Raw genomic sequence first — 71,395 nt, 5'->3', positions numbered from 1 at the left:
GTTTTAAACAAAACACTTATTAATGGCCCGATAAGAAAAGTCAAAGTACCCTTTGTCCAAATTTTATCGTGTGCGATTCTATAGAATTATTCAATATTGGTAATGGACTTTTAAGGTCTATAAATTATAATTGGTCTCTAGTAAGAGATTATAATTATTCCATTTGAATAGTTATGAATTTGCTCAGAAAATCACCCTACTAGTGAACTAGTACAATCCTTTGCCATAAGATATCATGATTTGCATAAGGTATGGAATAAGTAATCCTTACTCATTACTAAATCATTTTCCTTGGCTTACTAGTGATACTGAATCAATCAAATTAATGATAACTCTTATCATACAATTTGGGTGTGGCCACACTCTTCTCAGTTTCACTAATCAAGTAGCCGATGATATTTTCTTTTTCTTCGAGAGAGGCAATCCCTTTATTTCTATCATGTTGCTTAGCATGAATCGTGGCATATCCAATCAATATCCGTACTTGCCAACCCATTTACGGGCTCGTTAGGTGTAAGTCAAAGTATATGAGAACTCATCTAAGCATCCATAGAGATTTCCAGTCTAAGGACTTCTAGTACAAGTATCATTAGGGAGACACTTATGACTTTCTACCATGTCGTATTCTCGTAAGTGGATCGTTTTCAAATACAATATTCTTAACTTGTATTTATGTTCTCTCATTGATATCCAATATTCTATGATCTATAAAACATGATCATCTCACAGAGACCATACTAGTCTTAGTTTAATATCACTCCCATGACAATGATTGACTAGAAAAGTTTAGAATGTTATTATTTAAAATTTTAAAGTTTTACTACCAAGTGCCTCACATTAAAAAATTTGAACAGACCCAACATTCAAACATATTTTTATCAATTTAATATGTACAGTAATAAATAAAGTGATAAAATAAATGCCTCGTTATAGATAAAATATCTTTACAATGTACAATGTACATGGGACTAGGGTTTACACTAACAGAAAGAAGGAGGGGAAAGGATAGAGAGAAGAGGAAGGGCAGAAGAGAAAAGAAGGATAATGGTATTTTTGAGATTATATTTTACTCTCTTACATTTTATTAGTCTTAAATCATTGACTTAACAAAATTTTTTGACGGAGAGACTTTGAATTTGGACGGAATCAAACTTTAACGACTAAAGTGTTAGGTTCGAAAAATAGAAGGGTAAATTTATTAATTATATTATAACTCAAAAACAAAAAAGTTATTTTCCTTTAAATTTTACTATTTTCCTCTTTTATCATTACAGGTCTTTACATAAATTTCAAAATGCACCCTGTTTGATAAAATACTTAAAAGAATATATTGTAATACTAAAATTTATGGGATTTAAGAAATTGAGAGTGACATTGTCAAGTTTTTTAAGAGAATTCTTGATTTAATTTAAGTCATTATGATCATTTTATATTTTTTTAACTACAAATTTAATAAAATTTTTAATTTTGATGAAATTAAAAATAGGAGTAATCATTTAATTTTAAAAATAAAGAGATGTATATATTAATTATATTAAATATTAAGAACTAAAAAGTAATATTTTTTTATATTTATACTCACAAATATCAATACTTTACTTTAATTAATAAAACGCCAAACACATGGGATCCATGTGTTAAATTGTGGCTATAAAAAATGAAAAGAATAAAATAAATAAAAATAAGGGTAATTTATAATACATTATTCGAGGTTTAGTAAAAATCATAATTTAGTTTTTATTTTTTTAATAGTAATTAATTTATTTTTTAATTTTTTATTTTATTAATAAAATAGTCATTTTATTAAATTTATTATTAATTAAAGAAATTAATTTAAATTAAAAGATTAAATTACTATAAAAATTAAATTATTATAAATTATTAAAATTAAAAAATTAAACTATTATAAGAATGAAAATTTAGAAGATTAATTTATTATAACTTAACAACAAATTTCAAGGGAAAATTTATTTTATTATTTTAGGGGTTAAATTATTTTTATTAAAATATTAAAAATTAAATTATAAATTTTATTAAATTTTAGAGGTTATATTATAAATTGCTCAATAGGCACCCTTCCGTAAAAAGCCAACCCTATAAATATAACTCTTTCTTTTGCATTTCTCTCATTACGTTTATCTCCTCCACGAGAGCCGAGCCCTACCCTGAAACTTCATCATCTACCATCGCAAACTTCTTCCCTTCTGGTACCTCGAAAACCATCCTGACCCTGGTTTTCCCTTTTTTGTATCGAGAATCTCTATCTTGCCTTTGATTTATCTGCAATCTCCTCGGAACCCTAATTATTAGCTGTTGTCTTTCGAAACCCTAATTTGCTCAACCAGTATCTGTTCTTTTGAATCTCTCTCGATTTGTCAACAGTTCCCTATAATCCAAGATTATAAATATTGTTAGAATATTTGTTAAATTTGGTTCTTGCTTTTTTCTTTTTTTTTTTTTGTTTAAAAAAATTTATAATCAGACTTTTTTTACCCCAGAAATTTGTCGATATTCAAGATACTGTGCACAAAATTCAGTTTAGCGAACGGATTTAGACATTTTGCCCGGTGTATTTGACTTTTGCATCAATTGCGAGCCTTTTTGTTGGTCCTGGTATTGGTGAGAAATGGTTGGGGGAGGCAGGAGAGACGAGGGATCGCTGGTGATCAACAACAACAACGTGTTTGCAGCCCTTGAGACTCTGAGGAAGAAGAAGAAGTCTGACAAGGAGCGTGGGACATCTAAGAGTGGCAAAGGTTCTTCCAAATCTCGGCAACCGGAACAGCAGCAGAAGGAACCTGAGCCTGAAGTTTTCTGGGCCCCTGCCCCGCTTAATGCTAAATCTTGGGCTGATGTAGACGACGAGGATGATGACGATTACTTTGCAACCACTGCTCCACCTCAAGTTGTATGGGGTTCCTCGGAGGCACATCAGAGTGATGATAGGCCCTCCAATATAGAGGTGAGTAGATGAATTTGTCTGATATAATCATGTATGTCGTCGTGTTAGTGATCAGGACGTTGATTCAACGTTGATGGTTCTCGTCTACTTGGTTTTATTTGGAAATTCTAAAACATGACCTGATTTGCACATAAAGTATGTGTTACTTACTACAGTAACTGATTATTTAAAAGGGAAATTATGGCTGGTAACGGTTATGTGTTTATTAACTCAGCTTGATGTGCGATATGGCGTTTATATTAGGAGTGAGTATGATGCTAATTACCTTCTAGGATTGGTTATAGTGTGTCTTATAGCAATTCGTTTGTATTATTAGCTTTACTTCTTCACCTAACACTATGTTTTGCCAGAGTTTTGGAGGTAAGATATGGGCTTTTTAAAGCAATGGCTTTGTTTAGGAGGAAGATCTTTTTAAGGGAGGAAAGGATTTTGGAGATTCTAGTAACCTTCAAAACCTCCTCTTTTCAACCCATGAGATTGGTGGATTGAGGAGGGTTTGATACCATCTTCCTTGAATCCCTTCCAAATGAAAAGTTATTGCAATCATTCTATATAAAACAATTATATGTTAATCATTGATCATGATGGGACCTACACGAGACCCTTCATGACCAATGGCTCCGTACAACGGTTGTATTGTAAATTTTCTCCATCCAAACTCATTATAAAAGGGCTTAAGTAACTGTGAAGATGTGCTAGAAGATGAAGAGTTCACCATGTTGTTTGATTTTGGCATATGACAGGTGGCTATTCACTGGTGGTTTACATGATATTGTGAAATAGAAATAACCACTTATGGTGGTTGATGGTGCTGAGGTAGAAGAGGTAGAAAAGCATGGGTTATGGGTTTTGGTCTTGGAAGATTGTGGTTTTGGGAACTGATCCCAGTATATTACTGCATGCATCCTTTTCCCTCTTTTGTCTCGTATTTTTTTTTGCTAGCCTTTTGGTTGGGGGTGCGGAGTGTTGGGGCTGTTGCATTTCAAGCCATTCATTGATAACAGATGGTAATGCTGTGTGAATTTTTAGATAGTGATTTTGAAGCTTCCGGACCTGAAGAGATTTGCATGCTGAAGAGATATAAATGTTGAAATCTTAGTGACAGTATTTATAAGAACATGCATGTAAATACCATCATTTTTTTAAGTTAAAATTTTGTGCTTATTGATTCTATTGGTTTTCAGTTTTATCGGTTTAATTTATGCGATTATAATGCTTCCGGGGTTTGTGTAATTTTAGAACAGATTGAGGGTGAATGTTTTTATTCGAATAAGATGTCTATGTATCAATTTTTATTCAGTCTTCTTTTGGGTTATATGGTTGTAATTATCAGTTAATCTGTTAAACTTTTTATAGTGGAAGTGCTAATGCATCTTGATTGTCTTTTAACAAAGGCATGTGAAACATTATCTTGGATGCTGTCATTGGGGACCTTGTGTGGTATCTTATATTGCATTTGGTGCATTCTTGTTCATCGTCTTCTAGTTTTGAAATTATTTTGGAGTACTCATGTCTCCTGCAATTTGGCTCACAATCCGGAAGCTTCTTCATTTTTATGCTTAGATTGATGCTGGGTCCTATTCCAGCTTTTTGCACTTCTGTTGTGGTAAATTTTTAATGGTAATTTTGCAAGGCATTCTTGAACAACTTTGTTCAGGTTTCCAAAACAATAGATATGCTTGGTGTCCAGGGCAGTCTATTTATATGTTTCTCATTTTCTGTCAACCTTAGAGCACATATTCAATATGAACTCAATTCCTGGCTCATATCATGTCTAACTATTAGGATGTAGGGCAATTAGCAAAATCCAGATGATGACGGTTTATGGTTTATCAGTTACTGACAGTTGCATGGTGCATCTCTCTCTTTGGTCCCTGTGATTATGCTAAAGTCATTTTTGTTTATGTTCTCCAATATTTGTTAATATGCACTTGCCAATTAGCTATCATTGTGTAACTACAGGAAAGTGAGAGTGAGGAAGATATTTTAGATGAAGGTGATGATGACGTGGATGAAGACCATGACCATGACCATGAACTAGAGGTCCCAATGCACCCTGAACCAGGGGTGAAGAAGGTTCCTGAAGTTTCTGCAGTGCCCAAAGAGACAGAAAGGCAACTTTCAAAGAAGGAACGGAAGAAGAAGGAACTTGCAGAGCTAGAGGCCCTATTGGCTGACTTTGGAGTTAGTCAGAAGGATAGCAATGGTGAAGATCAGTCACGTGGTATTTTTGTTCATATGATAAAATTTTTTTATTGCTTATTATAGTTCGTTTATTCAGGGAGAAGTTTATTGGTGTAGGATACACAATCTGTATCCTACAAGGCATATGAAATTATCATATTCTAGATAAGTCAAATGTTACTTGGTCAAAGTTCTTAATTTGGCAATTTCATTAGCTGCGCATGATCCAGCACTGTGCTTATGCATGTGGCAAAACGTGTGATCTGTAGGCACTTGCAAAATTCTGGCATCAGATTGTTTTAAGAATTTAGTTATTGCAATTTTCTTAATAATTTTATTGGATAGAGCTGTGTGTTTATTATTCACACTATTTTTCTGAGCCCAAATGTTCTGATTAAGGGATTCTTTTGAAATGCATTGGTAGATGCTCCTCAAGAAAGGAGGGACGTCGAGCATGATGCAGAGGGTGAAAAGAAGGGGAGTGCCCCTGGAGAGTCCAAAAGTGCCAAGAAGAAGAAAAAGAAGGATAAAACAAAGGAGGTGAAAGACCCCCATGATCAGTTGAACAGTTCAGAAGTCAACAACAGTGCTGATGAAGTTGCTGGAACTGAGCAGGTAGATGAAGATTCTTCTGCTGTGGGTGTGAAGGAGAGGCTAAAGAGAATGACATCTGCAAAGAAGAAAAAGTCTAGTAAAGAGATGGATAATGCTGGAAAAGCTGCTGCTCAAGAGGCTGCTGCAAGAAGTGCAAAGCTTGCTGCAGCCAAGAAGAAAGAGAAGAATCATTACAACCAGCAGCCAGTGCGGTAAACGGCCCTCTTTTTGTTTCACCCACATATATGAACATGTATTTCTCGCTGTTCATATAACTGTGTGAAATAAATAGTGCGCTTATTCTCTGCCTTGAAAAAAGATGACGCTCTAATGTGCTGCCATGGATAAAAGAAAGCTTCTTCTTCTTCTTCAGAGATTTGGATCTTTAGTGGTGCTTGGTTGTCGAGGAAAACATGGTTTTGGAAGTTTTGTTAATTGAAAATTCTTCTTTGGACAGTGATTGGACTTTAGTTTTGTGTATTGTAGTCCTGTCAACATTTTGTTTTCTTATTCAGCATTATTGTTGGTTGAACCTCATATTAAATGTTTTGCATTACATTTCAATATTTTCAAAATGAAAAGGCATCAGGAGCTATTCTATCCTTTGCATGTCCTTGCATTTTGTGTTGCTGCTGCTAATCTTGCATCTAGCATAAAAAGGGGAAAAAGAAATTAACTATTTGGCACTTTGAGGTGCACAAACCTCAATGGCAGTGAATTTCTGTTTCAGTTACTGCCAACTTTTACAAGTGTCTTTGATTCCTTGGGTTTTGCGTATCGCAATGCCAAACTCGTCGTTAGACCATTATTGTTCTGTTATGATAGAGGATGGTTAAGGCAGTTTTTTTTTCAAGTACATTATTTCAGCCTTTGAAATTAGGGGCTCAAGTGTGCAAGCTCAATTTAGATAAAAAATTAGAAATACAAAATACAAAACCGTCTAATTTAGTTTCCAACATTATTACATTATTTTAAAACCGTTCTAAACCTTCCTTATACTGATAATTATTCCTTAAACTGATAATTATAATGACTGTTGATCATAATAGGTTTCATATAGTTCCATCTTTAAACACGTCAATGACCACTGTGCATAATTTTTCTCTAACAATATCCTCCACTTCTAAGCTTCTATTACTATCACCTTTATTGTTGACTACCTCATCTTTAGAGCTCCTTATTCAACATCCATTTCCTCCCAGTTTTGAAAGCCACCAAATCTCCAACTCAGCTCTGCTTAACCATCTCTACCCAGCACTCAACCAACAACTTCCCCTTCGCCTTGCTAGACCCATACTAGAACTCATAAACTCCATACCTCATAATACACAGCTTCATCTTTAGGAGGACCATGCCCTTCCTCATCACTCACGTCAGTTCCATCTCTTATGAGCCATTGACTTCTTATAAAACTATTCGGATTAGTTTTAGAAAATATTACTATTTGATCGCTGTAGATTTTAAAAATATATATTAAAACTTTCTTGAGATTTTAAAAAGATTATTAATTAGTCTATTCATTACTAAAATTTTAGTAGTTAAATATTATAAAAAATCTAAAATATCCTCAATACAAAAGGACTAGTTAGTGAATATTTTTACAAAACTGATGATCAATTAATAGTTCTAATTATTAAATTTTTTAAAATTTTAGTGATGTTTTAATATATTTTTCAAAATTAGGAAACCAACTATTAAATTTTTTCGTATTAAAAATAATATTTTTTTCTTAGTTTTATATAGTCCATATTCGCGTGTCATTATATACACGTGTAAATATAAATAGGGGAGCATTCTGTCGGTTTAATTTAAAATTGACCTGAATAAAATAAATTTAAAACTAAAATTTTAGTATTTGTGAAAATTGAATTGATTCGATTTTGAATAGAAACCGATTTGAATCGAACTAGTCTGATTCGGTTCGGTTTGATTGATTGGTCTTTTTAATAGTTTTTATTTTTATTTTTTACACATTATTTTTAGTACTCTAAAATTCAGTTGAAGTTTTTCTATCTTAATTATGATATAATCTTTCTATATTATAAAAAATAATATTAATCAGTTTAATTCGGTTTTATCAATTTTTTTCAACCGTGAAATATCAAACTGAAAGTATTAAATCAAATTAATTCAATTCGATCGATTTTTTCGTTTTGAACTGAATACTGCTCACTCCTATATATAAATAACTAAAATTTATATATATACTAAAGAAATTACAAGTTAATTTACATTATGGTCCCTAAAATTTAATAAAATTTATAATTTATTCTCTAATTTTTAAATAGTAAATAATTTAGTTACTAAATTTTATTTTGTTAATAAAATATTCATACTTTTAAATTTATTGTTAGTCATGAATCAATTAAACTTTTAACTCTTAATCCCATATTCTTTAAAAAATTTTAAATATATATAAAAATATTTATAGTAGCTTTATATTAGATATTCTCTCTTATATAAACCTCGAACCTATCATTCCTAAATTCTCTAATTTTTAATTTATGTCACACTTTTGCATTAAGTATTTTTTTTAATATATAACTCTTAACAACTAAATTTTATTTGCAGTTTATTTTAAGAAATTTTATTATAACCTTATATTAAATATTTTCTCAAATTAATTAAGGTAAGTAAGATTATTTTTATAAAAGATTATATATATATATATTACGATGGGCAGATGTATGAAATAAAAAAACTTAAATTAAATTTATTAGCATGATAGAGAATATATTTAATGCAATACTGTTAAAAAAATTTAAAACAATTTAATCCTAAAGTTTTTGTTGGCAACTGAGATATTTTGCTACAACAAGTTTACTCTAGTGAACTTTTTTATTGAGTGAAGTTAAATAAAATTTTTGTCTATAAAGTAATATAACATTCTCTAAGTACAAGCATATGTTGACTTTGTAAGATTTACTTAAATTTGCTCTGATGAGTTTTTTTATTGAGTGAAGTTAAAGAAAGTTTTTGTGTATAAAATAAGTAATGTACGCATCTGTAGGTATAGATATGTGTTGACTTTGTAAAGCTTACCTTTGCCTATAAAAAGGGTGTATTGTAGCTGAAAATCAATAGAAAAAAGAGAGAGTTTTCTGTAAATGATTATTAGAAATGAGAAAGAAGAAGAAGAAATTTGTATTTCTCAGTTTCTATTTTCAATGAAGTTTGATATTTGTTCTTCTCTCCATCTTCTTTCTCTTTTGTCAAGATAATCTCATATTTTAAGATATGTTTGCTAAGTTTAAATTCTATCTGTTCTCATCTTTGTTTTCATGCTGCATATTCTACAGAAATTTTAGTTTCTGATTTCCATTCGTGATGCCCTATTTTCTAAGTTGTTTCTGCCTAATTTTAGATATCTATTTTCTGTTTATGGAATATAATTTCAGTTTTAGACATTTTCTGTTCTAAATCGAATCTGTTATAGAACTTCTAAACTTTTTATTTTTATTTCAATTATGGTATTAGAGCTCTTTTTGATTTTTCAACATGGTATTAGAGCTCAAATGATCTTTGAGGGGCCTATTTTAATGCTTTTGTGGTCATTTTTCAAATTTTTTATTTTCCTCCATTTCATCTACTTTGTAACTTGAAAAGTTATGAAATGTTAGTTTTTCATCTACTTTTAAACATTAAGATACTTTGGAGGGTTTATTTTTCATCTACTTTCAAAGTTTCAAGAGGTTTGAAAGGTTGATTTTTTTTTATCTACTTTTAAAATTCAGGAGCTTTGAGAGGTTTGTTATTTATCTACTTTCAAAATTTTAAGAAATCTAAAAGGTTGGTTTATTTATTTCTTTGTTTGGGAGGATTTGAAATTTGTGAGAAGACTTGCATGTCTATAAACTGATCTAAAATTTGTGAGTCATGTATGTCTATAAACTGATGTTTAAGACCTTATATTTTTAAATTGATATTTTAGACCATCATATCTTTAAACTGATATTTCAGATCAGCATGTCTCTAAACTATTAAAAAAAAAAGAATATTATTTGAAGGGACTAGAATGTTCATAAAAGGCTGAAAATTTCTTGAAGGGACTAGCAAGTCTATAAAAGGTTAAAAGTTATATTTGAAGGGACTAGCATGTCTATAATGTAATACCCGGCTAGAAGTCGGCACCGGAATTCCTGTCGTCTAGTGGAATCCGGGGTGTTGGACTTCTATAGGAAGGTAGGCATTATGTTTTCTTTCATGTTATATTTTGTTTTAAGGGTTTCACAGTTTAAATAATTTGTGGTTTGAAGAGCAAAGTCTATGGGGACTTTTGCCAAGTTCGGCCGCCGAAGGTAAGTTCGGCCGTCGAAAGTGCCCAATGTTCGGCTTCCGAAGGTCAGATTCGGCCCCCGAATGTTGCATGGTTTTGCATGCGATTCGGCTGCCGAAGCTGAGTTGGCCAGCCAGCTCTTGTGCCTTCCTTAGTCAGCATTTTGGACAGGTGTTAGTTCCACACCCTGTCCAGAAGTTTGGCTACGTCTCCCATATGTTACAGCTCCTGCAGAGTTGCTTTCTTTTGTTAGTTTTCAAAACAAAATGTTGAAGGTTTGAAGCAAAAAGCTTAGGGTTGAGAGTTTATGTCTTTGAAGAGGAGTTGATCCATTTCTCTTTGTTCAGATCGTTCATCTTCTTGTTTACAGGAGGTAAGTCAGGATCTGGAACATATTGTTATGTTTTCTGAAGATTTTATGGGAGTTATGGAAGGAGATGCATGCTTAGGGTTCAAATGATGGTTTTGATAATTTATGCATATATACATGTTTATGTGTTATGTTTGCTTTATTGTTTGGGGTTATTAGATAGTTTTGGACCCCTGTGAACATATACTTGCGTATATGTGTGTTGAATGGTTGATGTATACATGTTTGGAAGTGTTGAAGGGAAGGAGGAGCTTGTTTTGCCGTCGGGCTGAGTTCTGGAAGACCTCAGGTTCGGCAGCCGAAGGTTTATTCGGCCGCCGAACCTCTTGCATGGTGGCTTGGCTGCCACAGCCTGATCCTGAGTGTTTTTGCATGTTCGGCTCTGTTTGGGGGCTTCGGCCGCCGAAGGTGCCGCCGAAGGTGCTTGAGTTTCGTCTCTGGAGAGGACATTCGGCCGCCGAACCTGCCGCCGAAAGTGTCCTGTCCAGCTCTGCTTTGCTTGAGTTTTAGAGTGAGTTTACGGGGATTCCTGGGGAGTTTATAGAGTTATGCTTATGATAGTTTGGTCCCTCATATTGCGTCTTTATGTGCTTATACAGACCAGAGGAAAACAGAGAGAGCAGCAGTGAGTACTGCTCCAGAGTGTACAGAACCTGCAGAGTCAGTCCAGAGCCAGAGGTGAGTGGAACTACACTGATTCCTTGATTTAATTCAGACAATAACTGCTTTTAGCATATTTCATGCATCATATTTATGCCATAGGGTGATTGCATTAGAATGCATAAAGATGTTGCATTGCATAGCTTCATTGTTGGTGTGGGTAAATGCTGAATGATCCAGTAGTTCCAGACAGGAAGACCAGGACCCCATTCTACGGCCTGGCAGGTAAAGGAAGACCAGGACCCCATGCTACGGCCTGGCGGGTATAGGCACATGGTCTATACTGGCAAAGGGTAAGTACAGGTGTTATATACACACATATACATATATGGTACAGGAAGTCCAGGACCCCAGTCTACGGCCTGGCACGGTTTACTGGGACTATGTGGTGACAGGTTTACTCTTGATGTGGACTGTCTGTGTGATGATGCATTCCATCAGATCATATTTTATTGAAATGTTTTCGTATTCTACTCACTGGGCTATAGAGCTCATCCCACTCCCTTAACCCCAGTCTTGCAGGTTCAGTGTACAGTGTACAGGGGATGTTCAGAAGAGGTCAGAAAAAGAGAAGAGACTTGTAATAGCTTAGAGTGGACATGTAATATTAAAGAGATATGCTTGATGTATATTCAGTTAGATATGTGCTTGACTTAGTGGTTTGTGTTGTAAATCTTTGGTTGTGTACATGGTCTGTATATGTGTTTACAAAGTATGTGAAAAACCAGGCTTAACAGGTATGAGACAACCCATCTAGAGCAAGCTCTAGTCAGGGGTACAGAGTACTGGGTACTGAGATAGTGCATGCACAGGTTAAGCCCTGGTACAGAGAAAAGAATTGTTATTTTCACAGTTTATGTTTGATCATGTATGAGATTTACAGGTACACAGAGGGTATAGCAGGCTTGCTACGGGTTCTGGCGGCCTTAAGCCGACCTGAATCCTAGCGCCGGTGACGGTCCATTTTGGGGTCGTTACATATAAAAGGATGAATTTTTTTTTTGAAGGGACCAGCATGTCTAAAGGACCCAACGCATGTCCATAAACTGTAGAAAAAAAAAATTATTGAAGGGACCTGATGCATATCCATAAACTGTGAAAAAAAAATTATTGAAGGGACCCTATGCATGGACATACACTGCTGAAATTTACAATGTTTTTGTTGAAAGGCTCTTAGTCATTTCTTTTGATGATTTGTTGTTTGAGGAGTAGCAAAAATCTGTTGAGCTTGTTATGTTTTTTCTCAGTTCTATCACTGGTTTTAGATATCTAGTTTCAATTCTAAATATCTAATTTCAGTATTTAGATATCTATTCTCTTATCTATTTTTTTAACAGTAGTGAATCTTTGATTGCAATTAAGGAGAAGATCCAGAATTGACAGCAAAATTCTCAAGGAGGAGTATTGGCTGCTGAGATATTTTGCTGCAATAAGTTTGCTCTGATGAGTTTTTTTATTGAGTGAAGTTAAAGAAAGTTTTTGTGTGTAAGATAAGTAATATACTCATCTCTAAGTATAGGTATGTGTTGACTTTGTAAGGTTTACCTTTGCCTATAAAAAGGGTGTATTGCAGTCGGAAATCAAGAGAAAAAAAGAGAGTTTTCTATAAATGATTGTTAGAAATGAGAAAAAAGAAAAAGAAATTTGTATTTCTCTGTTTCTCTTCTCAATGAAGTTTGATATTTATTCTTTTCTCCATCTTCTTTCTCTTTTGTCAAGATAATCTCATGTTTTGAGATATATTTGCCAAGTGTAAGTTCCAGTTGTTCTCATTTTTGTTTTGATGCTGCATATTCTATAGAAACTTTAGTTTCTAGTTTGTATTTATGATGCTCTATTTTCTGAACTGTTTCTGTTTGGTTTTAGATATCTATTTTTTATTTTTAGATATCTAATTTCGATTTTAGACATCTATTTTTTATTCTAAATCAAATATGTTATCAGAACTTCTAAGTTTTTTGTTTTTCTTTCAGTGATGGTATCATCAGAACTCTTTTTAATTATTCAACAGTTTTATTTTGTTAACAAAATAGTCATTCTATTCAAATTTATTATTGGACAAATTTCACCTTTTATAACAATTTTAATCTTTTTATCTTTAATAATGTGTAACAATTTATCTTTTATAGTTTTAATATTTATAACAAATTAGTTCCTTTAATTTGGGTTGATTTTCTCGATTAACGGTTGACTAACAGTAAATTTAACAAAATGATTATTTTAATTTAAAAAATAATTATTTTAATTTAAAAAAATTAAGAGCTAAATTATTCACTATTTAAAAAGTAAGGATTAAGTTGCAAGTTTTATTAAATATAAAGGATTATAATGTAGATTAAATTTTAATTTATTTAACATATATAAACTGCGGTAAGGTATTAATTTTTTTTTTTTAATTTTCAATTGGTTACTACATATATATTATATAATGTCTCAAATTACCATAGTTTGGAAATTCTTTTGTTCCATGGAAAATTTTCCTTAACACTACATAGGCAAAAAGCCTATTTTTTTTTACTCATCAATAGTAGATAGACCTAAAAAGAAAGAGAAAGATAAATGATTTTCTATTTATTGCAGGATTTAAGACCAACAACAATGAAGGCTAAACACATTATAATCATGGATCAAATGTCTTAACCTATGTTTTGATGATAATAAATAATTAACTTTTCATCATTTTGGGCAAAGTGACTATGGAGTTGGGAAGCTATGGATAATAGCTATATCTAATTATTTTAATGTTCTTTTTGGGCAAAAAGACTATGGAGTTGGAAAGTTATGGACCAAATTTAATAGAGGGAAAGAATGCATATTCCACAATGTGGTGAACTGAAGAAATTATGGGTGATGAAAGGGATGATGCATAATAGTGTGTGGAAGATTGTAGGATTGCCAAAAGGCTTAAATAATTGGTAAAAGATTCTTTTTTTTTTGCCAATGCACAAAAAATTTCGCATCTTTCATGGCACGAGGTTAATGTATAAGACGTGACCAACTGCATACAAGACAATGCAATTTAGAATGAAAGTTACCACAAATCAAACCACTTAGAAATCTAAAAAAATCAAACTGAAATCCAAAAATGAGCAGTTTCTACTCTAAAGAAAATGATAAATTTTATTGAAACTTTCTCTGTTGTATCTTCTAAGGATTCCTTTGCGATGATAATGGCTTTGGTTGCTAATTTTGATGTAAAATTTCATAAATGGATATAAGATTGTCTTCCAAATATAAGTTTAAACGAGGATATGTAATCTGTTTATAAAATTAAATCAAACTTAAATCCAAAAATGAGCAGTTTTTACTCTAAAGAAAAGGATAAATTTTATTGAAACTTTCTCTCTATTATCTTCTAAGGATTCCTTTGCGATGATAATGGCTTTGGTTGCTAATTTTAATGTAAAATTTCATAAATGGATGTAATACCCGGCTAGACCCCGGCATCGAAATTTCAACTTTCTTCCGTTGGAATCCGGAAATTTCGGATGTCGGAGCCTTCTAGAAGGGTAAAATAAAGGTTTTCTAAAATGTTTTTAAGTGTTTTGAAGGTTTACAATAAGAAAGAAATTGAGTTGTGAAAGGAAAAGTTTAAAGTTTTATGTTATGTTTGATCATGTACGGGGTTATACCAGTTGTACAGGATGTATGTTAGGCTTGCTATGGGTCCCAGCGGCCTTAAGCCGATCTGGATCCTAGCGTCGGTAGCGGTCCGATTTCTGGGTCGTTACAGATTGGTATTAGAGCCTTAGGTTCATATGGTCGGACTTATAGTGTGTCGGGCTCATAGAGGTTATAGAAGGGCAAGCACAATAGGAAAAATCATGTCCACTAGGATAGGATGTGGAGTCCTGTCTTATATGATGATGTGTAATGCCATGACTAAAGACATGTGCATTAATGATATGCTATGTATGTTATGTATACGATGAGGGTTCATGTATTCTCACATGGATCATATGATGTTATGTTTAAGTGTATATGTTGTGCTTTTCAGAAAGCAGGATGAGAGGAACTCGTCGATCTGCTAGATTGACTGGAGCTCCGCCAGAGAATGAGGGCATGGATGCCCATCCCCTGCTCTGCAAAGGGCAAGGTCTTGTAAGACAAGTAGAGAAGGAACATCAAGGGACCCTAGAAGGTCTTTTGATGCAAGCAGGAGGAGATCAGTTCTGGGCGGAATGTCAGATGAGGTGAGGGAAACAGAGGAGGATGATCAGAGAAGAGATAGTAGTCTGGGCATGAGTATGTCAGTAGAGGGTATGGAAGAGTCCCAAGAAGGCACTCAGGCCTCGGGTTTTGTTCATCCACCCCAGTACCAACCCTATCCACAGGGCCCAGGGTATCCGATGGGGAGTACATCGGATTATTCCAGTTACCACCCATACCCCACCTTCATGCCCTATCCTCCCTTTTACCCACCGTACCCACAGTACCCTATGTTTCCACCCTCATCCTTCTACCCAGGTCCAGCAAACCCTAACCCAGGGAATGCTGCACCTCCTCCACCGCTAGCAGAACCAATAGTTCCTGATGTCCAGATACCCAAACCTAGCACATCAGTTGGGGGTAAGGTAAAGATGACGGATTACCTAAAGTTGGATGCCCCCAAGTTTGAAACAGGTGATGACCCTTTTGAGTACCTCAGAACGGTAAAGATGATAACTGATGAATTGGGAGCACGTGACAGTAGAGCCATCCAGATGGCAGGGTTCACATTGAAATGTAAGTGGCAGGGTAATTGCTTATGTTTCTAGGTAGCTGAAGAAGTATGAGTTAAATTACCCTACACACGATCTAGAGATGGCAGCCGTGATCTTTGCGCTCAAGATGTGGAGGCATTACCTTCATGGGGTAAAATGTGAGATCTTTACAGATCATAAAAGTTTGCAGTACATCTTAAGTCAGAAAGAGTTAAACCTAAGGCAGAGAAGATGGGTAGAACTGCTTAGTGACTATGATTGCAAGATCCAATATCATCCGGGTGAGGCAAATGTTAGGTTAGATGTCCTCAGCCGGAGATCACTTGGCAGTTTATCCCATATTACAGTAGAGAGAAGGCTAGTGGTTAGAGATAGAAGTAGAACTGCTGTGAGTCAGCAGAAGAGTTATGTAGAGTTCCAGAAGAGGGAAGAGTTTTATTAGAGTGCGCAGCGGAAGCATGTAGAGGTTCAATAGAAGGTTGGAGTATTGCTGGAGGTGTCTCCTAAGAGAGGGTGATTCGTTATGGGAAAAAGGGTAAACTAACTCTAAGATACATCAGGCCCTTTGAAATCCTGTACAGGATTGGGAATGTATCCTACGAGTTAGATTTGCCTACTTCCGTGGAGGAGATCCATCCGTTTTTCCATGTTTCCATGAGATGTGAGTTCGTGTCGGATCCGAGTGAGGTTCTCAAGGAACCAGAGGTGGAGATCGCAAGGGATCTCACCTATATTGAGCAGCTAGTACGGATCGTAGACACACAAGTCAGAAAGTGCGAAAAACAAGGAAATCCCGATGGTGAAAGTCTCTTGGAATCACCTCAGTATGAGAAGTGCGCCCGGGAGACCGGGAGTTCATACTCCAGTGGTACCGTGTTTCTTTTTAGACTAGAGTTTATGTGTTTTTGTGATTGTGTTTATGTTATGTGTATGCATGTGCTAGTTGAGGAACATTCAGGGACGAATGTTCTTAAGGGGGGGAAAATGTAATACCCGGCTAGACCCCGGCATCGGAATTTTAACTTTCTTCCGCTGGAATCCAGAAATCTCGGATGTCGGAGCCTTCTAGAAGGGTAAAATAAAGGTTTTCTAAAATGTTTTTAAGTGTTTTGAAGGTTTACAATTAGAAAGAAATTGAGTTTTGAAAGGAAAAGTTTAAAGTTTTATGTTATGTTTGATCATGTACGGGGTTATACCAGTTGTACAGGATGTATGTTGGGTTTGCTACGGGTCCCGGCGGCCTTAAGCTGATCTGAATCCTAGCGCCGGTAGCGGTCCGGTTTCCGGATCGTTACAATGGATATAAGATTGTCTTCCAAATATAAGTTTAAATGAGGATATGTAATCTGTTTATAAAATTAAATAGACACAAATGGATTTGCAAACAGACATGTAATTTATTTGTAAAATTAAATAGACACAGACGGCTTATCAAACAAACATATAATCTGTTTGTAAAATTAAATGGATATAGATAATTTTTTAAATGAACGTATAATCTATTTATAAAATTAAATAAATATAAATAAATTAGCAAATAAGTATAAAATCCATTTATAAAAAAAAAAACCTATTTGCTATGTTCATTTGTGAAGCTAATTCCATTTCTATTTCTTTTTAATTCTTGTAGTCTTAGTGATACTACATAACAACCGCCAAAAGCGAGCTATGAGCTGTTATCATGAGATGGGTCCATGGGGCAAGAATCAAATGAGTAGGAGATGCGGTCCATTCCGAGGTAAGGAAGATCCGGACACCCGGGTTATCACCAAAAGACTCGCTCTTCCCTCAATAAGGCGAGTCTCGGCACAAAGTTACCGTTATTAAATACAACCTGACATATTTCTATTACACCTATGATCGCAGGATTTTCATCTACTAGCTGGCAATATCCCTTATCAAGCAGATGACCACATTATCGCCGGATTATCAAAAAAGTACCAAATTCATCCTTGTCTCTAACAGTATAAAGGGAGAAGAACAACATAAATAAAGATACACTATTATAAAAAACTAAAGCTCTAAGCAATTCATTCGCGTTCTCACTTGTTAAGATACTGACTTGAGCATTGGAGTAGCTGCCGTGGGCACTCACCACCACCTCACGTTGTCTCCCTTGCAGGTTCTAGCCAATTGCAGCACAGTTCAATTCTGGCAATGTCATCAATCTAATCTCTACAACATCATTTGATTTCATTGCCAAAAAATCCATTGAATTCTAGTTGTTCATTGGATAAACTAGTATCTTGTTCCTTTCTCTTTTGAAAAAGAAAAGGAGGATCTCTCTCTTCTCTTGTCTCGAAATGGTTGGAGTGGTGTATGTCATTATGGGGGGAACTTGATAAGGGCAATGGGAAAAATAAGCACAAGGTAGGGGATGTTCTATCTGTCTATCAAGAACCATGGGCCAAACAATAGATAAGATTGGATCCCGCCGACAAGGTGGTAGGGTCCTTTCAAAATGACCCCCTAGTCGTTAAGATCTTGCTGAACCGGTACGAGGTAAGGCGGGTGCTTATGGATATAGGTAGTTCTGTTAATATTCTTATCTTAAATATTTTCAACAAGTTAGGGTTAGATAAAAACAACCTTGCTAGAGTTTTCTATCTTTCAATAAAATTAGGAGACAAGACTGTGGCAGTATTGGGCACCATAAACCTCCCCCTGGTGTTGTAAGCGAGAGTTATACGCAGAGTTTGCGATGGTAGACATCCCATTTGTGTACAACATGATACTCGGTCGTCCATTCCTAAACTGCCATGGTATTGTTATTAACATGGGTGTTATGTGTCTTAAGCTTTCAGCTTCAAGAGGCATAACAATTGTAACGACCAGAAAATCGGATCCAGGTCGACTTAAGGCCGCCGGGACCCGTAGCAAGCCTAACATACATCCTGTGAACCTGATTAATCCCATACATGATCAACAACATACATAAAAAATTTAAAACTTTTCTTTCACTCATATGCCAAACTCAACCTGTGCATGCACTGAACATACTCATAATCATAAACATGACCCCTCAGTGGGATCTCCTCAATGCCCCAATGGGCAAAACATCATATGTTGAGTTGGTCTACATAAACATCATAAAAAGATCTAAGATCATGTATTAAAAGGGATACCTCATACATAAAGTCAAGCACAATCTCTAATCCTCAATATCATTACATGACCGAAACTATACTTTTACATAACATTAATACATTTATCATGTCCACACTATCTATTACATACACCAGACTTTATTACTCTTGTAAACCTCCTGGTCTACCCTGTACCTGCAATCCTGGGGAAATTGGGAGAGGGGTGAGCTACTAGAGCCCAGTGAGCAGAATAATAAAACATTTAAAACATATGATAACATGAAATGCATCACATCACAACTAATCACATCAAGGATGAACTTGTCACCATTAGCCCTCTGCATAGTCCAACTGTGCCAGAACGTAGAATGGGTCCTGGTCTTTCTCTTACATAGCATAACATAACATGGTCCAACTGTGCCAGAACGTAGAATGGGTCCTGGTCTTTCTCTTACATAGTGCCAGCGAACGTAGAATGGGTCCCACTGGTCTTACATTCCGTACCGTACATATCACATCGTCACCTCATAGATCGAGGGCTATGGATCATCCAACATTCATCCACATCAACATTAAAATGTGCAATGCAACATATTCGTGAATTCTAATGCAAACACCCTAAAACATCACATGGCATTCATGATGCATGAACATGCTCAAGCTATACGATCAATTTGCTTAAAAACATAAAGGTTTATTCCACTCACTTCTGGATAGCTCTGACCAGACACCGGAGCAGCTGACTCACTGCTGGGGTCCTCGGTTCCTCGGGTCCGAACCTACACAGGTGGACTCAAATGAGGGACCAAACATACATGAACATAACTCTAAACTACTCCCCAAAACCCCCCTAAAACATCGTGAAACAATCATAGAAAAATATGCAAAAGAGGGCTGGACAGGGCACTTTCGGCGGCAGGTTCGGCGGCCGAAAGTCCCTCCAGAGCCGAAAGTCAGGCAGGTTCGGCGGCACCTTCGGTGGCTGAAACTCCCAGACAGAGGCGAAACTCATGCATGTTCGGCGGCACTTTCGGCGGCCGAAACTCCCAGACAGAGACGAAAGTCTCCTTTCGGGGGCAAGCTTCGGCAGCCGAAGGCTGCCTCCACAAGCATGTTCGGCGGCCGAAAGTTCCTTCGGCTGCCGAACCTGGTTTCTCCCTTAGTGGCAGAAACTCAGCTCTTCTATGCACATTTGCCTCCAAAACTATCCAATCATGCATAAACCTATTCTACAACATTCCCAATCATACACAAGCAAACATACAAGTTCCTAGGGGCATCAAACCATAAAAAACCCCAACTACAACACACAAGCAACTCACATTGTTCATAAACACATATAAAACCCATAAACCTAACCATGAGCTAAACATGCATTCTACCCCATAGATCGACTTAAAACTTACTTAAAACATGAAATGAGCTTAAGATCGGCTCTTACCTCGTGGAGATCGAGAGAGACGACCTAAACTCGGAGATGGGAGGGGTTGAGTTCCCTTGAACCTCAAAGCTCCAAAACTTTGCTCAAAGCTTGAAAATCTTCAAAACAAAGTAAAAACTCATGAAAATCGAGTAGGATTGGAAGGAAAGAACTCAAGATCGGTGAGGGACGGCGGAGAGCTCACCTTGGCCGAAAATGGGGAAAAAGCTCGCTCGTTTTCGGCTAAGGGACCCTTTTATAGTGGCTGGCCAGGCCACGTTCGGGGGTCGAACGTGCCTCCGCATGCATGCCATGTTCGGCGGCCGAACCTGGACTTCCCTCCCTTATGCTTTCGGGGGCCTAAAAGCGCTCCCGAAGGCATGCATGTTCGGCGGCCGAACTTAAGGTTCGGCGGCCAAACCTGAGTTTTTCTCCAAGGTTGTTTTCATGCAAAAACTTATTTCCATTTTACTTAAAACCATGAAATACCTTAAAACATTTTATGAAAACATGATTCTACCCTACTAGAGGCTTCCGACATCCGAGATTCCACCGAACGGTAGGAATTCCGATACCGGAGTCTAGCCGGGTATTACATTCTCCCCCCCTAAGAACATTCGTCCCCGAATGTTCCTCAACTAGCACATAGCATGGCATAAGACATGACATACATACATAGCACATAAACACATAGAGATCTAACCTTAAAAGAGATGAGGGTACTGCTGGAGCATAGACTCCCGTGTCTGCCAAGTGCATTCCTCCAAATTGTGGTGGTTCCACAGGACTTTCACCATCGGGATTTCCTTGTTCCTTAGCTTTCTGATCTGGGTGTCTATGATCCGTACTGGCTGTTCAACATAGGTGAGATCCTCTTGGACCTCCACATCAGGCTCACTAAGAACCTTGCTCGGATCTGACACAAACTTCCTCAACATTGAAACATGGAAAACCGGATGGATTCTTTCCATTGAAGCAGGTAAATCCAGCTTGTACGACACATTCCCAATCTTTTGCAAGATTTCAAAGGGTCCGATGTATCGTGGGGCTAGTTTACCTTTCTTCCCAAAGCGAACCACTCCTTTCATAGGAGACACCTTGAGCAATACCAGATCCCCCTCCTGAAACTCGACCTGTCTTCTGCGGATGTCTGCATAACTCTTCTGTCTGCTTGCAGCAGTCTTGATCCTTTCTCTGATTATGGGTACTACCCTGCTGGTAATCTCTACTAGCTCAGGCCCTGCCAAGGCCTTTTCTCCAACTTCTTCCCAGCAAACAGGTGATCTGCACTTCCTTCCATACAAAGCTTCATATGGAGCCATCCAGATGCTAGCATGATGGCTGTTATTGTAGGCAAACTCCACCAAAGGTAGATGCTGCCTCCAAGAACCGCCAAAGTCCAGCACACACATTCTGAGCATATCCTCGATAGTCTGGATGGTCCTTTCTGACTGTCCATCAGTTTGGGGGTGGAAGGCAGTACTGAAATCCAACCTAGTACCCATGGCATTTTGCAGACTCCGCCAAAATCTGGAGGTGAACTGGGGCCCTCTATCTGACACTATCGAAACAGGAACCCCATGCAATCTGACGACCTCATCGACATACACCTGCGCCAACTTGTCCACAGAATAGCCACTCCTGACAGGGATGAAGTGAGCAGATTTGGTGAGTCTGTCCACAATCACCCATATGGAGTCCAATCTGTTGGACGCCGCCGGTAGCCCCACTACGAAGTCCATAGCTATATTTTCCCATTTCCATTCTGGAATAGGTAGCGGGTTAAGCATTCCAGCCGGCTTCTGATGTTCCAGCTTCACCCTCTGACACACTTCGCAGGCTGACACAAACTGTGCCACTTCTTTCTTCATAGCTGGCCACCAATAAACCTTCTTTAGATCTTGATACATCTTGGTGGCCCCGGGGTGAATGCTGTATCTTGCATTATGAGCCTCTCTCATAATGTCTCCTTTTAGCCCTATGTCATCTGGTACACATAGTCTGCTCCCATAGCGGAGGATCCCCTTGCTGTCGAATCTGAACTCACTATCATTGCCTGACTGAACAGTCCTGGCAATCTTCACTAACTCCGGGTCCTCATGCTGTTTCTGAGCCACCTGCTCCAGAAACACGGGTGCCACTCTCATCTGGGCCACCAAGGCACCTGTACCAGACAACTCCATCTGTAGACCTTCCTCAATGAGCTTGTAAAACTCCTTCACCACTGGCCTCCTCTCTGCCGATATGTGGGATAAACTGCCGAGTGATTTCCGGCTTAAGGCGTCTGCTACAACGTTCGCCTTACCCGGATGGTACTGAATCTTGCAATCATAGTCACTCAGCAGCTCCACCCATCTTCTCTGTCTCAAGTTCAAATCTCTTTGACTCATGATGTATTGTAGGCTCTTGTGATCCGTGAAGATCTCACATTTAACCCCATAGAGGTAGTGCCTCCACATCTTGAGTGCAAAGATTACTGCTGCCATCTCCAGGTCATGTGTGGGGTAATTCAACTCATGCTTCTTCCGCTGCCTAGAAGCATAAGCAATCACCCTCTCATTCTGCATTAGTACACAACCCAGTCCCACACGGGACGCATCACAAAAGACTGTAAAGTCTTCATCACTAGATGGCAGAGCTAACACTGGTGCTGAAGTCAACCTCTTCTTAAGCTCTTCAAAACTCTCTTCGCACTGGTCAGTCCACACAAACTTCTGATTCTTCCTGGTTAGTCTGGTCAGAGGAGCTGCAATCTTTGAGAAGTCCTGAACGAATCTCCTGTAGTAACCTGCCAAACCCAAGAAACTTCTAATCTCTGTCACTGAAGTGGGTCTAGGCCAGTTAGCCACAGCTTCTACCTTCTTGGGGTCTACCTCTATTCCATTTTCTGACACAACATGCCCCAAGAATGAAATGCTCCTCAGCCAGAATTCACACTTAGAGAACTTGGCATACAAGCCATGTTCCCTCAAAGTCTGCAGAACCAACCTCAGATGATGGGCATGCTCCTCTGCATTCCTAGAATACACTAAGATATCATTTATGAAGACAATAACAAAGTGATCCAGGTATTGGCTAAACACTCTGTTCATGAGATCCATGAATGCTGCAGGAGCGTTGGTTAACCCGAACGGCATTACAAGGAACTCAAAATGCCCATATCTGGTCCTGAAAGCTATCTTTGGCACGTCTTCTTCTCTTATCCTCAGCTGATGGTACCCAGATCTCAGATCTATTTTTGAGAAACAACCCGCTCCGGCTAGCTGGTCGAATAGATCATCGATCCTTGGCAGAGGGTACCTATTCTTGGTAGTGACTTTGTTCAACTGCCTGTAGTCGATACAAAGTCTAAGGGATCCATCCTTCTTCTTCACAAACAAGACCGGAGCACCCCAAGGTGAGGTACTCTGTCGGATGAAGCCCTTTTCTACCAGCTCTTGCAATTGCTCTTTCAACTCCTTCAACTCGGCTGGGGCCATCCTGTAGGGAGGGATAGAGATCGGTCTAGTTCCAGGCATCAACTCTATCTCGAACTCTATCTCCCTAGCAGGTGGTAAACCTGGAAGCTCGTCTGGAAAAACATCCTGAAATTCTCTGACAACTAGCACCGAGGCTGGCTCCCTGACCTGACTGTCTAGCTCTCTCACATGAGCTAAGTACCCCTGACATCCCTTCCTAAGCAACCTACGAGCCTGAAGAGCTGATATCAGACCTCTAGGTGTACCCCTCTTGTCTCCTCTGAAGACGACCTCTGACCCGTTCTGATCTCTGAACTTGACTACCTTGTCTCTGCAGTCCAAGGTAGCACCATGGGTAGATAGCCAATCCATCCCTAGAATGACGTCAAAGTCTGTCAAATCTAGAACCACAAGGTCGGTGGAGAGGCATCTTCCCTCAACAAAAACTGGACTGTACTGGCAGACTGACACTGACGGGTCACACTTGGGTCCACTGACCCATAGGGGACACTCTAACCCAGAGACTATCAGACCCAACTTCTCGATGGCTCTCGGAGCAATAAATAAATGAGATGCACCCGGGTCCATTAATGCATACACATCAGAACTCCCAATGACGAGATTACCTGACACCACGGTGTTGGATGTGTTAGCCTCCTGCTGAGTCATGGTGAAGATCCTGGCTGGAGCTGATGGACCTTCACCTCGGGAACCAGAAGAAGAGGCTGCCCCTCTCCCTCTACCTCTGCCACTGCCCTGAGTTGTGGCTGGAGCTGCTGGCTGTGCCACACTACCAGAAGCTGTCTGCTGGGGCTGGCCCATAAAAGGTGCTCTAGGACACTCCCGAGCCATGTGTCCCTCCTGTCCACATCTGAAACATGTATTAGTCCCAGCTCGACACACTCCCCTGTGCGGCCTTCCACATCTCTGGCATTCTGTACCATCTGAGCCTGAGCTCGAGCCACCGCCAAATCCCAGACCGGATTTCAACTTATTCCAAAACTTATTCTTCTTCGGCTTCTTGGTGGTGTTATCCCACCTCTTCTTACTTGAGCTCTGAGAAGAGAGACCTGGCCCTCCTCTGCCTGGGGTCTTAACCCCTGAAGACTGGGTCACTGACTGCTTCATTGACCCCTCAACTATAGCACTCGCCTCCATCCTTCGAGCCATATCCACCACAGTGTGGAAACTTTCCCTCTCAACTGACTGAATCAACGAAGAGTACCTAGAATGCAGCTTCATAACATATCTCTTGGCTTTCTTCGTATCTGTATCTAGAGCTTGCCCTGAAAAAGGCAATAGCTCCAAGAATTTATCCGTGAACTCCTTTACACTCATGTGCTCTGTCTGCCTCAGTTGCTCAAACTCGATCATTTTCAGTTCTCTGGAACTGTCTGGAAAAGCCCATCCAGCGAACTCATTCGCAAATTCCTCCCATGTCATGCCGTCTAGTCTCGGGTCCACATAACACTTGAACCATTCCCGTGCCTTCTTGCACTTTAAAGTGAACCCTGCCATCTGAATGGCCCTGCTGTCATTTGCCCCTAGCTCATCAGTTATTGTCTTCACTACTCTCAGGTACTCAAAGGGGTCATCCTCTGACTTGTATTTGGGAGCATCCAGCTTAAGGTAATCTGTCATCTTTACTTTGCTCCCATCGGCTGAGCTAGGTCTAGGAGGTTGAGTAACTGGGGCTGCTGGTTCTATGGGTGGTGGAGGTGGGGGTGCAGCATTCCCTGAGGTGGGGTTTGTCGGGTTAGGATAGAAGGGTGAGGGTGGATAAGCTGGGTATTGTGTATAAGGTGGATAGAAAGGTGGATAAGGCATGTAGGTAGGGTAGGGATTAAAGCTGGAATAATCCGATGTGCCTCCCATCGGATACCCTGAACCCTGTGGGAAGGGTGGATAATGGGGTGGAAAACCATACCCCGAGGCCTGAACGCCTCCCTGAGACTCCCCTGTCCCCTCTTCCTCCATGCTCACATCCAGGTTCCCATCCCTCCTCTGATCCTCTTCCATAACCTCCCTCACATCTGAAGAACTTCCTCCTCTATCAGTCCCCCTTCGGCTAGCATCAAAAGACCTTCTAGGGTCCCTTGACACTCTTTCTCTGTTTGCTCTACATGACATTGCCCTAGGCAATGTAGGAGGACGGGCGCTCGTGCCCTCATCCTCAGGTGGCACTCCAGTCAATCTTGCAGATCTACGGGTTCCTCTCATCCTGTTTTCTGAAAAACAGTACACACCACACAAACATTAGCATCATATGGTTCATGTGGGCACACATAAACCCTCATCACATACATGTCATTCATATCACAACATCAATGCACATGTATATAATCATGGCATTACACATCATCATACAAGACAGGACTCCACATCCTATCCTAGTGGACATGATCTTCCTATTGTGCTTGACTTCCTAGAACATCTATGAGCCCGACACTCTAGGTCCGATCCTATGAACCTAGGGCTCTGATACCATTCTGTAACGACCCAAAAATCGGACCGCTACCGGCGCTAGGATTCAGGTCGACTTAAGGCCGCCGGGACCCGTAGCAAGCCTAACATACATTCTGTGAACCTGATTAATCCCATACATGATCAACAACATACATAAAAAATTTAAAACTTTTCTTTCACTCATATGTCAAACTCAACCTGTGCATGCACTGAACATACTCATAATCATAAACATGACCCCTCAGTGGGATCTCCTCAATGCCCCAATGGGCAAAACATCATATGTTGAGTTGGTCTACATAAACATCATAAAAAGATCTAAGATCATGTATTAAAAGGGATACCTCATACATAAAGTCAAGCACAATCTCTAATCCTCAATATCATTACATGACTGAAACTGTACTTTTACATAACATTAATACATTTATCATGTCCACACTATCTATTACATACACCATACTTCATTACTCTTGTAAACCTCCTGGTCTACCCTGTACCTGCAATCCTGGGGAAATTGGGAGAGGGGTGAGCTACTAGAGCCCAGTGAGCAGAATAATAAAACATTTAAAACATATGATAACATGAAATGCATCACATCACAGCTAATCACATCAAGGATGAACTTGTCACCATTAGCCCTCTGCATAGTCCAACTGTGCCAAAACGTAGAATGGGTCCTGGTCTTTCTCTTACATAGCATAACATAACATGGTCCAACTGTGCCAGAACGTAGAATGGGTCCTGGTCTTTCTCTTACATAGTGCCAGCGAACGTAGAATGGGTCCCACTGGTTTTACATTCCGTACCGTACATATCACATCGTCACCTCATAGATCGAGGGCTATGGATCATCCAACATTCATCCACATCAACATTAAAATGTGCAATGCAACATATTCGTGAATTCTAATGCAAACACCCTAAAACATCACATGGCATTCATGATGCATGAACATGCTTAAGCTATACGATCAATTTGCTTAAAAACATAAAGGTTTATTCCACTCACTTCTGGATAGCTCTGACCAGACACCGGAGCAGCTGACTCACTGCTGGGGTCCTCGGTTCCTCGGGTCCGAACTTACACAGGTGGACTCAAATGAGGGACCAAACATACATGAACATAACTCTAAACTACTCCCCAAAAACCCCCTAAAACATCGTGAAACAATCATAGAAAAATATGCAAAAGAGGGCTGGACAGGGCACTTTCGGCGGCAGGTTCGGCGGCCGAAAGTCCCTCCAGAGCCGAAAGTCAGGCAGGTTCGGCGACACCTTCGGCGGCTGAAACTCCCAGACAGAGGCGAAACTCATGCATGTTCGGCGGCATTTTCGGCGGCCGAAACTCCCAGACAGAGACGAAAGTCTCCTTTCGGGGGCAAGCTTCGGCAGCCGAAGGCTGCCTCCACAAGCATGTTCGGCGACCGAAAGTTCCTTCGGCTGCCGAACCTGGTTTCTCCCTTAGTGGCAGAAACTCAGCTCTTCTATGCACATTTGCCTCCAAAACTATCCAATCATGCATAAACCTATTCTACAACATTCCCAATCATACACAAGCAAACATACAAGTTCCTAGGGGCATCAAACCATCAAAAACCCCAACTACAACACACAAGCAACTCACATTGTTCATAAACACATATAAAACCCATAAACCTAACCATGAGCTAAACATGCATTCTACCCCATAGATCGACTTAAAACTTACTTAAAATATGAAATGAGCTTAAGATCGGCTCTTACCTCGTGGAGATCGAGAGAGACGACCTAAACTCGGAGATGGGAGGGGTTGAGTTCCCTTGAACCTCAAAGCTCCAAAACTTTGCTAAAAGCTTGAAAATCTTCAAAACAAAGTAAAAACTCATGAAAATTGAGTAGGATTGGAAGGAAAGAACTCAAGATCGGTGAGGGACGGCGGAGAGCTCACCTTGGCCGAAAATGGAGAAAAAGCTCGCCCGTTTTCGGCTAAGGGACCCTTTTATAGTGGCTGGCCAGGCCACGTTCGGGGGCCGAACGTGCCTCCGCATGCATGCCATGTTCGGCGGCCGAACTTGAGGTTCGGCGGCCGAACCTGGACTTCCCTCCCTTATGCTTTCGGGGGCCTAAAAGCGCTCCCGAAGGCATGCATGTTCAGCGGCCGAACCTGAGTTTTTCTCCAATGTTGTTTTCATGCAAAAACTCATTTCCATTTTACTTAAAACCATGAAATACCTTAAAACATTTTATGAAAACATGATTCTACCCTACTAGAGGCTTCTGACATCCGAGATTCCACCGGACGGTAGGAATTCCGATACCGGAGTCTAGCCGGGTATTACAACAATGGTTTGAGGCTATCCGAGATTAGCTAAAGAAGGCTATAGACACCCAACAAAAAGTCTCAGAAAAGCAACCATGCCCATTGATTTATTGAAAAAATTGAAATCTCACGTAAGGCCAGAAGAAGTTGACCCAGTAGATAAGGTCTAGATAGGAAAAGAGTAGAAGGTACAATTTGGCACACCACTAACTAGAAAAACAAGGACTCGTCTAGTAGAATTGTTGAAAAGCCGGGTGTCAACTTTCGCCTTGTCCCAAAAAGATGTAACAGGTGTAGACCTGAATTTTATCACTCACAAGCTATCTATTGACAATAACGTCAAAGTAGTCCAACAAAAGAAAAGGTTCGCACCAGAGAGGCAATAGGTGATCAAATAGGAGGTTGATAAACTTTTGAGTGTAGAATTAATAAAGGAAGTACAATATCCTACTTGGCTAGCCAAGGCAGTTCTAGTAAAAAAACCTAACAGAAAATGGGGAATGTGTATGGATTTCATCGACCAGAATAAAACATCGTTACCCGTTGTCGTCCATCAATAGATTGATAGATCAACTATAAAAAGAGAGCTTATATGTTTGTCATCCTAGTGTAAAAGAAATAATCTTGACTTTTTCAATCGGTAATTTATAAAACTCATGTCATATAATATTGAATTTGAATTATTGTGAAGGAGGGAAAAAAATAAAAAAAAAATCAACAATAAATGAAATTAAAGAAATATGGTCACCGGAATCTCTATGGGTCCTCGTATTGAGGTATATAATTATCTGTTGGATGAAAAAGAAAAAATGAAGGTACAATTTTCTCCAATAAAAGCCTATTTGCATAGAATGAAAGCTGAATAAGTAATTGTTTAATTAATTAATATATTAATTAAACTTATGAAGATCGATTCTTTTGTATGTGTGACTATTTGGATATACAGTTAACGTGCAATGAGAATGAAAACTCTTTTTTATCAACCCAGAATGATATTACAAACTCCTATAAGTCATAGTTAGCACAAAGCATAATATAACATAACTACCCAATTAACAATAAATATGTAGAAGATATTTTTTTAGAACCTCAATCATAAGTTATCATGCACTTATATCCTTCCGTTATAAAATCCTTATTCAAACTAGGGTCACGGCCAAATCAAAATCCTAATATTCTGAATCATATGATAAATATATAATTCTAATTCTTGATTAATAAGTCTTATATAAGAAAATACTTTTTTAAATTAAGTCTAACTATTTTGGTCAGAAAATTTCTTTATGAAGAACAATTAATTAATCTGGTCATTACGCCTATTTATCCAAAATAACGAATTCTATCTTGACTAACCTTTATCTCTACATATAACTAATTTGAACCAATACTCACCATATTCTCATATATAGAAAAAGCATATAAGCGGTATTAAATTTAAATCACCCATATATAAGATGAATGTTATATCACATCTAAGGATCATATGCACTATTAAGATATTTATGAGTGAATACTCACAAGAGTCTATATGTTCCTCATCATATGGTCATGTATTCAGACTACTTATCACTATAAATGTCTATATGTCTATTTATAAATCCTATATTCTATGGCAAGTGACTCACCACTTTAGTATCACTATGCCAACCAACAAAGATAGACAGAGGTGATAATCTAATTTAAACGAGTCATGACCAGTAAGGTGTCCCACGACTGTGAAAAGTTTTATAGTCATTTCTATAAGAATATTCCATCCTACTTAATCCAAACACTTTAGGAATTGAATACCTACCAAATGCTAATGGGATAAAATTTTATATTTAATTAAACATATTTAATATTAAAATAAAAAATTATTTTATTTCCATTGGAATGTCAAAGTTACAAAACACGATATAATATATAGCTCTAATGAATAACATCTAACAGTCTCCCACTTGCACTAGATCCAATTCCTACAGTATCTAAGGTCCATTCTTTCGAGGTGCCCATTAATTTGCTACTGGCTCATAGCTTTAGTAAGTGGATCAATAATATTGTCTGCTAAATCTACTTTCTACACAACTACATCACCTTTTCCAACTATTTCTTTGATAATATGAAAGCGCCTCTTAATGTGTTTAGACTTTTGGTGAAGATCTTGACTCCTTTACTCGAGTTATAAAACCATTATTGACACAAAAGAGAGGAAGGTGATTCAATGGAACCACATCTAGTTCTATAGTAAAACTTTTCATCCAAATTGCTTCCTTTGCAGCATCTAATGCAACTACATATTCAACTTCTTCAGTAGTGTCTATTGTCATTATCTACTTGGAACTCTTTCAATTGACAATTGGTCTATTACAAGTGAACACAAAATCGAAAATAATCTTTGTATTATTCATATGTAATTGAGAATCAAAATCTATAAAGCTTTCAACTATCAAATCACCTCCTTCATAAGTCAAAATTAAATCCTTGGTCCTTCTGAAGTATTTTAGAATGGTCTTGATTGTACTATAGTATTTCATACCAAGAGTAGATTGAAATTTGCTAGTCATACTCACAGTGTAGGCAATATCCAACTATGTATACAATATAGTATGCATTAGTCTTTTTATAGCTAAAGCATATGGAACATTGGCCATCTTCTCTCTATTCTCCGTTGTCTTTGGAGACATATGTTTAGAGAGATGAATATTGTGCCTCCTAACAAAAATCAATCCTTTCTTGAAGTCAAGTATGTTGAACCAATTCAATATCTTTTTTTAGTACAGACTTTGAAAAAGATCTATAACTCTTTTTTTTGTATCTCCATATAGACGAATTATAAGAATATATATTGCCTTTTCTAGGTCTTCCAAGAAGTGTTGAATTCAGCTATCACTTTTTGCTCTTGTATTAGAAGAATTTGCTAACATATTTTCATAATTTTCTCATTAATTTTACCATTTTCCTTTTTGTCATTACAGGGTGTTTATGAAGATTTCAAATGCCTCTCTACATGTCTATTGTTTGATAGAATACTTAAAAAAGTGTGTTGCAATACTTAATTTTTAGTTGGCTTAAGAGATTGATTGTGAAATTATCAAGTTGTTTCTTAATTTAATCCTGTGCATTATAATTATTTTATACTTCATTAATCACAATTTTAATAGGACTTCTAATTTTGGTAGAATTAAATTAAAAACTAAATTATTCAAATTTAAAAATAAATAGACATGTATATTAATTATGCTAAATACTAGGGACTGAAAAATAAAATTTTTTATACTCATAAATATTAATAATTATGCTTTAACATAAGTTTTAGTATAATTAACGGATCGATCCATATAATTTTAAAAACGAACATTATAACAAGTCCATCCATTTATATATTCTATTAATTTGCTGTTTATATATGATAAATAAAGAAATAATATGTTTTCATTCTAATAATGCCCTCTCATTCTTAATTTCTCTCTTTAGATACTTTTTCCTTTTTCATTGCTTTCTTTCACCTTTCATTCTCTATAATATATACTTTCTTTTTACTGTTCTTTTATTCTTTTCTCTCTTTCTATTCTTTTCTCAATCAAATTCGTTCTCAAATTCATTTTAAGGATTTCATTTTCTCAATGAAAATCCATTCTCACAATCATATTGTACTAATTTTTGTTCTTAAAGTTTTTGTCCTCAATTTTCTTAGAAATAAAATACAATCATATTTTTCAACCATGAAAAGACAATCTTGGGAGCAAAAGGAGATTTTTCTTTCTCTCGAACAATTTTTTAAGTCAAATTTTCTTTGAATCCTTCCCTCACTCTCTTTTAATACTACAATATCTTTTTTCTAGACCTTACGCTAATGCCTCCATTTGTGCCTTGCTCATCAATTTTTGACTCCTAAAGTAAATGTAAACTACTAATCCATCTGGTCACTCGTCGAGCCAATAGAAAACATGGGTAAAGAATTAGAATTTAAACATTTCATCCACTTAAATTATCTAAACCCAATAAGCTTAGTGGGCTGACCCCGAAAACCCTCTTGCGTTCCATTTTCTTCTTTAAGAAATCCATATATTTACCTTTCAAAAACCTCACAATTATTGAAGATGTCTCCAAAACTCAAGGTACTTGCATGATTTTTCAATCTAGGTCAAATTCTTTGTACATTGCGAAATATAGAAAGTGTTTTCTTTAAAACAAAAGTCTAGAAAAATTAATAAAACTTATATCGTAAAGTATTTACAGTCTCAAGATTATCTCAATAGTCATCCACTATCACAAGAAAAAAAAAAGTAAATATAGAGATGTTATCTTGTTACTTTGATGTAAAGTCCATTAAAATGTTAAATTTTATTCAGAGATTTTTTAAAATTAATTAAGAGTATATGATTATTTTAGATTTTATTAACAATAATTTTGATAAAAAAAATTCAATTTGAAAATAATGAAAAGATGAAAACTTAAACGTATGATTTTTAAAATATAAAGATTAATTTATTAATTATATATATTTTTTTAAGTCAAATTTATTAATTATATTAAAATTTAATCACTAAAATATAATTTACCCTTAAAGCCAAAACGATGGATATTCAGTCCGCAGTGTAAAATTGTGGCTCTGAAAAATGGAAATTAAAGTGAAAATAAATTAGAAAATAACCGTAAAATAAAATGGGCACCCTTCCGTAAAAAGCCAACACTATAAATATCACTCTTTCTTTCACGTTCTTCTCATAACGTTATCTCCTCCGCGAGAGCCGAGCCCTACCCAGAACCTTCATCTTCTACCATCGCAAACTTCTTCCCTTCTGGTACCTCAAAAGCCATCCTGATCCTGATTTCTCTTTTATGTATTGAGAATCTCTATCTTGCCTCCGATTTATCTGCAATCTCCTCGGAACCCTAATTGTTAGCTGTTGTCTTTCGAAACCCTAATTCGCTCAACCAGTTTCTGATCTTCTGAATCTTTCTCGATTTGTCGACAGTTCCCTATATAATCCAAGATAATAAATATTGTTAGAATATTTGTTAAATTTGGTTCTTGCTTATTCTTTTTATTTGTTTAAAAAATTTATAATCAGACGTTTTTTACCCTAGAAATTTGTTGATATTCAAGATACTGTGCACAAAATTTCAGTTTAGCAAACGGATTTAGACATTTGCCCGGTTTATTTGACTTTCGCATCAATTGCGTGCCTTTTTGTCGGTCCTGGTATTGGTGAGAAATGGTTGGGGGAGGCAGGAGAGACGAGGGATCGCTGGTGATCAACAACAATAACGTGTTTGCAGCCCTTGAAACTCTGAGGAAGAAGAAGAAGTCTGACAAGGAGCGTGGGACATCTAAGAGTGGCAAAGGTTCTTCCAAATCTAGGCAACCGGAACAGCAGCAGAAGGAACCTAAGCCTGAAGTGTTCTGGGCCCCTGCGCCGCTTAATGCTAAATCATGGGCTGATGTAGATGACGAGGATGATGATGATTACTTTGCAACCACTGCTCCACCTCAAGTTGTATGGGGTTCCTCGGAGGCACATCAGAGTGATGATAAACCCACCAATATAGAGGTGAGTAGCTGATTTTGTCTGATACAATCATGTATGTGTTCATATTAGTGCTAAGGACGGTGATTCAACATTTATGGTGCTCGTCTACTTGGTTTTATTTGGAAATTCTAAATCATGATCTGTTTCTCACAATTTATTGTGGTACTTGCTACAGTAAGTGTTTATTTAAGAAGGGAAATTGTGGCTGGATAATGATTATGTATGATTATAACTCCGGTTGATGTTTAATATGGTTTTTATCTTATGAGGTAGTATGATGATAAGCAACTTCTAGGATTGCTTATGGTGTGTCTTAAAGCAATTCGTTTGTATTTTTTTGCTTTACTTCTTCTCGTAAGACTATGTTTGGCTGGAGTTTTGGAGGTAAGATATGGGCTTTTTAAAGCAATGGATTTGTTTAGGAGAAAGATTTTTAAGGGAGGGAAGGATTTTGAAGACTTTAAAAACCTTCAAAACCTCCATTTTTCAATTCATGAAATTGGTGGATCAAGGAGGGTTTGATACCATCTTCCTTCACCCCATCCAAATGAAAAGTTATTCAATACGGCCATTATGTATAAAATAGTTTCATATTAATCATTGATCATGATGGATCTACATGAGACCTGTCATGACCAATGTTTCTGGTTGTATTGTAAAATTTCTCCATCCAAACTCATTATAAAAGGGCTCAAGTAACTGTGAAAATGTGACTAGAAGATGAAGAGTTCACCATGTTGTTTGGTGTTGGCAAATGACAGGTGGCTATTTACTGGTGGTTTACATGATATTGTGAAATAGAAAATAACCACTTATGGTGGTTGATGGTGCTGAGGTGTAGGAGGTAGGAAAGCATGGGTTATGGGTTTTTTGTCTTGGAAGATTGTGGTTTCGGGAACTGATTATAGTATGTTACTGTATGCATCCTTTTCCTTCTTTTTTTCTCCTATTTTTTTTTCTGGTCTTTTGGTTGGGAGTGCGGAGTGATGGGGCTGTTGTGTTTCAAGCCATTCACTGTAACAGGTGGTAATGCTGTGTGAATTATGAGATAGTGATGTCGAAGCTTCCAAAGGGATTTGGGACCTGAAGAGACTTGCATGCTGAAGTAAAAGTTGTAATCTTTGTGACAGTATTTATAAGAACAGGCATGTAAATACCATCATGTTTTTAAGTTAAAAATTTGTGCTTATTTCGATGTTATTGGATTTCAGAGATAAATTTATGCTATTATAATGCTTACCATTTGTGTAATTTTGGAACAGATTGAGGTGAATGTTTTTATTCAAATAAGATGTCTATGTATCAATTTTTCTTCAGTCTTCTTTTTGGGTTATATGGTGTTAATTATCAGTTAAACTTTTTACAATGGAAGTGCTAATGCATCTTGATTTCATTATTGTCTTTTAACTAAGGGATGTGAAACATTATCTTGGATGCTGTCATTGGGGACCATGTGATCTCTTTTGCTGCATTTGGTGCATTCTTGTTCATCTTCTTCTAGTTTTGGATTGATTTTGTAGTACTCACGTTTCCTGCAATCTTGACTCATTATCCAGAAGGTTCTGAATTTATATTCTTGATTGATTCTGGGTCCTGTTCCAGCCTTTTGCATTTCTGTTGTGGTGAATTTCTAATGGTAATTTTGCAATGCATTCTTGAACAACTTTGTTGAGGCTTCCAGATCAAGAGATATACTTGGTGTCCAGGGCAATTTATAAGTTTCTCATTTGCTGTCAACCTTAGAGCGTGTATTCAATATGAACTGAATTTCTCGTCTTATATCATGTCTAACTATTAGGATGCAAGGCAATTATCAAAATCTAGATGATGATGGTTTATGGTTATCTGGTACTGACAGTTGCATGGTGCATATCTCTTTTTGGTCCCTGGGATTATGCTAAAGTCATTTTGGTTGATGATTTCCAATATTTGTTAATATACACTTACCAATTAGCTATCCTTGTGTAATTACAGGAAAGTGAGAGTGAGGAAGATATTTTAGATGAAGGTGATGATGAAGTGGATGAAGACCATGACCATGAACCAGAGGTTCCAATGCACCCTGAACCAGGGGTGAAGAAGCTTCCTGAAGTTTCTGCAGTGCCCAAGGAGACAGAAAGGCAACTTTCAAAGAAGGAACGGAAGAAGAAGGAACTTGCAGAGCTAGAGGCCTTACTGGCTGACTTTGGAGTCAGTCAGAAGGATAGCAATGGCGAAGATCAGTCACGTGGTATTTTTGTTAGCATGATAAAATTTTTTTATTCCTTATAATAGTTTATTTATTCAGGGAGAAGTTTATTGGTGTAGGATTCACAAGCAGTATCCTACAATGCATATGAAATTATCATATTCTAGACAAGTCTAATGTTACTTGGTCAAAGTTCTTAATTTGGCAATTTCATGAGCCGCAATGAGCCATCATTGTGCTTGTGCATGTGGCAAAACATGTGAATCTCTAGGCACTTGCAAAATCCTCTGACTTCTGGCATCAGATTGTTTTAAGAATTTAGTTATTGCAATTTTCTTAATAACTTTAGTGGGGAAGAGCTGTGTGTTTTTATTGTTCACACTATTTTTCTGAGCCCAAATGTTCTGATTAAGGGATTCTTTTGAAATGCATTGATAGATGCTCCTCAAGAAAGGAAGGACGCCGAGCTTGATGCAGAGGGTGAAAAGAAGGGATCTGCTCCTGGAGAGTCCAAGAGTGCCAAGAAGAAGAAAAAGAAGGATAAAACAAAGGAGGTGAAAGAGCCCAAGGATCAGTTGAACAGTTCAGAAGTCAGCAACAGGGCTGATGAAGTTGCTGGAACTGAGCAGGTAGAGGAAGATTCTTCTGCTGTGGATGTGAAGGAGAGGCTAAAGAGAATGACATCTGCAAAGAAGAAAAAGTCTAGTAAAGAGATGGATAATGCTGGAAAAGCTGCTGCTCAAGAGGCTGCTGCAAGAAGTGCGAAGCTTGCTGCAGCCAAGAAGAAAGAGAAGAATCATTACAACCAGCAGCCAGTGCGGTGAACAACCCTTTTTTTGGTTTCACCCACATATATGAGCATGTATTTCTCGCTGTTCATATAACAATGTGAAATAAATAGTGCGCCTAGTCTCTGCCTTGAAAAAAGATGACGTTCTAATGTGCTGCCATGGATAAAAGAAAGCTTCTTCTACTTCAGCGATTTGGATCTTTAGTGGTGCTTGGTTGTCATGGAAAACATGGTTTTGGAAGTTTTGTTAATTGAAATTTCTTCTTTGGACAGTGATTGGACTTTAGTTTTGTGTATTGTAGTCCTATCAACTTTTTGTTTTCTTATTCAGCACTATTGACGGTTGAACCTCATATTGAAGGTTTTTGCATTTCATTTCAATGTTTTCAAATTTAAAAGGCATCTGGAGCTTTCAAACCTTTGCCCGTGATTGCGTGTTTGATATTGCTAGTTCTTGCATCTAGGACGAAGGGGAAAAAATTAGCAATTTGGCATTCTAGGTGCACAAACCTTAATGGCAGTGAGGTTCTGTTTCATTTAGTGCCACCTTTTTGGCAAGTGTTTTTTGTGATTCCTTTGGTTTTGCGTATAGAAATTCCAAACTCCCTCTGTTAGACCATTATGGTTCTGTTACAATAGACGACGTTTAGGGCAGTTTGCAAGTACTTGTGCAATTTCAGCCTTTGAAATTAGGGGCGCATGTGTCTTTAATCGATGTTCAAATTAGGCTGGCTTTAATTTTCATCTTCGGATTAAAAATTAAAAATAATAATAAGAAAACAAAGTCGTCCAATTTAATTTCCACCATGAGCTGAAACTGACCAACAATTATCAGAGTTCTCGGTTAATTTCTGTGAACTTCTTGTAGCAGCATCATCTTTTCCCAATTCATTGCCACTTTCCAAGACCTAAACCAAAGGCCACATCCAATCAATACAGACCTCGAAGAATTAAACCTCGAAATCAGTGAGACCGTGGTAGCTTCTTTAATTCCAATCTTAGGCGAGTCGGAGGAGATTAACTAATATATGCACAATGTCACCAGCTTCAACAATTATATTGAAATACCCTTCATCTTCCACAACTTCATTAAATGACCAAAGCTTGGCTCTTCATTTATATGCACCGAGACTTCATTCTAGTCTGCAGATCCCTCAACTAAGTGCAAAAACCTCAGTCAAAACACAAGCAGTGCATATCCTAAACATATTCTTCAAAAGGCAAAACAAACTTTGAAGCCATTACATCCAAATCAATTTGCATCAAGAGTTTTCCAGGCTATTGAAGATCCACACATCTGCGAGAGAGGCTGTAGCAATTGCTTGCAGCGAGTATTGTGGTAGACACGAGGCCTGAAAGTATTGGGTTTTGAGGGCAATCGCCTTTACAATGTGTTCGGGTAGTAATTTTAGGAGGTGAATTAAGGATTTTTGTAGTAATATCTATATTTGGAAGGAAGATATTTTAAGAAAGATAAGCTTTTTAGAGGTTTCAAAAGCATAAAAAATCTCACCTTTTCAACCCAATAGAAGGTCTCCAAGAACAATGGAGTTTGTCTTTTTTTTTTTTTTTTTTTTTTTATGCAAATTAAAGACATGACATGCTACATGCTAAAACCATAATAATTTTATCAGGAGATTAATTTATATAATTCACAGTAATTCTATTCACATTGAAATCAATGTTACCGAGAGACTTAACGAGAAATATTTAATCTTAAACTAAAACATCTGACATGCTATTTTGCTACTTACACATATCTCTGTTAAAAAGATATTTTTGCTTACTTGTTGAAAAAAATTAATATGACAGATTTTTAAGTATTAATTTATCCAATCTATATGTTACTATTTTGTTCTAGTTTTAAAATACTGTTTAGAATTAATTTGGTAAAATACATAACTAAAAAATAACATTAAATAAATTTTTAGGCTTCAATAATGTTCTTAATATCTATATTATTATTTTATTTTTAAATTAGTTAATACTAATAAATTTAATATGAATATTAAAATGATTTATTTAAAAAATAAAAAATCAAAATTGAATTGTTGATTTAAACTGATGGATTCCAATTCTGATTCACTAAAAAAGAAATCATAACCACGCCCCTAATCTAAGATTTCAGTCCGATTCAAAAATCGAAATTATAACCAGCCCTCTAATATAAGATTTCAGTCCAATTCAGGAACCGAAATTAATCAGACTGAAATTGATTGACAAGTTCGATTTGGAATTTGATCAGTCCGATTTCAATCTTTTCTAAATTTTGACCAGACTAATTTTTTCGATTCTGAATTTGACCACTCCGATTTCAATCCGTTCTAAATTTTGATCAGACTAATTTTGATTTAATTCAGGTCCAAACCGTTGCCATATCTAAATTACATCACTAATTTATATTTAATTATTATATTTTTATAAATTTAAGTGTTAAATAAATTACTCTTCCGCTCCCATAATTTTTATTTATCTTCTTTTTTAATTATTTCAAAATTATTTTCACTAATATATAAATTAATTATTATAATCCTATTTAATTTATCTTATTTTTAAAATATTTCTTAATATTTAATGAAATTTCATGTAAATTTAATATTTTTATAATAAACATAATTAAAAAATTAATAAAAAATTAATTTTTTTAATAAGTGTAAAATAGACCAAAAAAAATTATGGGACTTCAGGTGTTCGATGATTTGCATCCCAAATAGTATAGGGGAGTAAATATAATTTTAACCAATTTATGTTCTATTCAAGTTCAGCTATTCTGTTCTGCACATAATGCTAAAAGTATATTAATGCCATCATCTACAATTTATGGTTAAGATTGAAAGCCTCAGCAGATAAAAGCTAAAAGGAAAAACAATCAACTTGATGTTGTATGGAATCCTCAATCAACCATAAGGAGAGAGTTTATATGTTTGTCATCCCACAGCAAGAGAACTATAATCTTGACTTTGCCAATCGGAGATTCCCATGACATTTATATTGAAGTTTAAACTTTGTAAAGGAGTGGGGAAGAAAAGATACAGCAACAAATGAATTAAAAGAAACATGATCACCAAAATCTCCATGGATCCTTGTATGGAGGTACATAATTATCTGTGGGAGGAAGAAGACGAAATGAAGCTACAGTTTTCTCCAGGAAAGGCCCCATCTGCATAGCATAAAGCTGAATAAACAACTTTTCCAGAAAGAAAATTGATACTATTAAGTTTATATCAACACGCAAAAACATGCAGACATTCACAAACACAAGGAAAGAGAGAGAGACCTTGTTCCACTGTTTGCTTAGAGTTGAAGCATTTACAGTATACAGATAACCTGCAATTAAGTTCCTTAGAGTGAATAGAAGTCCAGAAAAACAAAGATATCCCAAACATGTGCAGAACATTTCAGAAGGAACAATGGAATATAGTTCTGACAGTGAAATAGGTTCTTGCAAATTTGAATTGCCAAATCAACAATGTCAAATAGGTTCTCTTTGAACCTTATACAAACCTGGCAATTACTTCTGCCCTTCTTAATAGTAAAATAAAAACAAGTCGATATTTACTTGGATAATGGGAAGTAGACATTCAACAGGTTTGGCATTTATTTTTCCTTGAATTGCTTGGAAGTAATAAGCACTTTGTCAAGGTGTTTCAAGAAATGATATCAAAATAGATTAAAACAATATTTCAGGCAGAAGTGAGTGCATTAATGTTCATCCAGCTGCTTGCTTATAGCAAAATTTTCTGGCTCCTACCTTCTCGTTCAGCTGTTGAAGAAATGTAGTGCCGATAAAGATTTGACTCTTGAGCCTGCATGTTACATGTGAATTATTAACAACTACCGGAGTATGCAAATCTTTCCAACATAAATACTTCTGATAAATGAGATACTTACAGTTTTGGTGGGTGACTTGCGCACAAGGTATTCATAATACCAGTATGGTTCACCATTGATCTGAGGACAAAAATAATGAAGAGTTCTTCATATAACTAGCACAATATATGTAGAATATATCTACTGCGACAAGGGTCATTATGCTACGGAATATTAAGATACCAGAAAATGAAAAGGTTGCTCTAGAACTTACTTCACTGGTATGGGTATCGAGAACTGAACTCTCAGCCAACCGCTGACTTGAGGTGACTCGCTGCCAAAAGAGAAGATAGAAGTTTCATGCCAGCATCAACTTTGTCTCAAGTAGTTAAGTTTTCCAGATAAAAAAGAACTCAAGAAGCCCCAAGATGCATGATGCCAATTCAGAACCATTGGGAAACATGGTTTATAAATTTATTGTTTATCAACAAAATTCTCTATTGACTGCTCAACAAACCTCTTTGAGGCTAAATCTTAAGCCACTGCATTGTTTTTTGGAAAAGCACGCATAGGCATGTTGCTTTGAACAAGTGTGGCACAAATCAGACTTGCTAAGTGCATACCCAGTTTTTCCATGGTTGCTCAAACACAGATAAACTGAGTCAAATCTAAGGCTCCATTTGGTTTATGGAAAATATTTTTCAGAAAAACATTTTCCATATATTTTGGCGTTTGGGGGCACTAAAGAAAATTAGTCATTGGAAAATATTTTCCTGGTCAAAGAAAATATTAAGTACTTTTTAAGGAAAATGACTTCCTTTTTTCATAGTTATTTTTCACGAACAAAGGAGGCTTGGTTTCTTATCAATTTCAATGTTGCACGAACTTTAAGATGATTTTAATATTGTAACTTACTGCATAAATAGCACTCTAAACATAAATGTTTTAATATCCTGTTCTAGTCATAATGGTATTAAACAGAACACAAGACTAACCCATATTTAAGATAAAAATGAGTGCTCACGTCAAAAGAGGAATGCAAAAAATTACCAATGCAGACTTGTCTGACAAAACAGAATCAGCAACATCTTTTGCTGTCCACGTACTCTTGTCCTTAGATTTTATGAATTGAAAATTCGGGGGACCTATCTGAATCAAGGGAAAAAATTCATAACCCTCAAACAATAACTGGGATTCAGATGTAGTAGGCATATGGCCTTATGACATTTACCGTAACCGAAATGATCAGGTTATCAATAATGTCAACACGCTCAGACACAATGCGCAGACGGGCATCAGCTGTACAAAGCACAACCCAAAATGAAGCAGTTATATGTGTTTAGGTTCATGCTTCATGGTTTAACAAATGTTGTATAAATAGAAAATTCGGAAATGCATGCATTAGTAAAGACATTCGAAAAGGGTATTAATATTTTCAGAAAGGGCAATGTTACTGGAATTCTCAACCAATATAACAAATTAACTGAACTTACGCGACAATGGTGCAGCAGATGAATATCGTTCTGGCTTTCTGGATTCTACCCTTTAGAAACAAACAATGGACACCCATCACTTTTATAAAGAAGAACAAGTTAAAACTTAATTTTGGTATCACACAAACAAGAAGAAAGAAATGTATTCCACTTGTGAAACAGAAATAAGCCCTATCTTCAAAAATTCAAAATCCATGTGAAATACTCCCTCCGTCCCATAATTTTTGTCCATCTTACTTTTTCACACATTAATTTTTCACACATATTAACAAATACAATTTTTTTTTATTAACTTTCCAATTATGCTCATCTTAAATACACTAAAATTTAATAACTAAATTTTATTAAATGCTAAAAGATATTTTGAGAGGTTTCTTGAAAATAAGATGAGATAAATAAGATTATAATAGTCAATTTACATGTTTCTTAAGTCTTACAAAAAAAAAAAAAAAAAGAAAGTGGACAATAATTTTGGGAAAAAAAAAAAGATGGAAAAAAATTATGGGAAGGAGGGAGTAGTAATTACTTCTGTGGTGTCAACCTAAAGGCTCTTGGAAGTTAACTGTGAAGATCCTTCTCAAGGAAGAGATAGACATAGAAATAAATCCATCTGAAGCAGTTCACTATTTCACTTCCTACATAGTGTGAACTATACAAGAACAACTCCACTGAATTGGAAGTTTGAAATTTTTGTCCAATTCATCATATACCCAACAAAAAGAAATCCAAATAAAGTGCTGTAATTTGTGTGGAGAAGGCCTACCATTTGAAGAGGACCTTTTTAGATGGCAACTCCACTGGATATAAATAAGTATAGGCATTTATTTCATCTACCAAAGCATCCATTCTCAAGTCTTCCTCTGCAACGGACCCTGCAACAGAGACACTATAATCCATGTGAGGGAGAAAAGTAGAACTTCTAATTCGCATATTTCTTAGAATCCTACAAAGCTTGGCCCTTGCCAAACCAGTCACAATGCAGAGGCATTTTTCCCTTTTTAATTCAACATTCCATAGCTTCTCTATTCAATCCCTAATAATCATTCTCCTCGGTTGGAACCCACAAAAATAAAACCATAAAAAATCCACAATTTCGCTTAGACAACACAAAAATGAATCAATCTAACCTTACCCGAAGACGGAAAGACAATGGACATGGACGAAGATAGACCAAAGAGCACCAAATCTCTCCTGAATATCCCTTCTACTGAAATGGGTTTCGAAGAAGAAGAAGCACATGAACGTACCGTTATCTTCTCTTTTAACTTACAGTTCTTCTCGCTTAACAACTTTTTACTCTGTTTCCTGCAAACCCAATCCCAAAAACAAGTCTTTTTTAGAAAATGAAGCATGCAGAGGAATCCATATCCGACTTTAGGAAGAGAAAAGAAAGTACCTAAGAAAATGATGAGGTGGGAGAAGAGACGGTGAGCAGAGAAGAACCATCGCCATGGTCATGGTCATGGTCCTGGTTGCCTCATCCACACTTCAGTAGCTTCACAGTATAAAGCAACTTGGCCTCCATGCCTTTGTCACGTGCGTTTTTCTTATTCCATAATTAAAATTTATTTATTCAATTTTATAATCAACGGAAAACCCATTCCTTCCCGAATTTAGAACATTTATTACAAATATAAAAAAATATTATTTAATTTTTATATAACGAAAAATTTTTTTAATTTAATTTTTTTATTTTAAAAAATATACTAAAATATTTTTAATATTTTAAAAAATTTATTCATTAATTTTAGTATTTTATTATTTATTTTTCTATTTTTAAAATTTTATTAATTTATTTTTAAAATTTTTTAAAAATTAATTTCTACCCATCAAAAATATTTCAAATTTTTTTTAATAATTAGAAGTAAAAATTAACGAAAATATCATTTAATCAAAATTTTAAAATATTAATTACGTTTTAATATATTTTTAAAAATAAACTAATAAATTTTTTTGTGTAAATTTTTTAAAAAAAAAATAACATTAAGTTAAATTAAATAAAAGTAAGGTTCATGAAATTTTTAAACCAAAATTTAAGTATTTTATGTAAAAAATAAATTAAATAAATTTAAAATTAATTTAATTTAGTGATAATTTATATCAAAATAAAATTATTTATTTTTTAATTAAAAATTAGAATCGAAAAAGTAAAATCTACTATCAAAACCTAAACACGGACAAGGCAAAATAAAAAGCAACAACAAAGAAAATTATGGTGCGGTTATTATCATTATGGTTTTTTATTTAATAAAAAATATATAGTTTGTGGGTTTGTTAGTGTTATATTTTTATTTTTATTATTTATTTAAAAATATTTTTAAAATAAAAAATAAAGACAGAATATTATAAATATTAATTTTTATTATATATTTTATTAAACTATATTATTCTACTTTATAACTTTTATTAGATTATCGTTAATAATTTTAAGATTTTATCTCAAGATTAATCAAATACATTTTATTTTTAATATATATTTTTCCAATTATTATTATTTAATTTTATATTATGTAAAAATTTATTAGTTAATTTTTTTACTATAAAAATAAATTAAATGTATTAATTAATTTTAAAAAATTTTTAAAAAATATACTAATTAGTTATAATCCTTAAATATTTTACTATTTAATATATATAATATGAAAATTTTATTAATTAGAATCTCTGCATATAATATTTTAAATTTTTTTATAATAATAAATTACTATTTAATCTCTATAATATAAAAAATTTATTAATTAGTTCATAATCTTAAAAAATATATTAAAATATTATTGAGGTATTACAAATATAATAATTAGTCATTTTATTAGTTTTATTTGTTAAATATTATATTATTTAATTTATATAGTTTGAGAAATTCATTATTAAATCTTTAATTTTAAAAAAAAATTATTAATAAATCTAGATATTTTAAAATTTTATTTATAATATTTAATAATTAAAATTGATTAAAATTAATGAAGGAATCAATCAGTAAATTTTTAAAATTTTTAAAATATTTTAATGTAGTTTTTATAATCAATATTAATTATTAAACTTTTTTTACGAGAAATAATAATTTTTATTTTTACAATATTTAATAACTATTAACGATAAAATTAATTAGTAAATTTTTTAAAATTTTAAAAATATTTTAATATAATTTTTAAAATTAAAGGACTGATTATTGAGTTTTTTTATTTCATATAAATAAAATAATATTTTTCTTATTATAATAACAAACACTTTATAAAAATAATTTACAATTTATTTTTCTGTATAATTATTTATAAAATTATTTATACTTTTATTTATTATTAAGTATTATATTTTAAAAAAATATTTTCTTTCTTATTTTTATATTAAAAAAAATAATTTCTTATTTTTATATAAAAATTTATAAACTTATTTTTATTCAAACAATTTTCAACAAAAATGTTGCAGTGTTACCAAATGTACCCTTAGTTGTCACACTCTCAAAACCATTACCCTCCCCCTTCTCTCTAGAAAACTCTGCCCAATATCGGAGAGGTCGCGTTTGACCTCCCTTCCCTTCCCCTCTTCTTGATTTAGTTCTATTTTCTAGTCCAGTTCTTAGCAGTTTTTTTTTTTTTTTTTTTTTTTTTTTTTTTTTTTAATTTTTCCTTAGTGGTTAGTTGTAGTCTTTGTTTTGGAGTTTTAGTACCCACTGTTTTTTAGTTTATTTCATTATTTATTTTCCGTTTCTACTTTTATATAAATCATAAATTATTAATAAAAATTTAAAATATATAAAAAAAAAATTTTTACGATTCAAAATATATAATACTTCATTTTATTTAAAATATTATTTACTTCCAAATATTATTGATAGGAAATAAAGTTTTCTAAATATAATATAATCACAATAAAAAGTAATTGTTAGGAAAAATAACTATTTAGTCCATTAGATTTAATAAAATTTATTAATTGGTCTATTAATTTAAAAAATTCATTAAAAAAATATTTTTAAATTATAAAAAATTTATTAATCAGTCTTTTATTAACTTTCGATCCCTATAGTATTAATAAAATTCATTAATTAGTCCATTAATTTTATAAAAAATATATAAATTAATTTCTTCTACTCACATATAGCATTTAAGACTTTTTTTTGATATTTAATAATTAAAATTAATTGAGAGACTAATTAATAAATTTTTTAGTACTTTAGAAATATTTTAATATATTCTTTAAAATCAATAAATTAATTAGTGAGATTTTTTATATTATAAAAATTAAATAGTAATAGTTTTAAAATTATATAAAAAGATGGACATATTATATTATAATCTTATTATATTAAAAAAAACAATCCAATTTTATTTTATTTATTTGAGCGTTTTAATAGTAATGTTTAAATTGTTTTGTGAATAAAATCAATTTTACTTTATTTTAACAAAATACATTATAGAATATAATAAATTTTATCCGATACTTTAATTAATTATGGCATATTTAATTGAAAAATTACTATTAAACTAAGAAAAAAATCATGTAAATTAAATTAAATAGAATTTTGAATAAAAATTAATTTTAAGTCAAGTAAATTAAAAAAATAAATAAAAAATAAAAATATATATTAAAGTAGGCATAACGCTAGAAAAGTATGTATTAAATTACACCTCCTTTAAAATGTTTTCTTTATCTGCATGACAATTTTTTTTTTCTTTTTATAATTGTCATTTTTTTGTATATATACATGGACACATAAATATAAATTATTTAATTTATTTTTAAAATTTATAAATTAAAAAATAGTGAAAAGAGGAAACTAACTTAATAATTATAATTTTAAAATTTATTTTTTTTAAAGTGAAACATTTTGTGATTCATGTTTTTCTAAAAATAAAATATAAAATATATCTTTTTAATTATTATAGGATTAAAATAGCAAATACATTGTACGTTTAATACTGATTGAAGCATAAATGTAAGTATCAAAATCCATTCATATTCCTACGAATATTTATTGAAAAATAAATAAACAATTAATTTAAATGTATGTAAAATTGGCAAAATGTACATCAAAAATTGAAAAAACAAAATCTCTGTTAAAATTTTCTTTATAAGTTAGAATACGACGCCGCTTGGCTCATGCGGTCATACGAAAGGCAATGAAGCGGTTACAAATAACCGTGGTGCCAAACGGAAGAAACGTCAGTGGTTCCAAGTTCAGAGTAATTATTAGCTCTCAATTCCATTATTTCTCTATTTTCTTTCTCAATCGCTCTCTTCTTTCCTTCGATGTCATTTAGCCTCAATCATCCATCATCCATCATATCATCCGAGAATTTCATTTTTCATATCATCCGAGAAATTTCCCATTTAGCCTTAATCATCCATCATTGCAGCAGGTCTGAGTTCGTCTCTATGATTATGTTATTCGATTATTGTATTTGCTTTGGTTATTGCGATGAAATGAAGATCAGGATTGATATTGATATTACTTGAATTTAGCATTATCTCGGTTTTTGTTTTATTTTGTTTTTTGGGTTGATTCTCTGTTATAAGCATCAATTCGAGGTTTATAAACGATCATGATTATTCTTTTGGATCATTTGACTGGATTGTTTCTTGATTTTAGTTGAGTTTTGGATACTTGTTTATGAGAGAAAAGTAGAAGAATGTTGCGTTTAAGAGGTACCAAGGAAGAATAATTAACTGCAAGTTGGTCTTATATCGATTATGATATTTGTTTATTGTTATATTCCTTTCCGAGGAAATGTTCAGAAGTATAAAGGGAAAATAAGTGGAAATTTTTTATTGGATCTCTTGTGCAATTCGATTCTTTTGTTTCCTTGGTTGATGGGTCTTGGAGAAGTTTCTAATGATTGTTCATGATCTGAATAATGCTTTTCCCCTTATTTTATTTTATTTTTTTTTTTTCAGTCAGACAGCGATAAGGTTTCTAAATTACTGCAATGAAGCCAGGAGATTCTACATTGAACCCTTATGCAGCATCATACATACCATTGTTTAAAAGAGAAGCAGCTGAAAAAATTGAAGGTCCTGGAGTAACCTCCAAAGTCGCTCAAGGTGGCAATCAAACTGTATGGAATAGACCTGTAGAACATACCACACAAAACAGGCAGCACAATCAAGCTTCTTCCATTCATCAAGCATGTGTACCGAAAAATCATCCTGCTCCTGGCTTTTATGGTTCATCATCACAAAGTTTAAATGAATTGACAGACAATCAGATGATGGATGAGGAATCTGACATTGATTTGGAATATCTTCAGATGACTTTTCCTGGCATATCTGATGAGTCTCTTAATGATGTCTATATGGCAAACAAGGGTGACCTGGAGGCCACTATTGATATGTTGAACCAACTTGAGGTAAATTATGTCTTTTTCTTTTTGGGTGGGAGTGGTAGTGGTCGTGGTGTGGGCTTGGTGATTATTCCTAATTCTGGCTACAAATGATGAAACATGATGAGGTATTATTGCTAAATGGTGAAATGATCAACTCATTATTACGGTAACCAATGCAAATATGTTTTGGACTTAGATTAGTGGGATTAAACTAAATGCAAAGCTAGTCCAACTTGAAATGTTATGCATGTATATGTTGCTACACCGTGTCTCTTTTTTGTCTTTATTGTTTCTACTCTTCTTCTTCGTTCCTCAATTCATATACTTTGCTCACATCATAAATGTTTTTCTCCATTCCATTTGGTAAATATCAGAGTTGATAAGAGTGACAATGTCCCCATTTTGTGCAACAATCAAAAAGTTTCACGGACAATTATATGACAATTTCCTTGCTTGAAGTTAGTCGGCTGTTTTATCAAGTTGTTTTGCTACGTACGCCACACATTTGACATAAAGAAATCTCTTCAAAATGGATATTTTACTCTGGTCAGATCTGTTGTTATCCCATTTGAGCTGCCTTTAACCCATACCATGCTTACTAGCAAACTGATGGCTTGAGAAGCCCTGCATCTCGAGACAGGGATTTATTTGTAGAATTGCATTCTCAGTAACTTAAGTTTGTAAATCTGAGTTGATGCCGTTACTTCTTTTTGGATTATCCTAATGTGATGTTTTTCTGTCTACAGTTTGATTCTTTTGAGTCTCCTGAAAATCTTCCTGACACCTTGGACATTGGAGATGTCTCTGAATCTGGATCTTCAGCTGAGTGTTCATCTGTGAAACTGAAAAGTGTTGTGGGTGAAGCCAGTGCCTCTTCATTGGGTTCTGCAGCCCCAGAGTCCGTTAGTGTCACCTGATTGAGTTGGTGATTTGCTCAGTTCTTGTTTTGTTTTCTTAAATTGTGGATAGGAAGTATATGAGTAGGAAACATTTCATTTGAGATGGGAAAGAGATACATATATTGCTCATCTATGGGTGTATAGTTCTGAGGTGCTTGTTCCCAGCATGCTTTCGTTTGCTTGTTCTGGGTTCTTTGTGTCCACTATGTGTAAAAAAGCCCCATTGAGCGATAAGAATGTAGGTTATAGTATATTATGAAATGGCAAGTGATATTTGGCTCCTTGAAAATGATTTTTATTTTGACATGCTGTGCTTCGTTTTATATAAAATTTCACGTCGATTTGCTGGGACTATGCACGTTAAGCTTGAAATTTTAGTACTTGACTGATTTCAATTGAAAAGTCAATGGCTCATTTGAAATAAATTTTATGCAAGTAAGAGAAATGAATTCAATTATCAGACAGTGACATTATTATGATCTATTTTCTATTTTCTAAAAAAATAATGATTTTTTTAAGTTAGAAATTAAATCCTTCTATTTATCGGATTAAAAAAAATCATTTGAATTAAATTTGGCAAATTTTTAGATTCCGGGAAAGGACAGAGAGAACAACCAAAAGCTATCATACCATGCCGGCCTTCATCTTGGGTGACTCACTTTTACCATTCCGGTAAATTTTCATTTTATAAAAGCCTTGATCGGCAGCGTTGCAACGCAAAAGAAGTGGTAATATTATTAAAAGCATGGGCAAAATACAGAACAAGATGCCAAACGCATTGTTGCAACCATAAAAAAGATAAAAATGGACGAGCTTGAAATTTAGATAATCGGAGAATTATCAACGTTTCAATCATGAGCCTATTTTCTCCTGTTTGGGTAATTACGGAAGCACCGAGGCTACCAACATACGCAAGTTGTTTTGCGCTAAACTATAGTGAACGGAATGAATCTCGGAATCAGCGTACATATGGTTTCTTTAACTAGATTGTTGAATCAAATTATATTTATTAGCAAAAATCATTTTTTAAATTTCTTTCCAACTCGATTATTTCTACTTAAATAATACTTGAATAAATTTATTTTATATATTTTAATTGATAATTTATATAAAAATATAATTTTCATTTTAACTAATAATATTTTTAAAAAATATTTAAAATTCTAATTTTTAAATAAAAAATATGAAATTTATAAGATATTTCTAAAAGACATTCTTTCTTCAATGTTGGTTGACTTTTGCTTGAAAAAAAATTTTATGTTTTTGTTACCCTCTCTTGGTCAATCCAACTTTATATTTTGTGCCAACAGCTATTGCTCTCTCAAAATTTTAATAAACATGCTCTTTTAATGGCAGAACTGAAATGAAAGATAGCGATATTAATTTCATTAATATGAAGATTACTCAATTTAAATAATAAAATAATACTAAAATTTATATTGAGTGAGAAAAAAAGGTGAAACTAATTTTTTAGTGCCACAACTAGTCAGGAAAAAAAAATGCTAACTATGCATTGATTTAGTTAGGGGTGTAATCGAACCGAGTCGAACCGAGCTTTGTAAAGCTCAAGCTCGTTTATTAAAAAAGTTTGGAAGCTCGAGCTCGACTCGAGTTCTAATATTTGATTCGAGCTCGACTTGAGAATTAAATATTATAATCGAACTCGATTCGAGCTCGACTCGTGAAAGACTCGTTCGATTTAATAACGAGCCTAATTCGAGCTCGAGCTCGAAAAGCTCGATTAAGAAGCTCGTTAATAAAACTCGAACTCGAACTCGGAAAGCTCGATTAAGAAACTCGTTAAAAAAGCTCGAGACCGAGCTCAAAATTAAAAAGTTTGGTTTGAACTCAAGTTCAGGCTCGAGCTCGAATTAATAATTACACTTTAATCAGTTTTTAATCATCATTAATTTAAATAATATAAAAAAAAGCAAGTGTACATAAAAAAAATTACGTAATACAATTTATAACTAAAATAACACAAATAAATATAAATTCAACAACATAATAAAATTAGATTACACACAAAGTTTAATATCAAACGAATAAAGTTGATTCCAACTTCCAACAGTTGAAACAAGTTAATATAATTTAATTATCTTCATAATCATCTTCATGCTTGTTCAATTAGTTAACTTAAATTTCAACTTCAACATCCATATAACCTTAATTAATTATTATTAATATACTTTGATAATTATTATCATCTTTTATATTGTATGCTTAATTATATACAAAAAATTTTTTATAATTATACTTTAATTTTAAAATGTATATAATTTTTACAATTCAATTTATCATGTAGTACTATAATTTTAAAGAATACTTATTATAATAATTAATATTAATTATTTGTGATTATACATTAATTTTATGAAATCTTATTATAATAATTATATACAAAAGATTTTTATAATTTAATTTTAAAGAATATTAATTATAATAATTAATCTTAATTATTTGTAATTTTCAATACTATAATTTTCAAGTATTTATAATAGTTTAAATTTTATAACTTTATAGTTATTTTTATTTTTTTAATAATATATGAACTTGTTCATAAATTTATTTAACGAATTGGTTTACCAATTTATTTAAACAATATTACTCACGAGCCTATTTAACGAGCCTGCTCGTGAGCCTTCTCAACGAGCCTGTTCGCGAGCCTTCTCAACGAGCCAGCTCGCGAGCCTTCTCAACGAACCAGCTCGCGAGCCTAAAAACGAGCCAGCTCACGAGCCTTAACGAGCCGAATACTATGGAGCTCAAGCTCAGCTCGTTTAAGTGACGAGCCTCAAAATTGAGCTCGAGTTTGGCTCGTTTAAAAAACGAGCCGAATACTATGGAGCTCAAGCTCAGCTCGTTTAAGTGACGAGCCTCAAAATTGAGCTCGAGTTTGGCTCGTTTAAAAAACGAGCCGAACTCGGTCGAGCTTTTATCGAGTCGAGTCTCGAGTAGCTCACGAATAGCTTGTCTCATTTACAGCCCTAGATTTAGTAGGATCAATTGCTTAGACGTAGAAATCAAGAAGAGCCAATAAGAATTTAGAAAAAGATGAAGTGCATAATGCGAAAGAGATTTATTTCATCTTATTATTATCACGAGATACAACAAAAATTACAAAGGTTAAAAATTATTATAAGAAGTTGGAAATTGCAATGACGAGGCCCATGTGGAAAGGATACTTCATGCCCATGCCAGCCTTCAGGTTATCCTTTGCTGCCTCTAAAGTCTTTTTCTAGAGCTTTAATTTTGGTATGTAAATTGGTCTTACACCAATTAAACAACATGTGCCTACATCTTTTGAGTTTTGAGCTTGCTTTCATTAGCTTGTAGCCCACATCCTACTCATTCCAAATATCTTTCACTATATTTTCCACTTTCTGATGATCAGACCAGTTTTTATAGAAGATGAATCTCTTTTTTATCTTTTTGCATTCAGGATTAAAGTAAAGGAGAATCGGCCTATGATTGGAGCCAACATCATCCAAGTGATTAATTATACCATTAAGAAAGAGAAAGATCCAGTATGGTGTGGCTAAACCCCTTATCCAATCTTTCCTCAATGTAGTATGGATAGTCCCTCATGTTATTCCAAGTCATAATCGATCTTGCAAACCACAGGTCAAGCAATTTCATCTTATTAACAAAGTGCTTAAAGAGAGTGATTATATAATTATAATGGACACAACCTTCCAGGCCAAAACAAGTCCCCCTGCCAGACTTACAGATTCAACAATCATAAAATCAAGATAGTCACATTGCTTCAGCTTCCTACTAACAAAGCCTGACTAGTTTTTTGTCTCCATAATCCATATCACTTCTGGAGAATTAGAATTTACAATCAATTTCAGATTATAGAACGTCAGGAGAATTCCCATATCTTAACAGTTTCATCTTAGTATTCTCACAATTCCAGGTGGAGCCACTTCTAGATAGCTACCTCTATTGTCTCAAGTAGCAAATTTTGATACACATAATTTTTTATTTTCCTAGTCCTCCATTGAACTACCTAGAACTAGCTTCCCTTTCATAAATTTTTATTTCTCTATTTTAAAAACTCAACATTTTTGTTTTTAAAATTTAATTCTGTCAAAAATTTCTGTTAAGTTAATGATTTACAGCTAGTCAAAGGAAAGAGATTAAATATAATCTCAAAAATACCCTTATCAATAATAGAATGAAAAAATTATTATTTAGTCTTTATGGTATGAAGAAACTCACTAGTTAGTCCATCAGTTTTGAAAAATACATTAAAACGTCTCTAGCGTTTTAAAAAATTTACTAATTAGTCTCTCATTTAATTTTGTCGTTAAACATTTTACTATTTCGTCCTTATAGTTTTGAAAAACTTATTATTTGATCCCTTAAATTATTAAAAAATTTACTAATTAGTCCCTCTATCAGAGGTATTTTAGATTTTTTTTATAATATTTAACGACTAAAATTAAAGAAATGACTAACTAATAAATTTTTAAAATGTCAGGGACATTTTAATATATTTTTCAAAACCGAGTAACTAACTAGGAAATTTCTCCATACCATAAGATCTAAGTAGTAATTTTTCCTAATAAAATTCCTTCTACCCTTCAGATTCTCATATTTCTTTCATCTACATTTCACACCCACTTCATTATTCATGTCTAACCCATATCCAAAACAACAAAAATTTTGTATGTTAAAAACTCATTTTGTAGTAATTGAGAAGGAGATGGAGGATCAGCCAGTGACACTAGCGACTGACGACGCATGTAGCAAGTGACTCGAGTGGTTGGAGACACAAGCAGTGAGCAGATGCGAGCGCATAGAGATGAGAGCAGTGAGTGACGCGAGTGGCTGGAGACGCAAGCAGCGAGCGACGTGAGTTGTTGAAAATGCAAACAACGAGCAATGCGAGTGGTTGAAGACATGAGCAATGAGCTATGCGAGCTGTTGGAGATGCGATCAGTGAGCAGTTGAGTAGCCAAAGATCCAACGAGTGAGTGATGCAAATGAGAGGCGCATCGGGAGGCAAATAACGGGAACAACTAACAACTCGAGTAGCGGGCAACTGGAGTAGCGAACGGCAAGTAAGCAACTTCTATTGAATTTTAATTATTTATTTTTAATAATTTAAATTTTATATATTTTGATTTTTATTATATTTGCTGTCTTTGAATCTTGAATTTATTGAAGTTTTTATTTGTTTGTGGATATTGAGTTTAAGAATTTCTTTATTAGATTTTCACGGAATTAAATTTTAGAAACTAAAGTATTGAGTTTGAAAAATAGAGAGATAGATCTGTTAATTATGTTATATTCCAGGGATAAAAAAGTTTTTTTTTTTATTATATTTGTTGAGTTTGAATCTTAAATTTATTAAAGTTTTTATTTATTTGTAGAGATTGAGTTTGAAATTTTTAGTTTGTTACTTTGATTTGTAAATAGATTTTTGTTGATTTAATTTTGTGAGAGATGCACCTATAAAAAATTTGTAAGAATTAAATTTTTGGGACTGAAGTGTTGGGTTCTAAAAAAGTAGTTCATTTTTTTAATAGTATTTTTGACTGATGATCTCTAATTTTGAAGAAATCAAACTTCACTGAAGCGTTGGTTCTTAAAAATAAAAGGACGAATACGTTAATTTTGCTATATCTCATAGACAAAAAAAAAAAAAACATTTTTTTTCCTATTTAAAAATTCAATCCTTAGAAAATACTGTATCATGAGACATCAAACTATCCTTAATTAATTTAAGATTTACTGAGATGAAAGTTATATTTGAGAAATATCTCCACTTAACATATATAGAGTTGCAATATAAGTTCAGATGCATAATTATCTTAGCTCCAATTATGTTATTTATGGTTTAATTATTTTAATGGATTTATTTAAAGTTATTTTACGTTAGAAATGATCATTCGATCGAATCAAATCAAATTAAATAAATTAAAAAATAAAATTTTATAAATTTATAAAAATTGGACCAACTTAGAGAAAAGCTGAATCGAACTAAACCACTTTAATTGGATTCTATTTAGTTTGGTTTAGTCGATTAGATTTTTAATGTGCTTTTAATTTAAGATTTTATTTTTAGTATTCTAAAATTAAATTTAAGTATTTCTAATCTTGATTTTTTTTTATAATAATGACCACTAAATAATATGACACGAAAAAATTAAATTTTAAATTGAAAATTAAAAAAATTAAAAAAATATATGTCAAATTCATATATTTATTTATACAAATCATTCAAAAATAATTATTCAGTTGAATTTAATTTTACTAAAAAAATTTTGACCGAAACTGAATTGAACTGAAATAATCAAATTTTTTAAAAATCAATAAAATCAAATTAATAGTTTGAATTTATTCAGTTTAGTTGGTTGTTTTTGACTTTGAGAACCTTCCTATACTAAGAATTAGAGTTAAAAAAGCTATTTAAGCCTCCTTTTGTTGTTTTGCATTTTTTATTTCAATTAATAATACTAGAGAAATTTGTCCTATTCTTATTTTGCACTATGTTAAGTAAACTTATCAAACTTATTTAATTGATATCACTCCATAATTTTCATTTCTAATCACAATAATTAATTGGAAATATCACAAAATAATTTCCGAAAACTATGTAGGCATCGTTTATTAATTCTTGATTACAGTTGATCTTGAATTTGGTATCATCTATTCTAAAATATTTTAATTTTTTTTTCATTATTGGGTTCTTTCTTTACTTTTAGAGTTCTTAGATCCTTGTTTTTTCCCTTAGTAGAGAGTATTATTGCATTTTGTTTAGTCGATCAATTTTTTGATAATTAAAAGAATAAAGTGTAGATCATTGATTATTTTTTTTTGGATACTTCATATCTACAATTATGGATAATGAATTTTCATCAATGGAACATGAGAGTGCAAGCGACCATTCGTCTATTGATGCTAGGAGTGAGTATTTAATCAGTTTGGTTTAAAATCGAACAGGACAAACTGAAAATCAAAATTTTAGTATGTGTGAAAACCGAATTAAATTGATTTTGGATAAAAATTAATTCAAATCGAATCAGTCTGATCTAATTCGATTCAATTCGGTTCGGTTTGTTCAGTTGGACTTTTTAATAAACTTTTTATTTTTTACACTTTATTTTTAATATTCTAAAATTTAATTGAAATATTTCAACTTTAATTATAGTCTAATCTTTCTATATTATGAAAAATAATATATTATTGTTATTAATCGGTTTGGTTCGGTTTCACTATTTTTTTTTTATCAAAATCGGATTGAATCAAAATTTTTAAAAATAAAAATTAAACTAAACCAAACCGAAAATAAATTAAAAAATCAAATCGAATTTTTTGATTTGATTTATTTATTTTTCGGTTCGGTTTCTAAAATCCTACTAGTATTACAGAACGTTTCTTTGGTCATTTAAAATGAAAATAGACCAGTTATTACTTGAAAATTTACGCTGAAATTAATTTAGAGCAAAAAATTTCAATTTTCTATCCTTGTTTTTTTTTAAGAAAAAATTGTGTTTTTACTTATTTTCTATTATTACTTATAAATGAAATTACTAAAATTTCTATTAAAAAATCAAATAAAATATTTTACTTTTTGGCGTATGTGATTATTAAATTTATATATTTTATCAAATTAATTATTTATAAAATATATGAACATAATTTGATTTATTAAATCATATTTATAATATAAAATACATAAATTTTCTAAATTTGATATTGTTATTTCACTGATTTCGTATGGCAGGTTTCGTTATGCATCACTGGAAGTTTATAAAAAGTTGAAAAATGCAAGTTAAAAAGTTTAAAAAGTGAAATTAAATATTTCATTGGAAAATTATAAAATGAAAAAACAAAATCTAAGTTATTTGGTTACACTATTGAATTTTAATTAATTATTTTGATATATAAATTACTTCATCACTCTTACCCCTGAATTAAAATGAATAAAAGCACACTATGTCCAACACTTTCTCTAAATTTTTTTTTAATCATATTAACCGATCAATTTAAGTCATAGGTTTTAGTTGTCATAAAATTATATAATTGAATCTTTACTGGATTAATCTAACTAATTTTTGAGCAACAATCAACGTATAATTATTGATATTGTAGAGATTAGATTGATGACGTAGCCGGAGCAGAACTACGCTGTGATTGGCTGGACCTACAAGAAAAAAAGTGTGAGATAGTGCTGAGTGTCCATGACAGTTATTCTGACGCTGAAGTCAGTATATTGAATAATAGAAAAAATGTAATGAATTGTGTAGACCTTTTGTGTAAGAGAATAGTGTATTTTTGCCTCTGTGATTCTTCACTTTTTATACGATAAATATAGCATTTTCTAATAATCCGATAATGATGTGATCGGTTTGCTGGTGAAGGATCTTTACTGGCTAATTGGTTGGGAATCCCGTGATCGTAGGCGTAAAGAAAATTTGTTGATTGTAGCTATTTAACGGTAACTTTCTTATGGAGACTCACCCTGAAGTTGAGAGGGCGAGTTTGTTCAACCTGAGGCCGACCTGTCCTGAAGCGCTTGGGTCTTCCTTTCTACAGGTGGGACCGCGTATTAGTTTATCAAATCTTTGCCACGTGGCCCTGTCTTATAGTAACAACTCACTGCCTATTTTGGGTGATTGCTGTATAATATCAGAGATCCCCCACTGGTCTTTGATTCTTTAAATTCGAAAGTGTCCGTTGTCTTCATGATTTGGGGAATGTGGTTTGTTTGTCCAGGCTGAGCGCACGATGTTCTTGCTTTCTTCTTACTTGCCCTGTCGACCAATCAAGTCCGAGATCTTGTCTATCAAAAATTGGTCCCAGTAATATAATAATACCTTGACGAGTTTTCTGAGCATTTTCTAGCCCTTGCAAGCTCCTTTCACTAGAGTCTTCCGGAAATTTTTCAGTCCTGATGGATTTTTGGGCATTTTTTAGTCTTTGCGAACTCCTTGGTCTTTTCTAGCCTTGACAAGCTTCCGGGCATTTTTCTAGCCCTTGCAAGCTCCTTCGCTTTTTCTAGCCTTGTAGAGCTTCTGGACATTTTTCAGCCCCAACGAGCTTTCGGACATTTTTCTAATCCTTGCGAGCTTCTTGTTCTTTTCTAGACTTGTTGAGATTTCGAGCATTTTCTAGCCCTAACGAGCTTCTTGCAAACTTCATTTGCTCACTTGGCAGCCTGTCCTGCCTTTATCAATCGTCAAAAAGTCTCGCCTACCTACAAGGGGCCTTCCTCTTTCACAAAAAGTTTTAGATTTCTGGAAGTATTTTGTAAGACCAGCAACACATGCCTGTGATTCTCTTTGTGAGACGGGATCAATACTCTCGATCGCGTGGCCTGGCTCATACTCCCTTACTATCTGGTCATTGAATGCCTTAGAAACTTCCTGTGAAGCAGGACTAATACCTAATCTTCTGGCCTACTGTATACCCATCTTGAGGTCTGACATGAAATACCTTAGAATCTTTTTATGAAGCGAGACTAACCCCTGGAAGGTCGGCCTGGCGTGTACTCACCTTGAGGCCTGACCTCAAATATTTTAGAATCTTTTTGTAAAGCAGGGCTAACACCCGAAAGTTCAGCCTGGCGTGTACCCACCTTGAGGACTAGTCTCAAATGCCTTAGAATCTTTTTATAAAGCCAGACTAACACCCGGAAGGTCGGCCTGGCATGTACCCGCCTTGAGGTCTGATCTCAAATGCCTTATAATCTTTTTATGAAGCAGGACTAACACCCGGAAGGTCGGCCTGCTATGTACCCGCCTTGAGGCCTGGCTTCAAATTAGGGGTGAGCATTCGGTCGGTTCGGTTTAAAACCGAACCGAACTGAATAAACCGAAAACTGAATTTTTAGAGTTTATAAAAACCGAACCGAACCGATTTTGGTCAGAAACCAAATTGAATCGAACCGGTCTGATTCGGTTCGATTCGGTTCGGTTTGATCGGTTTCGATTTTTAATAATTTTTTATTTTTTACACTTTATTTTTAATATTTTAAAATTTAATTAAAATATTTTAATTTTAATATGATTTAATTTCTCTATATTATTGAAAAAACATATTATTATCACTAATCGGTTCGGTTCGGTTTTTTCGATTTTTTCCTGATCAAAATCGAACCGAACCGAAATAACCGAAATTTTTAAAATTAAAAATCGAACCGAACCGAAATGTATAAAAAACCGAACCAAATTTTCAAATCGGTTCGGTTCGGTCGGTTTTTTCGGTTTGAACCGAATACTGCTCACCCCTACTTCAAATTGCTTAGAATCTTTTTGTGGAGCGAGACTAACACCTGGTCTTCTAGCCTAGCGTATACCCACTTGCGGCCTAGCATCAAATGCCTTAGAAATTTCTCGGGACTAACACCTGGAAGGTCGGATTGGCGTATATCCATCTTGCGGCCTAACATGAAATGTTTAGAATGTTTTTGTAAAGTGAGACTAACATCCGGAAGGTCGGCCTGGCATATTTCCACCTTTAGGCCTAGCCTTAAATGCCTTAGAAACTTTTCAAAACTAACACTCGATTTTCTGGCCTTGCGTATACCCACCTTAAGGCCTGGCTTGAAATGCCATTTGTGAGCGACCCATTCCCGGATGGCCTTGTGACCTTTTATAATTTTGTTTCTGCAGACCAAAATCCGGATTATATGCAAAACCTATGCCGGAGTATATGTGGGACCCATGCCACGATGGCCTTTTATGAATTTATTTCCGCAGACTAACGCCAGGATTATATGCGAGACTCATGTCCGGATGGCATTGTTGTTTTTTATGAATTTGTTTCCTCAGACCAACGTTCAGATTACATGCGGGACCCATGCCGAATGGCTTTGTGGCCTTTTATGAATTTGTTTTCGCAGACTAATGCCCGGATTATATACAGAACCCATGCCCAGATGGCCTTGTAGTCTTTTATGAATTTGTTTCCGCAGACCAACACTCGGATTATATGTGGGACCCATGCTTGGATGCCTTGGCGATTTCCTTATGGCCTTTATTCTTGTGTCCACGGTTTCATCCATTCAACGATTCTGATTTTCCTATCAAAAAGAAGTTTGAAGAATGCATCTTACTTTTATAATATTTTCATAAATCACAAATATTTCTTTAAGGATAAAATAAAAGACTCAGTCGTCTGACTTGATCAATTTCAAAACTCAAAGTTTGAAACACTAGCTGAACATCTATGTCATTCTCCTTATTGTCACCCCTAGTAACACTTAGTCCTCCTGTAATCACATGAATAGCCCTCATAAGTTTACTGTCAGGAGTGGTTTTGAAAATTGTTACCTCGAGCTCGACTCTCTTATCTTTTCTACTCTTTCTTATGAAATTTCAAAGTGTGTCGTTCCTTACTAACATTTTAATCTCGTCTTTCAATTGCCGGCACTTCTCTATTACATGTCTGTGGTCTTCATGAAAATGGCAATACCTAGTTTTGTCTCATTTTTTGGCGTTCTTAGGATTGAGTTGAGAGGCCACCTGATCTTCTTATCGTTTTTTCTAATTTATATTAGAATATGTGTTCATGAGTCGTTCAATGGGATATATTTCTTGTACCTACATTGGCCATTCCTTCCTCGGGAGACCGGGTAACTTCTATAGTCTCCCTCATACTTTTGTTTCTCCGACTTTTGTCCTTACTTTTGACCCATCCTTTGGTCCTCTTCCTGTCCTTCTTGGTACCTTTGAGTAACTCGTACCAACTTTTAGCTGGCGTCCTTCGAAGCACGTCTGATGGCTCTCCTTCCTCAAACTTGTCCTTCCTTTTGGACCATATTTGGATTGCCTTTGTTCTAGTCCCTAGGGTACCTTTAGAGACTTCTTCCCTTTCCCTGGGAGCCACGAGTGACGCCTTTTTCCGAACTTTGTATTGCTCGAAAATAACCTGCAACCTTCTGATGTACTGGAGTATCTGCTCAATGCTCAGATTGTTGGGATCTGCCTTGCTGACCATAGAAGGTGTGCCTTATCCACTGCCAGGAGCGGAAGAAATGTTAGCATCCTCATCGGTAGCGACCTTAGGAGTAGCTCGTGAATTGTCGGCCATTTTGAGAGTTAAAAGAGAGATTTCTTTTTAAGAGAGAAGGGATAAGAGACCAGTTTTAATCCAAATGAATAAAGAGAATTCAATAGATTCTTTGATAACGGAACCAAATGATATTGTAGAGATTAGATTGATAACGTGGCCAGAGTAGAGCTGCATTGTGATTGGATTGCCTTGCAAGAAAGAGAGTGTGAGGTGGTGGTGGATGCCCATAGCAGCCACTTCAACGCCTAAGTCAATATACTAAAGAAGAGAAAGAATACAATGAACTTTGTAGAGTTTTTGTATAAGAGAATAGCGTATATTTACCTCTGTGATCCTTTCCCTTTTATACTGTAAGAAGATGGAGATAAATATAACATTTTTTGATAATCCGCCAATAATGTGATTGTCTTGCTGGTAAGAGATCTTCACCAGCTAATTGGTTGAAAATCTCGTGATCGTAGGCGTAAAAGAGATTTGCTGGATTATAGCTGTCTAACGGTAACTTCCTTATAGACACTCGCCCTGAAATTGAGAGGGCGAACTTGTCCAATCTAAGGCCAACCTGTTCTGAAACGCTCGAATCTTTCTTTCTATAGATGGGACTGCGTATTGGTTTATCAGATTTTTGTCACGTGATCTTATCTTATAATAACAACTCACTGCAGTCTATTTTGAATGATGACTGTGTAGCATCAATTATACTTAATACGAAGTTTTGATTATAAATAATGAGATTATAGCATTAAATTAAATAATTATTTTGATGAATTGCGGTTGTCCCACATTTTTAGAAGAGAGAAAAATAAAAGAGTTATTGAAACTGAATTACAATCAAATTTTATTGATTTTTTACTAAATCGTACTAAATATAACTATACATAATTTAAATTTTATCTTTAAAATCTTAAATAAATATTATTTAAATAATTATTTAAATTTAAATATTACATAAAATATTATATTATCGGTAAACTGGATCAATCTTCAATACCTAGTAAAAATTAGGAGAGGAGTAATTGGATCAGGCAGATCCAACGTTCAGTAATAAATCTAACCTGGTGGCTGGCTTTTTATCTATTAGGTTAGATTGATTTGATTTTAATATTTTAAATTCAGAATTTTATAAATTTTTAGTAATGTATCATATATAAATAACAAGATTAAAAAATTGCATGATATGGTTGGTTGGTGATCATCGTGTACCATACAATGGTGGGAAAAGAAAACAACAGAAAACGAAACGAATTTTTTAAGACCAAACGCTGAAACAGTTGGTTATGCATCTTTCATTTTTTTTCGGTTATTAAATCCCATATTAACATTGACTTGGTCTTAAAAAAAAAAATCAAAACGAAGAAATCTTCGGACAAACTCTAAAGAAGAAGGAACCTAAGATCAATGTGTTTTCCATCTAGAACCCCACATGTTTGAGCTTTGATTCTCTTGATCTTTCATTCCTTCGTCAAATTCTGAAAATTTAAGGTTATACATTGAAAATCTTTTACTTTACAGAAAGATGTTAATTTTTCTGTTGGTCTCATGGTGAGAGATCTAGAGAGAGAGAGAGAGAGAGAGTTTAATCTAGAGATCTTGTTTCAATGATTTAGGTGGATAGATGATCAAAAGAACATCTTTGATGATCTGGGTTTTGGTGGAAAATTTGTGATTTGATTGATGTACAGCATCTGGACGTAGATAGATTGTTGGGCTGTTGAATTAGAGAGAAAAAATGGGGGTTGATTACTACAATATATTGAAAGTTGACAAGAATGCCACAGATGATGATCTAAAAAAGTCTTACAGGAAATTGGCAATGAAATGGCATCCTGACAAGAATCCCACCAACAAGAAAGAAGCTGAAGCCCAATTCAAGCAGATCTCCGAGGCCTACGAGGCATGTTTCTCTTTTTTCCTTTAATTTAATCTTAATTCAAACATGGGTTTGATTCTACGCTCTTGAAAAATTTCAACTCAATGTTTGTTTGTGATATGAACAGCAGCTGATTTTGATTTGTGGTTATATTGGCATCAGGTCTTGAGTGACCCACAAAAGAGAGCAATTTATGATCAGTATGGTGAAGAAGGATTGAAAGACATGCCACCGCCGGGCAGTGGCGGATTCCCATTTGGAAACAACGGCGGCGGTGGCGGTGGCAGCGGCGGCGGGGGGTCGAATGGTTTCAATCCAAGAAATGCAGAGGATATATTTGCAGAATTCTTTGGGAGCAGTCCTTTTGGATTTGGATCATCAGGACCTGGAAGGTCAACGAGATTCCAGTCAGATGGAGGCATGTTTGGTGGATTTGGTGGAAATGAAAATCTCTTTCGGACGGGCAGCGAAGGGACTGTGCCAAGAAAACCACCGCCAGTAGAAAGCAAATTGCCATGCACCCTTGAGGAGCTACACTCTGGATCAACAAGGAAAATGAAGATCTCTAGAACCGTAGTTGATGGCCATGGGTATGTTCCTTACTTTCTCTCTCTCTCTCCTTATTTTATCTTTGGTCCTTTCAAAATATATCATTATTTTAGAGGGTAATTTACCCAGATGGTAGATTGACTTGAGGGTTATAACAGTAAATTAAAGCATAAAAATTTTATTTGGATTAAAGCTCAACTGTGCCCCTAAACTTTTAGTAGAAGATCAATTTTATCCAAAATTAATTTTTTATAGAGAAAAATGTTAGGATTTTAGCAGAGGGGAAGAGCCTTCTATGACAGAAATGAGTTTTTATGTTATATAAATAGAAGTTGATGGGGTTTTATGATATAAAATAAAATTTATACATGTTAATGTTACAACCAATACTATTTATGTAAATTACCCTTATTTTAGAACTTAGAATTGCCAATTGCTTAAGCTGATTTCATAATATGCAACTCAAAATGTATAGGCGTCAAGTGCAAGAAACAGAGATCCTAACCATTGATGTGAAGCCAGGGTGGAAGAAAGGAACAAAGATTACTTTCCCAGATAAAGGAAATGAACATTTGAATCAGCTTCCAGCAGATCTTGTGTTCATCATTGATGAAAAACCCCACAGTATCTACAAGAGAGATGGCAATGACCTCATTATAAACCAAAGGGTGTCATTAGCAGAAGCTCTAGGAGGGACTACAATAAATCTCAATACACTTGACGGTCGTGAGCTAAGCATTCCAGTGCAGGATATAGTTAGCCCTGGTTACGAGCTTGTCATTACCAGAGAAGGTATGCCAATTGCTAAGGAGCCAGGCAATAGGGGTGATTTAAAGATAAAATTTGAAGTGAATTTCCCAACAAGATTGACACCGGATCAACGAGCAAGACTCAAGAAAGCCTTGGGGGGTTAAAGATTGATGAATCTCCTTGTTTGGGTTTTTTATCAAACAGTTAGAAGTCATTTTATTTGAAGTCTCTACTACATTCTTGTAAAAGTGAGCAAATAACCCTTTTTATTGTCTTTATTTCAGTTTTTAACTTGTTTTTTCCTTGTAAAAAGACTGCTAGATATTGTACGTACTATCAGTAATTTTGAGGATAATTATTTATGAAAATTTAATAGTCCTGTTTTAAGACCCACGCAAGCTTTGTCCCTTGCCGTCCCGCTTCTCTTTGATATTCAATCCAACAATCTATGCCTTAAAAAATCTCTTCAATTCATTTCATTTATATATAATCTCTCTTTCACCAAACATTCCTTCTTCTCTTCTCCCACAGTCCTAAACTTTGATTTTCTCCTTTTTCTCTTGTTGCACCTCGCTCATGGCACCACAATAGTTTCATCTACGTTGATTGAGATTTCTTCTTCTTTGTTTTATTTTGAATTCTCGGTTTAGATATCTATAGAATTGATTTGAAATTTCATGAAAAAATCATACCAAATTAATTTTTTTTATTTGATTCTATTTTATTTTTAATTTTAATTGAAATTCAATTTTTATTTTTAGATTCAGTTTGAAACTGAACTAACTAAATTCACAGGCCTATGCATATGCTCTGCCTGTAGATGTGGAAGCTGTGGCTTATTTACTTCTCCACAGGATGAGATGGTATTCATGATTGTATTTGACAGAGGGGCTCTTGAGTATCACTATAGGTGTCATTAAATTCTTATATATTTAACAAATTTACTAATTCATTTTTATTTTAAAATTATTCAATTAAATTATCATTATATTTTATAAAATTAAACTCTTTTGTTTTGTTTATTTGTGAAAGAAATTTTTACTATTTTTTTACTTTCTCTATTATTTTTCAATTTAAAAAATTTACTTTTCATTTTTAAAATTTCTAACTCTAAATTCTATTTAAATTTTTTTAAAATTATTCACTCATTATTTTATTTTATTTTATTTAATTTTATATATTTTTTATTATAAGTAATTTTTTTAATTTATTTTACTTAATTATTAATTTACATGATTCAAATTATATGAAAATAAATTTTAATAAATTAAAATTTTTTAAAAAAAGATCAAATTTTATAGTAAAATATTTTTTTTATATAGATTTTCATGTTAGTATTGTAGCAAAAAGAGTGTTTTCTACTTGGTCAACTCTATAATAAAATTGGTGATGAAGTATTGAATAATTAATCAATAACTTATATTTCAAGATATATTTATAAATATCGAAAATAATATCATTATAAATATATTTTAATTAATAAAAAAAATTGAAAATAATCATGATTTAATAATAATAATTTATTAACTTTTTATAAAAATTTATTTTTTAAATATGTATTTATTTTACATATTTTATTTATATTAATTATTTATTTAAATTGAAATTCTGGAACTAAATTTCTGATTTTTCCACTGATAATTTATATCCTTGATGTAATAAAAACCACTAATAAAAGTTAAACTTAGGTAAAGGTAGAATATATAATTTAATCTTTAAATTTTATTTGAAAAGTTATTTAATATCATGTATTTTTTATTTTTTATTTTAAAATGGCATGTATTTTATATTAACGTTTAATATTTGACTTTTATAAGAATGTAAGTACTTCAATTTTACACACGTATATAATTTTGTATACATTTTAAAATTTTAAAAATTAAAAAATTATATTTGATAAAATTTAAAGATTGAATAGTTATATTTTATAAAATTTATATATTAAAAAATTATATTTTTATAAAGTTTATGAAATGTTAAAATTAAAAAAATAATTACTAACTGATTTTTTATAAAAATTAGAGATTAAATTATATATTTGACCCTTAGGTCACTCAACAGTCGTTAAGCGGCGAAACGAAGAGGCACATCATGATGAGGTTGAGATCTAGTTAGGTAGTGAGCCCATCACGTGAGAACGTTTATTTAGATGTGAGATTCACATTGCCATTAGCATCTTTTTCTTAGATTATAATAATATATAAATTAATTATTATTATTTTATTTTATTTTTAAAAAATCTATTAAAATATCTGTTAATATTTAATAAAATTTAATATATTCATCAATTTCAACTTAATAGTGTTTTTCCTGACCCTTTCCCTCCCAAACCTCAATCCTCGAAAATATCTTCTCATCTGGTCTGGCATCCTCCTTTCCCTGGCATTATCAAACTTAATTATAATATGACTTAAAAATATCAATTTTTTTTTGTTGTTGTTGCTACTAGTAGTGCGGAGTCTGTGTTTCATGGATATTCTAAGAAACTTTGGTATTCCTACGCTACTACTCAAAAAGCTCTTGCTATTTGAGAGATTGTCAAGTGAGCTTTAGATGTTGGTTTTCACGCTATTAAATGTGAGACCGATTGTTCTCTTTCACATGCTACTCTTTGTGGCTTCAATCTCTTTCCTTCCTAGGACATTAGTTCCACTATTTAAGGCTATTCTCCATTCTCGCACCCGCTTTCAGCTTCTCATCTTTTCATGCATTCTGCTTGCGGCTATCTGTTTTGTCCATTTAGCTTCTAAACTTTCCTTTTGGTTTTACTAAAGGTTTTCGGAGAAGCATCAATTCTTGTACACTTTGTAACCTTCACTGCTGTTTGTGCCCTTATAACCTCTTTGCATAGCAAAAAGAGAAAAAAAAAATACATATATTATCAGAAATACCAGTGTAAGAACAGGATAATATATATATATATACATATTTTTTTTTTTGTTTATTGTAAATTTAATAGAAAATGTTATGCTAGAAGAAATTAAAATTATTTTTTAAAAAATGGATAAACACACCATCTAAAACATCCTTTTTTTCTTTTTGTCAAAAGCATTCAAATGTGATAATTTTCCAAAAGCAACTCCAATGCTTTTTTCTGTAATCATGGCCATTGATACAAAGCATAAGTCAAAATTCTTTTTATCTAAGCATATAATTAAAAGGACATCTTGAACATGTTCAATACCAAATACAAAGGCAGGCTCCACTTTCCCAATTCCCAGTGCCACCACCGCTGGAAAGCATCAGTGACTTCATCTCCATTTCATCTGCAATTGGAAAGCATTCCCATCTTTTCTTACCTATTTAAACAGTTATATAAGCAAGCAAGCAAACATCCATCCAGCCATCTATTTCCACTGATGACGACTTTTTCCAACCTGGTCTGGCAATCCTTTTGAAATGAATAGTATTAATAATATAACCAGTTAAGTAAAGAATCCAACACCCATGCTCCTACATCCATCAACAACGGCAAAAGTTCGATCTTGGCAAGTAAAAATGGCAGATTGAAAAAGATGAATGGATTCGTACAGAAATTTATCAATCCATATTCAAAAGGGGAAAAAAAATTGCAATAGCACTTTACAAAATGCCAAATTGGTAAATTATATATATGACATTACTCTTTTTCTATGATGAAGATCAATTCATCTAGAATTTGACCCAGAGAGCGAACCAATAATACTTTCACCGACCTCACTCTTGCAAAGAGGACAAGAAGCATTGATCTTCAGCCACTTATCAACGCACTCCTTGTGGAAAAAATGTGAACAGGGTAGCTCCCTCAGTTCATCATTGTTTGCATATTTTGCCAAACAAATGCAGCAAACCTGTCACAGTTACAATCTCATGAGTATTCTCAACAAGACAACACACGAGTATGCATGTGAAATAAATAAAGGAACTGAAAAGTTAGAGCTTCAGAACAAGTGACCAGGACATGCTTCAGGAAGCTCTTACCGCATCTTCTCCAGAGATCATTCGCTCATGCTCTGTTCCAGCAGCCACAATTCCACCATCAACAGCACCTGAGTTGCTATCTCTATCATCACTGTTCCTGTTTTTACTCACCTTAAACTTGTATGTTGGCAAGGCATCAATGGATTCTGCTGTGGCTCCTCTTGTCTGCCCCAGGTCCTCTCTAAACCCTAGAAGAGAAATTATACAAGGCAAGCAACAGCAGATCGTCGCACACAGAATGAAGGGCATTGCATATCCAATACAGCTAAAGGTAAGAAACACTATACATAACCTGCAAAAAAAAAGATGCATAAATGGGGATGAGCTCTTGCAAAAGTATGTTACAGAAAAAAGTTAAAAAATGCAACTAAGCAGCACCTGTACATGTTTGGAGCCTCACTAGCAGACGAATGCCCTCCAAAGATCCACACATTGCCAACCACAAACCAAACTGCGAAAAAACAATCTAGAGCCATCTTGAAGTATTCAACCAGAGTCTTGAGTCTGCGAGCCAAACAAGTTCATTTGATCAACAAACCTTTTATTAATAGGTATGCAAACTGAACACACTTCACAACAATATCAAGAAGACACTTTTTCATTTGATAAATTTAACTAGCCTATAAAAAAGCATTGATGTGATAAGAACAAAGACAAACTACATTGTACCATCAATAATAAGTAAACCAAGTTTGTGGTACCAACAGAACAAGTATATAAATCCAAACCAAAAAGAGTATTTATTCCCAATTGACACCAAAAGGCAAAAAGAAAGAACAAAAGGATGCATGTGATGACTCTGAATCCAGACGACCAAGAGATGATAGCATCAAGTCTCACACTTAACAATCCTGAAACCCTGATCTAAAGGCCCAACCTGGACAGGAGTGGAAACCTATGCCCTTTTTCTTCAAACAAATTCCATAATCTGCTAAAACTGCCAGAGTATCTAAACACTGGAAACAGAAAGGGAAACACTACCCTATTGAGTTGCTCAATATCAACTTTAGTAAATTGATTCCATGAAGTGAGACACAGCTAGATCCTAGAGGCAATTGAAGAGAGGATACCACCAATTGATAAATAAAAATTGGAAGAAAATAACAGCATTAGTGGCACACAAGAAGTACTAGGAAATATGTAAAGATATGTTATTACATGTGTGTACACATGTAGATACACAATTATTAACTGCGACTCTACACTGGATACACAAGGAGCTTCAATAAATTGTAGCACATAAGCATCATCACACCCACCAAAGAAAATGCTTTGAACATCATTTTCCATAAAATCAACCATACAGGGCAGATATTTTTCTCTAACAAGGCTAGCTAACAGAACTCCAAGACATAAGCCAAGCAAATATGTTTGAGAAAAACACCAATGCAATAAGAACTCATACCTTGCATTTAGTGCTTCAGAATTTAGACTACTTCTAGATGATGTAGTAGCAGTTCGGCGATCATCTGCTTCTGAACTCCTGCTGACTGAAACAGAATAAGGTCCTGCTGGAACAGTAATATGTGTAGAACCCTGACGAGATTGAGTTGACTCTTGCTCTAAAACCTGGTTACGATGACGATAACGCCAATACAGAAGGGGAAGGGTTGCAACACATCCTGATGCATAACCAACAATCCAAGGAAACAATGGTGCCCGCGGATGCTCATTCCTTGACGCGGACAAAACAACAATAGATGCAACAATCTGGCTAATTGTGAGAACCAATTCTACAGAAATCCATAAGCCAGAGTTCAACGGACTCCTTCGCCGACGAGCTTCACCTCTCCTTATGAATGATGAGTTGCGCGTGTTTGATCCATTACCACCAGAGGTCATTGTTGAAGGTTGAGGAAGAGATGTTCTCACACTGGTTGAAGGTCTGTCTATGTGTGACGAGGCTTCCAAACCACTGGCAGTTCTATCATGAGACGTTGATGGGGAGGAATCACTGCTCCTTGGTATGTCAATAATGTGCTCGCTAGCGCTAAGACTCTCAGGTCGCTCCATTAACAATGGGTAGGTTTCAGTTTGACTTACAGAATGTCGCTCTGTTGAGGAAACATCCATCTAAGTCCACCAAAACAATGGAAATGACAGAAGCATAGAATCTCAGACTGAGATTACCACCTTCATGTCACTTGTCAAATGCACAGTACAGAACAGATGTCCTCTTGTCCCAATACTTAAACAAGTTGTAACAAGCAACTCAAGTTACTGGATACAAGATGCAGTGGATAATTTAACAATCTTCATTCTGTTTAACAAACAAAATAAAAAGGCATCAGCATAATAACAGCTTCATTTTCCCTTCAAAGACATGAACTTACGTTGCAGAATGCAGATACAGAAGCAGAGATTCATTACTCAAGAAGACCAAGAAACTTACTTGGCCCAGCTAAATTCAAGAAAAGAATGAGAAAATAAGCAGAACCCATTACCATAAATCTTCCCCCTCGATTGCACCAGAAACCAAAATTAAAAAGACAAAAGACCCAAGACCCAAGACCCGTCCTTGACGGAAATGACGAGGAAATTGCCAAAATTGACAGTGTAAATTCAGAAGAAGACAGATAATTTCAGTTCTATCTCACAATAGAGAAATCAAAACCATAGAAGGGCAAAACCTTCAGTCGGGTATCAGCAAAGGAACTAAACCCACGTTTGGCCACTGAGAAAATTGAAGGGGATAATCACCAGTTTAGCAGAAAATTTTGAAAAGGAAAAAAGCAGAAATCT

At 34.4% G+C, this 71,395-nt stretch overlaps 6 protein-coding genes across 11 annotated transcripts in view; 4 read left to right on the top strand and 2 right to left on the bottom strand.

Annotated features, from left to right (window-relative positions):
• Positions 1–2,111: 2,111 nt before the first annotated feature.
• On the top strand, positions 2,112–6,343 carry LOC110603700 (FK506-binding protein 3). Of its 3 annotated transcripts, XM_021741545.2 has the most exons (4): positions 2,112–2,207; positions 2,499–2,962; positions 4,925–5,186; positions 5,571–6,343. In XM_021741545.2, the coding sequence occupies exons 2-4, from the start codon at positions 2,627–2,629 to the stop codon at positions 5,954–5,956; spliced, it is 984 nt and encodes a 327-aa protein (XP_021597237.1). In that variant the 5' UTR covers positions 2,112–2,207; positions 2,499–2,626; the 3' UTR covers positions 5,957–6,343. The 3 variants fall into 3 exon arrangements, with proteins under 3 accessions (XP_021597237.1, XP_021597238.1, XP_043807900.1); XM_021741546.2 differs by having other exon boundaries at positions 2,118–2,962; positions 4,925–5,168; XM_043951965.1 differs by having other exon boundaries at positions 2,118–2,962.
• A 26,838-nt stretch (positions 6,344–33,181) lies between these two features.
• LOC110603721 (FK506-binding protein 3) lies at positions 33,182–37,347 on the top strand. Its single transcript, XM_021741598.2, has 3 exons — positions 33,182–34,015; positions 35,969–36,224; positions 36,621–37,347. Exons 1-3 carry the CDS (start codon positions 33,680–33,682, stop codon positions 37,004–37,006), a joined length of 978 nt encoding a protein of 325 aa, XP_021597290.1. The 5' UTR covers positions 33,182–33,679; the 3' UTR covers positions 37,007–37,347.
• A 2,472-nt stretch (positions 37,348–39,819) lies between these two features.
• LOC110603177 (psbP domain-containing protein 5, chloroplastic) lies at positions 39,820–43,805 on the bottom strand. 2 transcript variants are annotated; one of them, XM_043951650.1, is made up of 11 exons: positions 43,672–43,805; positions 43,408–43,580; positions 43,039–43,161; positions 42,276–42,325; positions 42,014–42,081; positions 41,833–41,931; positions 41,057–41,116; positions 40,864–40,923; positions 40,724–40,778; positions 40,250–40,299; positions 39,820–40,132 (listed from the first exon to the last, which is right to left on the bottom strand). In XM_043951650.1, exons 2-11 carry the CDS (start codon positions 43,512–43,514, stop codon positions 40,034–40,036), a joined length of 771 nt encoding a protein of 256 aa, XP_043807585.1. In that variant the 5' UTR covers positions 43,515–43,580; positions 43,672–43,805; the 3' UTR covers positions 39,820–40,033. The 2 variants fall into 2 exon arrangements, with proteins under 2 accessions (XP_043807585.1, XP_021596566.1); XM_021740874.2 differs by having other exon boundaries at positions 43,039–43,147; positions 43,672–43,743.
• Positions 43,806–47,415: 3,610 nt separating this feature from the next.
• LOC110603456 (polyadenylate-binding protein-interacting protein 5) lies at positions 47,416–49,783 on the top strand. Its single transcript, XM_021741190.2, has 3 exons — positions 47,416–47,632; positions 48,168–48,619; positions 49,342–49,783. The coding sequence occupies exons 2-3, from the start codon at positions 48,200–48,202 to the stop codon at positions 49,510–49,512; spliced, it is 591 nt and encodes a 196-aa protein (XP_021596882.1). The 5' UTR covers positions 47,416–47,632; positions 48,168–48,199; the 3' UTR covers positions 49,513–49,783.
• Positions 49,784–62,761: 12,978 nt separating this feature from the next.
• LOC110603463 (dnaJ homolog subfamily B member 4) lies at positions 62,762–64,976 on the top strand. The gene is made up of 3 exons (XM_021741197.2): positions 62,762–63,418; positions 63,557–63,984; positions 64,419–64,976. Exons 1-3 carry the CDS (start codon positions 63,254–63,256, stop codon positions 64,855–64,857), a joined length of 1,032 nt encoding a protein of 343 aa, XP_021596889.1. The 5' UTR covers positions 62,762–63,253; the 3' UTR covers positions 64,858–64,976.
• A 3,202-nt stretch (positions 64,977–68,178) lies between these two features.
• Positions 68,179–71,395, bottom strand: part of LOC110603730 (E3 ubiquitin-protein ligase At1g12760) — a 3,770-nt gene continuing 553 nt past the window's right edge. The window contains exons 1-5 of one of the 3 annotated variants that reach the window (XM_021741617.2): positions 71,098–71,395; positions 70,059–70,913; positions 69,032–69,157; positions 68,654–68,945; positions 68,179–68,523 (exon numbers count right to left, since the gene is read on the bottom strand). The exon at positions 71,098–71,395 is cut by the window's right edge and continues 319 nt beyond it. In XM_021741617.2, the coding sequence (XP_021597309.1) occupies positions 68,341–68,523; positions 68,654–68,945; positions 69,032–69,157; positions 70,059–70,726 (1,269 nt within the window). In that variant the 5' untranslated portion in view covers positions 70,727–70,913; positions 71,098–71,395 and the 3' untranslated portion in view covers positions 68,179–68,340. Of the gene's footprint in view, positions 68,524–68,653; positions 68,946–69,031; positions 69,158–70,058 lie in introns of all 3 variants that reach the window. The other 2 variants (XM_043951953.1, XM_043951954.1) reach the window with 2 other exon arrangements.

The sequence above is a fragment of the Manihot esculenta genome, chromosome 16, assembly GCF_001659605.2.
Source record: "Manihot esculenta cultivar AM560-2 chromosome 16, M.esculenta_v8, whole genome shotgun sequence".
In the NCBI taxonomy this organism is placed as follows: Eukaryota; Viridiplantae; Streptophyta; class Magnoliopsida; order Malpighiales; family Euphorbiaceae; genus Manihot; species Manihot esculenta.
The sequence above is the reverse complement of the archived record's forward strand: the minus strand, read 5'-3'. Positions and strand labels throughout refer to the sequence as shown.

Excerpts from the sequence above, each read along its gene's own strand:
- LOC110603456 (XM_021741190.2), top strand. The coding sequence starts at position 48,200 with ATGAAGCCAGGAGATTCTACATTGAACCCTTATGCAGCATCATACATA. Across the intron at positions 48,620-49,341 it reads ATATGTTGAACCAACTTGAG|TTTGATTCTTTTGAGTCTCC; the intron begins GTAAATTATGTC and ends TTCTGTCTACAG.
- LOC110603463 (XM_021741197.2), top strand. The coding sequence starts at position 63,254 with ATGGGGGTTGATTACTACAATATATTGAAAGTTGACAAGAATGCCACA. Across the intron at positions 63,419-63,556 it reads AGATCTCCGAGGCCTACGAG|GTCTTGAGTGACCCACAAAA; the intron begins GCATGTTTCTCT and ends TATTGGCATCAG. Across the intron at positions 63,985-64,418 it reads ACCGTAGTTGATGGCCATGG|GCGTCAAGTGCAAGAAACAG; the intron begins GTATGTTCCTTA and ends CAAAATGTATAG.
- LOC110603700 (XM_021741545.2), top strand. The coding sequence starts at position 2,627 with ATGGTTGGGGGAGGCAGGAGAGACGAGGGATCGCTGGTGATCAACAAC. Across the intron at positions 2,963-4,924 it reads ATAGGCCCTCCAATATAGAG|GAAAGTGAGAGTGAGGAAGA; the intron begins GTGAGTAGATGA and ends GTGTAACTACAG. Across the intron at positions 5,187-5,570 it reads TGGTGAAGATCAGTCACGTG|ATGCTCCTCAAGAAAGGAGG; the intron begins GTATTTTTGTTC and ends ATGCATTGGTAG.
- LOC110603177 (XM_021740874.2), bottom strand. The coding sequence starts at position 43,739 with ATGACCATGACCATGGCGATGGTTCTTCTCTGCTCACCGTCTCTTCTC. Across the intron at positions 40,779-40,863 it reads GCAAGTCACCCACCAAAACT|GCTCAAGAGTCAAATCTTTA; the intron begins GTAAGTATCTCA and ends TGTAACATGCAG. Across the intron at positions 40,300-40,723 it reads TTCAACAGCTGAACGAGAAG|GTTATCTGTATACTGTAAAT; the intron begins GTAGGAGCCAGA and ends ACTTAATTGCAG.
- LOC110603721 (XM_021741598.2), top strand. The coding sequence starts at position 33,680 with ATGGTTGGGGGAGGCAGGAGAGACGAGGGATCGCTGGTGATCAACAAC. Across the intron at positions 34,016-35,968 it reads ATAAACCCACCAATATAGAG|GAAAGTGAGAGTGAGGAAGA; the intron begins GTGAGTAGCTGA and ends GTGTAATTACAG. Across the intron at positions 36,225-36,620 it reads TGGCGAAGATCAGTCACGTG|ATGCTCCTCAAGAAAGGAAG; the intron begins GTATTTTTGTTA and ends ATGCATTGATAG.